General features: G+C 46.8%; 1 protein-coding gene and 1 long non-coding RNA gene across 4 annotated transcripts; one reads left to right on the forward strand and one right to left on the reverse strand.

Annotated features, from left to right (window-relative positions):
- Positions 1 to 13,009: 13,009 nt before the first annotated feature.
- Positions 13,010 to 60,601, forward strand: GPATCH1 (G-patch domain containing 1). 3 transcript variants are annotated; one of them, XM_015123505.3, is made up of 20 exons: positions 13,010 to 13,093; positions 20,301 to 20,435; positions 23,603 to 23,688; positions 26,163 to 26,323; positions 26,963 to 27,060; positions 28,622 to 28,680; positions 29,070 to 29,309; positions 30,292 to 30,439; positions 34,427 to 34,506; positions 37,624 to 37,828; positions 40,814 to 41,113; positions 43,007 to 43,185; positions 43,771 to 43,898; positions 45,351 to 45,490; positions 45,836 to 46,002; positions 47,305 to 47,521; positions 49,859 to 49,966; positions 55,581 to 55,678; positions 57,075 to 57,220; positions 60,324 to 60,601. In XM_015123505.3, exons 1-20 carry the CDS (start codon positions 13,021 to 13,023, stop codon positions 60,352 to 60,354), a joined length of 2,799 nt encoding a protein of 932 aa, XP_014978991.3. In that variant the 5' UTR covers positions 13,010 to 13,020; the 3' UTR covers positions 60,355 to 60,601. The 3 variants fall into 3 exon arrangements, with proteins under 3 accessions (XP_014978991.3, XP_077838182.1, XP_077838183.1); XM_077982057.1 differs by lacking the exon at positions 13,010 to 13,093 and adding an exon at positions 16,792 to 16,916; XM_077982056.1 differs by lacking the exon at positions 49,859 to 49,966.
- LOC144337377 (uncharacterized) lies at positions 48,807 to 51,390 on the reverse strand. The gene is made up of 2 exons (XR_013410423.1): positions 51,089 to 51,390; positions 48,807 to 49,378 (listed from the first exon to the last, which is right to left on the reverse strand). It is a non-coding gene; the product is annotated as an uncharacterized LOC144337377 (long non-coding RNA).
- Positions 60,602 to 60,948: the final 347 nt, after the last annotated feature.

Genomic DNA, 60,948 nt, shown 5'->3' on the forward strand with positions numbered 1-60,948 from the left:
GAGAACTACATCAAGTTCAACAGGCTCAGAGTCCCCTTATCCACACCCTTTTGGCCCTCACAGTCTCAGTTTTCCCCACTTTACAATATATTCTTTTTTTTTTTTTTTTTGAGATAGTCCTTGCTCTGTCCCCCAGGCTGGCTTGTAGTGCAATGGTGTGATCTTGGCTCACTGTAACCTCTGCCTCCTGAGTTCAAGCAATTCTCCTGCCTCAGCCTCCAGAGTAGCTGAGATCTTAGGCGTGTACCACCATGCCTGGCTAATTTTTGCATTTTTAGTCAGACTGAATTATATTGATCAGGCTGGTCTCAAACTCCTGATCTCAAGTGATCGCCCATCTCGGCCTCCCAAAGTGCTGGAATTACAGGCGTGAGCCACCGCGCCCGCCCAAAGTGCTGGGATTACAGGCACAAGCCACTGCATCCGGTCTACAATAAATTCTTGCACATAGCTGTCACTTCCTGCATACTTATTCCATGCCAGGTGCTGACCTAAGTACATTGCATGCATTAGCTCAGTTCTCCCACAACCCTATGAGGTAGGTACTTTATTATCCCCATTTTACAGAGGAGGAAGCTGAGCCTCAGAAGTCACCAGCCCACTAAGTGGCAGAGTCAGGGCTGTCTGATGCTATGCTATATGCTATACTGTATCACACTATTCTCTACTACTTAAAAGGAAAAGTGTTTTGACATATAGGGAGGAAGTGATTGTGGGTTAAAATAAATGAATTATAAGCCTGGGCAAATTGGTGAAACTGTATCTTTAAAAATGATACAGCCGGGTGCAGTGGCTCATGCCTGTAATCCCAGCACTTTGGAAGGCCGAGGCGGGCAGATAATGAGGTCAGGAGATCGAGACCATCCTGGCTAACATGGTGAAACCCTGTCCCCACTAAAAAATTTTTTAAAAATTAGCTTAGGCCGGGCGCGGTGGCTCAAGCCTGTAATCCCAGCACTTTGGGAGGCCGAGACGGGCGGATCACGAGGTCAGGAGATCGAGACCATCCTGGCTAACACGGTGAAACCCCGTCTCTACTAAAAAATACAAAAAACTAGCCGGCCGAGGTGGCGGACGCCTGTAGTCCCAGCTACTCGGGAGGCGGAGGCAGGAGAATGGCGTGAACCCGGGAGGCGGAGCTTGCAGTGAGCTGAGATCCGGCCACTGCACTCCAGCCTGGGTGACAGCGCGAGACTCCGTCTCAAAAAAATAAAAAATAAAAAATAAAAAAAAAATAATGGCCGGGCGCGGTGGCTCAAGCCTGTAATCCCAGCACTTTGGGAGGCCGAGACGGGCGGATCACGAGGTCAGGAGATCGAGACCATCCTGGCTAACACAATGAAACCCCGTCTCTACTAAAAATACAAAAAAATTAGCCGGGCGAGGTGGCGGCGCCTGTAGTCCCAGCTACTCAGGAGGCTGAGGCAGGAGAATGGCGTAAACCCGGGAGGCGGAGCTTGCAGTGAGCCGAGATAGCGCCACTGCACTCCAGCCTGGGCGACAGAGCGAGACTCCGTCTCAAAAAAATAAATAAATAAATAAATAAAAAATAAAAAAAATAAAAATTAGCTGAGAGTGGTAGCAGGCGCCTGTAGTCCCAGCTGCTTGGGAAGCTGAGGCAGGAGAATGGCGTGAACCCAGGAGGCGGAGCTTGCAGTGAGCCAAGATCGCGCCACTGCACTCCAGCCTGGGTGACAGAGCCAGACTCCGTCTCAAAAAAAAAAAAAAGATACAAAAATTAGCCAGGTGTGGTGTACTTCCAGCTACTTGGGAGGCTGAGGCAGGAGGATTGCTTGAACCTGGGAGGTCGAGGCTGCAGTGAGCCCAGATGGTGCCACTGCACTCCAGCCTGGGGGACAAAGCGAGACCCTGTCTCAAAAAAAATAAAAATAAAAATGAAAGAATAAATGAATTACAGAATGGCAAACAATACCAAGTATTGGTGAGATTGTAGAATCTCATATATTGCTTACATGAGTGTAAATTGGGATGACCACACTGGAAAATTGTTTGAGTAGCAAATGCTACTGAAGAACATATGCGGGCCAGGTACCGTGGCTCACACCTGTAATCCCAGCACTTTGGGTGGCCGAAGTGGGTGGATCACTTGAGGTCAGGAGTTCAAGACCAGCCTGGCCAACATGGTGAAACCCCATCTCTACTAAAAATACAAAAATTAGCTGAGCATGGTGGTGGACACCTGTAAGCCCAGCTACTCGGGAGGCTGAGGCAGGAGAATCACTTGAACCCGGGAGGCAGAGATTGCAGTGAACCAAGATCACGCCACTGCACTCCAGCCTGGTTGATTTAACTCCATCTCAAAAAAAAAAAAAAAAAAAAGAATATATGCATGCAATTTATGATCCAGAAATTCCAACTCTAGGTAGATACACAACAGAAATGCATACATCTGTTTACCATAAAGCAGGTACCAGAATGTTCACAGCTGCACTCTTCAAAATAGCCTGGCCAAGTGTGGTGGCTCACGCCAGTAATCCCAGCACTTAGGGAGGCAGAGGTAGGAGGATCGTTTGAGCCCAGGAGTTGAGACCAGCCTGTGCAACATAGTGAGACCCCATCTGTAAAAACAAAAACAAAGAAAAAAACAAAATAGCCTCTAACTAGAAAGTACCCAAATGCCAATCTACTATAGAACAAATGACTGTAAATGGTGGTATATTCACACAATAGAAAATTGCACACAACGAAAATTAGCATATTGCTATTATGTGCAACATCGTGGATAAATGTCACAAAAATATTATTGAGCAAAGAAAACTAGACACAAATACTGTATCATTCCATTTTATTTGTATTTATTTATTTTTTTTCTGAGACTGCGTTTTGCTCCTTCGCCCAGGCTGGAGTGAAGTGGTGAGATCTCTGCTCACTGCAACCTCCACCCCCCGGGTTCAAGCGATTCCCCTGCCTCAGCCTCCCAAGTAGCTGGGATTAGAGGCGCATGCCACCATGCCTGGCTAATTTTTTGTAATTTTAGTAGAGATGGGTTTTCACCATGTTGGCCAGGCTGGTCCTGAACTCTTGACCTCAGGTGATCCACCTGCCTTGGCCTCCCAAAGCATTAAGATTACAGGCATGAGCCACCATGCCCAGCCTCCATTTTATATAAAGTTAAAAAAAAGAAATAGGCCGGGCGCGGTGGCTCAAGCCTGTAATCCCAGCACTTTGGGAGGTCGAGGCGGGCGGATCACAAGGTCAGGAGATCGAGACCATCCTGGCTAACATGGTGAAACCCCGTCTCTACTAAAAATACAAAAAACTAGCCGGGCGCGGTGGCGGGCGCCTGTAGTCCCAGCTACTCAGGAGGCTGAGGCAGGAGAATGGCGTAAACCCGGGAGGCGGAGCTTGCAGTGAGCCGAGATCCGGCCACTGCACTCCAGCCTGGGTGACAGAGCAAGACTCCGTCTCAAAATAAATAAATAAATAAATAGGGCAGGTGCGGTGGCTCACGTCTCTAGTCCTAGCACTTTGGGAGTCTGATGTGGGTGGATCACGAACGAGGTCAGGAGTTTGAGACCATCCTGGCTAACACCGTGAAACCCCATCTCTACTAAAAACACAAAAAATTAGCCAGGCATGGTGGCATGCACCTGTAGTCCCAGCTACCTGGGAGGCTGAGGCAGGAGAATCACTTGAACCTGGGAGGTAGAGGTTGCAGTGGGCCGAGATGGCACCACTGCACTCCAGCCTGGGTGACACAGCAAGGCTCCACCTCAAATAAATAAATAAATAAATAAAATAAACAACAAAAATGCATAGAACCATGTGCTCATGATTTATGCACGCTATATATATTTTTATTTTCTTAAATTTTAGCCCATGTCCATTTTATATTTTAAAAAGGAGAACAATGATAAAAATGAGTGATACTGGCCAGGTACGGTGGCTCACGCCTGTAATCCCAGCACTTTGGGAGGCTGAGGTGGGCAGATCATTTGAGGAGTTCAAGACCAGCCTGACCAACATGATGAAACCCCATCTCTACTAAAAATGCGAAAAAACTAGCCAGGCATGGTGGCAGGTGCCTGTAATCCCAGCTACTCGGGAAGCTGAGGCAGGAGAATCACTTGAATCCGGGAGATGGAGGTTGCAGTGAGCCGAGATCGCACCACTGCACTGTAGCCTGTGCAATAGAACAAGACTTAGTCTCAGAAAAAAAAAAAAAAAAGAGCGATACTGTTTCCAAAGCACATTGGGTGAGTTTCTGTGCATGTTATGAGTGACCATCACACTGCTGGCACCCATGCATGGACCCAGAGGAAGGAATGACACTGGGCTCAGGTGATTCAGCCCATCTTCCTATCTGCAGTTTCCTCATAAGGTCCTGAGATTTGCACTTTTTTGCATGTCTGAATAAGAAAGAATGAAAGGCTATATTGGATTATTCCTGCCATAAATATAAATAAATAAGAGGCCAGGCACCATGGCTCATACCTGTAATCCCAGCGCTTTGGGAGGCCAAGGCAGGAGTATCACTTGAGCCTTGGACTTCAAGATCAGCCTGGACAACACAGCAAGACCCCGTCTCTACAAAAAATAGAAAAATTAGCCAGGCTTGGTAGCATACACTTGTATTCCCAGCTATTCAGAAGGCTAGGGTAGTAGGATTGTTTGAGCCCAGGAGTTCGAGGCTGCACTGCACTCCAGCCTGGGTGACAGACTGAGACCCTGTCTTTAAAAAATGAACAGAACAGAAAGAAAGGAAAGGTATGTGTGCTGGGTGTGGTGGCTTATGCTGGTAATCCCAGCACTTTGAGAGACTGAGGTGGGAGGATCACTGGAGCCCAGGAGTTTGAGACCAGCCTAGGCAACATAGTAAAATTGCTTCTTTACAAAAAATACAAAAATTAGCCAGACATGGTTGAGTATGTCTGTAGTCCCAGCTACTTGAGAGGCTGGGATGGGAGGACCACCTGAACTTGGGGAGGATGAGGCTGCAGTGAGCCATGATTGTGCCACAGCACTCCAGCAACAGAATGAGACCCTGTCTCAAAAAAAAAAGAAAAGCTATGTAGTGGCCAGGTCCGGCAGCTCATGCTTGTAATCCCAGCACTATGGGAGGTTGAGGAGGGCAGATCACTTGAGGTCATGAGTTTGAGACCAGCCTGGACAACATGCCAAAACTACCTCTACAAAAAATACAAAGATAGGCCGGGCGCGGTGGCTCAAGCCTGTAATCCCAGCACTTTGGGAGGCCGAGGCGGGTGGATCACGAGGTCAGGAGATCGAGACTATCCTGGCTAACATGGTGAAACCCCGTCTCTACTAAAAATACAAAAAACTAGCCGGGCGTGGTGGCGGGCGCCTGTAGTCTCAGCTACTTGGGAGGCTGAGGCGGGAGAATGGCGTGAACCCAGGAGGCGGAGCTTGCAGTGAGCCGAGATCATGCCACTGCACTCCAGCCTGGGAGACACAGCGAGACTCCGTCTCAAAAAAAAAAAAAAAAAAAAAAAAAAAAAATACAAAGATTAGCCAGGCATAGTGGGGCGTGTCTGTAGTCCCAGCTACTCCAGAGGCTGATATGGGAGAATCAATTGAGCCCGGGAGGCAGAGGTTGCAGTGAGCAGAGTTTGTGCTACTGCACTACAGCCTGGGTGACAGAATGAGACGTTGTCTCAAAGAAAAAGTAAAAGAAGCCAGGTGCAGTGGCTCACGCCTATAATCCCAGCACTCAGGCAGATCACCTGAGATTGGGAGTTCGAGACTAGCCTGACCAACATGGAGAAACCTTGGCATGTTGCCCAGGTGAAACCCCGGACCACTGAAAATACAAAAATTAGCTGGGTGTGGTGGCGCCTGTAATCTCAGCTACTCAGGAGGCTGAGGCAGGAGAATCACTTGAACCCTGGCAGTGGAGGCTGCAGTGAGCCACGATGCTGCCCCTTCAGCCTGGGCAATAGAACAAGACTCAGTCTAAATAAAATAAAATAAAATAAAATAAAATAAAATAAAAAAGTTATTGAGTGTTCTTTGCCTATTTGAAGCTACAAGCCATAAGAAAATTACGAGTAACATAGAAATAAAATCATGGACTTTGGTGTTTTGTCTGAATATATGAGTTTGTCCCCAATCTTTTTTACTTTTACTTTTTCTTTTCTTTTTTTTTTTTTGAGATGGAGTTTTGCTCTTGTTGCCCAGGCTAGAGTGCAACGGCATGGTCTCGGCTCATCGCAACTTCTGCCTCCCAGGTTCAAGTGATTCTCTTGCCTCAGCCTCCCGAGTAGCTGGGATTACAGGCATGTGCCACCACGCCTGGCTAATTTTGTATTTTTAGTAGAGACAGGGTTTCTCCATGTTGGTCAGGCTGGTCTTGAACTCCCAATCTCAGGTGATCTGCCTGAGTGCTGGGATTACAGGCGTGAGCCACTGCACCTGGCTTCTTTTACTTTTTCTTTGAGACAGCGTCTCATTCTGTCACCCAGGCTGTAGTGCAGTAGCACAAACTCTGCTCACTGCAACCTCTGCCTCCCGGGCTCAATTGATTCTCCCATATCAGCCTCTGGAGTATCTGGGACTACAGACACGCCCCACTATGCCTGGCTAATCTTTGTATTTTTTGTAGAGGTAGTTTTGGCATGTTGCCCAGGCTCATCTTGAACTCCTGGGCTCAAGTGTTCCTCCCAATGTGGCCTCCCAAAGTGCTGGGATTATGGACTTGAGCCACTTCACCCAACTTTCTTTTCTTTTCTTTCCTTTTTCTGAGACAGTCTTTGTCACCCAGACGGGAGTGCAGTGGCATAGTCTTGGCTCACTGCAAATTCTACCTCTCAGGCTCAAGTGGTTCTCAAGCCTCAGCCTCCTGAGTGCCTGGGACTACAGTCACGTGCCACCACACCTGGCTAATTTTTTTCTATTTTTAGTAGAGACGGAGTTTCACCATGTTGGCCAAGCAGGTCTCAAACTCCTGACCTCAGGTGATCTGCCCACCTTGGCCTCCCAAAGTGCTGGGATTACAGACATGAGCCACCGTGCCCGGCCCCAACCTTCTTTACTTTAAATATCTACATTTACATTCACAATGACAGTAGATGGCCAAATGATGACCTTGGGGTGCTATAGAGTTTCAAGAAGCAGGGAGATTCCTTTCCTTTAGTACATTAACTTTCTCAAGGCAGGAAAGGGGCTAAAACATACAAGAACCTTCAAAATGAAAACTAAGACACTAGCAAAAATGTTTTGGACAGAATACCATGCATGTAGCTAAAAACAAAAACATTTTTTTTTTAAATTTTTTTCTGGGACAAAGTCTGGCTCTGTTGCCCAGGCTGGAGTGCTGTGGCACGATCTCTGCTCACTGCAAGCTCCTCCTCCTGGGTTCACGCTATTCTCCCACCTCGGCCTCCCCAGTAGCTGGGACTACAGGCGCCCGCCACCATACCCGGCTAATTTTGCTTTTTTGTATTTTTAGTAGAGATGGGGTTTCACAGTGTCAGCCAGGATGGTCTTGATCTTCTGACCTTGTGATCGTGCTGGGATTACAGGCGTAAGCCACCGTGCCTGTACTTTTTTTTTTTTTTGAGATGGAGTCTTGCTCTGTTGCCCAGGTTGGAATGCAGTGGCACGATCTCAGCTCACTGCAACCTCTGGCTCCTGAGTTCAAGCGATTCTCCTACCTCAGCCTCCAGAGTAGCTGGGATTACAAACGCACACCACCATGCCGGCCTCATTTTTGTATTTTTGGTAGAGTCGGGGTTTCACTATTTGGCCAGGCTGGTCTCGAACTCCTGACCTCAAATGATCCACCCACTTGGGCCTCCCAAAGTGCTGGGATTACAGGCAAAAGTCACTGCGCCCGGCAAAAACAAAAAATTCTAATGGTATAATGCTGGGTATATGTATCCTCCCATCCTGGTGTCCTTTGATCAGTGGCAACCACTGTTACTTTGGGGAGTTTACTGGAGATAGAATACGCATATTAGAGTATATGTGTGGATGTACTATATCCATACATCATGCTGTAATAGCCACAATACATTTAGCTATTCACGTTTTCTTTTAACATAAATGACAGCATCGTTACTTTATCTCACTCTTGACTGAGCTCTGTCAATCTGAAATCATGAGATTCAGGAAAATGTGATTAAGTATAGTTTCTGTGGCTGGGCACGGTGGCTCAAGCCTGTAATCCCAGCACTTTGGGAGGCCGAGACGGGCGGATCATGAGGTCAGGAGATCGAGACCATCCTGGCTAACACAGTGAAACCCCGTCTCTACTAAAAAAAAATACAAAAAAACTAGCCGGGCGAGGTGGCGGGCGCCTGTAGTCCCAGCTACTAGGGAGGCTGAGGCAGGAGAATGGCGTAAACCCGGGAGGCGGAGCTTGCAGTGAGCTGAGATCTGGCCACTGCACTCCAGCCTGGGCGACAGAGCGAGACAGATGTCGCCCAGGCTGGTTTTTTTTTTGAGATGGAGTCTCGCTCTGTCACCCAGGCTGGAATGCAGTGGCACGATCTCGGTTCATTGTAACCTGAGCCTCCTGAGTTCAAGCAATCCTCATGCCTCAGCCTCCCAAGTAGCTGGGACTACAGGCATGCGGCACCACACCTGGCTAATTTTTGTACTTTTAGTAGAGACAGGGTCTCACCATGTTGGCCAGGCTGGTCTCAAACTCCTGATCTCAGGTGATCCACTTGCCTTGGCCTCCCAAAGTGCTGGGATTACAGGTGTGAGCCACTGCACCCACCCTGATTAAGTATAGTTTACTAGGTTTATTTATCCTCAAATATTCCAAAGCTTGAGGATAGCCACCCGGAAACACCGACTCCAAATGTATAGGGTCAACATTCCAAAGTGGAGGCCAGGCACGATGGCTCATACCTATAATCCCAATACTGTGGGAGGCTGAGGTGGGAGGATCGCTTGAGCCCAGGAGTTTGAGACCAGCCTTAGCAACATAGTGAGACCCGGCCTCTACAAAAAATGAAATAATTAGTTGAGCGTTGTCAACTAGTAGTCCCAGCTACTTAGGAGGCTGAGGTGAGAGGAAGGCTGCAGTGAGCCATGATCCTACCACTGCACTCCAGCCTGGGTGTCAAAATGATATATTGTCTCAAAAAAGAAAGCAAAAATACACACACAAAAAAGCATTCCAAAGTGGAGAGGTTAAGGTTCCACTTATATAGGCAGACATACAATCCTTACAGTGACTTGACTAGCTATAGGATGCTACATTCCAAGGAAGATTGCTTTATTACTCTGTGAGGGGGGTACCCGTCAGAGGAGGTCCTATCTCTGGCCTGTTTGGTCTTAGTTATTTCTAGGGGAAAAGGGGCAGAAGCTGCAGCTGCTCGCCATGTGATTCATGCTGCATAACCGCATTCCTCTCAAGTTTCAGGATCATTTAAAATTCCAACAGCAGCTGGGCAGGGTGGCTGGTGCCTGTAGTCCTAGTACCAGGGATGTTGAGGCTGGAGGATTGCTTCAGCCCAGTAGTTTGAGGCTGCAGTAGCTATGATTGCATCACCGCACACCAGCCTGGGCAACAGAGCCAGACCCTGCCTCTAAAAAATAATAATATCAACAATAAAGTTCCAATAGCTTTAAGTTTGAATTATTTAATTCCACAACTCATTTATCAACATACGTTGCAGATAATTCACAGGGAGTTTAAAATGCTCATAGTATTGTCACAGGTTATAGGTTGTTCTGATTACCTATTGCTGTTCATGAATTATCCCTTATCTTTTGTTGTTGTTAGAGACAGGGTTTTGGTATGTTGCCCAGGCTGGCCTCTGATTCCTGGGCTCAAGTGATCCTCCTGTTTCACCCTCCCAAGTACTGTCACTAAACCTGGCTAATTGCTTCATATCTTTTTTCTTCCCTTAGAGACAGGGTCTCTATGGACAGAAATCCTCTCTATAGGAGCAATGGGGATGCCAATCCATTCTGTCTTAGGACCCTCATGTCAACAGGAATGCCAATCCCTCAATGTGGGATTACAGGTAGGATTTCTGACACTGGGGTCCTAAGACTGTTCAAGAATTGATTTGGCACTTTGGGAGGCCGAGACGGGCAGATCACGAGGTCAGGTGTTCGAGACCAGCCTAGGCAACATTGTGAAACCCTGTCTCTACTAAAAATACAAAAAAATTAGTCGGGTGTGGCGGCATGCGCCTGTAATCCCAGCTACTCTGGAGGCTGAGGCAGAATTGCTTGAACCCGGGAGGCGGAGGCTGCAGTGAGCTGAGACCGCACCACTGCATTCTAGTATGGGTGACAGAGCGAGACTCCGTCTCCAAAAATAAATAAACAAGTAAATAAAACAAAATAAATAGATTTGGGTCGGGCACAGTGGCTCACGTCTGCAATTCCAGCATTTTGGGAGGCCGAGGCTTGTGGATCACTTGATGCCAGGAGTTTAAGACCAGTCCGGCCAATAGGGTGAAACCCCGTCTCTACTGAAAATACAAAAACTAGCTGGGCACAGTGGCGGGTGCCTGTAATCCCAGCTACTAGGGAGGCTGAGGCAGGAGAATCGCTTGAACCCAGGAGGCGAATGCAGTGCGCCGAGATCCTGCCACTGCACTCCAACCTGGGCAACAGAATGAGACTCTGGCTAAAATAAAACAAAACAAACAAACAAAAAAACAAACCTGATTTGAATCTCCATTGTTCTTATAGACAGGATCTCTGACTTCAGAATCATAAGGCTTTTGTTTAAGGAACCCTTAAGATGTTTTTCAGATCTCTGAATTCCAGCGAAACCAGCACCAAGACCCCTACCGAGGATGGGGATTAGCATGAGAATACAGCCTCTTCCTCTCTGGGTCCCAGGACTTCACCCTGCACTCTTCCACCAATCAATGATCTCCACACTTCAGCCCACTTCGATACTCTTAAAAACACTAGCCCCGAATTCCGTGAGGAGGTGGATTTGAGATTTCCTCTCATCTCCTCTTTTGGTGGCCCTAGGATTAAACTTCTTTCTCTGCTACAACATGTTATCTCTAGGCATTCATGTGCATACCGCAATGAACCTATTATGGTTACAGTGTTTTCCCCCACCTCCAAGAATAAAGTGAAACCCCAGAACTGCTTATGCACTGCTGGTGGGAATGTAAATTTTTTCAGCTACTGTAATTGAAAATTTCAATGAAGGATGGGTACCCTGGCTCATGCCTGTAATCCCAGCACTTTGGGAGGCTGAGGTGGGTGGATCACCTGAGGTCAGGAGTGTGAGACCAGCCTTGCCAACATTGCAAAACCCGTCTCTACTAAAAAAATACAAAAATTAGCCAGGCTTGGTGGCGCGTGCCTGTAGTCCCAGCTATTCAGGAGGCTGAGGCGGGAGAATCGCTTGAACCCAGGAGGCGGAGGTTGCAGTGAGACGAGATCGCACCACTGCACTCCAGCTTGGGCAACAGAGTGAGACTGTCTAAAAGAAAATTAAAAAAAGAAAAAAAGAAAAGAAAATTACAATGAAATTAAAACTGGAAAGCAGTTTGGAGATTTCCTGAAGCACTTAAAACAGAACTACCATTAGATCCAGCAATCCGATTACTGGGTATATACCCAAAAGAATATAAGTTGTTCTACCATAAAGACACATGCATGCGTATGTTCACTGAGGCACTAGTCACAATAGCAGAGACATGGAACCAACCTATATGCCCACAAACGCTGGACTGGATAAACAAAATATGGTCCACACACACCATGGAACACTACACAGCCATTAAAACAGAACAAGACCATGTCCTTGGCAGCAACATAGATGCAGCTGGAGGCCATTACCCTAAGCAAACTAATGCAGGAACAGAAAACCAAATACTGCATGTTCTCACTTATAAGTGGAAGCTAAAAATTTAGCACACATGGACATAAAGAAGGGAATAACAGGGGCCAGCCATGATGGCTCACGCCTGTAATCCCAGCACTTTGGGAAGCCAAGGCGGGTGGATCACTTCAAGTCAGGAGTTCAAGACCAGCCTGGCCAACATGGTGAAACCCCCATCTCTACTAAAAATACAAAATTAAAAAAAAAAAAATGGCCGGGAACGGTGGCTCACATCTGTAATCCCAGCATTTTGGGAGGCCGAGGCAGATGGATCGCTTGAGGTCGGGAGTTCGGGACCAGCCTGACCAACATGGACAAACCCCGTTTCCACTAAAAAAAAAAAATACAAAATTAGCCGGGCATACTGGCGCATGCCTGTAATCCCAGCTACTCCGGAGGCTGAGGCAGGAGAATCGCTTGAACCGGGGACGGGGAGGTTGCAGTGAGCTGAGATCGCGCCCACTGCACTCCAGCCTGGGCGACAGAGCCAGGCTCTGTCTTAAAAAAAAAAGAAGAGAAAAGAAAAGAAGGGAATAACACCAGGGCCTACCTGAGGCTGGACCTACTTGAGGGTGGACCTACTTGAGGGTGGAAGGTGCGAGGAGGCTAAGGATAGGAAAAACTATCTTTTGAGTACTACGCTTATTACCTGGGGAGGAAAAAATCTGTATCCAAATCCCTTGCAACATGTAATTTACTTATATAACAAACCTGCACATGTACCCCTGAACCCAAAATAAAAGTTAAAAAATAATAATAAAAATAAAGTGAAGCCCCACCGGGGCGAGCAAGAAATCTGGGCGCTCAGGCATTTTCCTGGAGGTGGCTGGGTGGGCGGTGGGAGTGGACGGAGCTGGGCAGTGACTGCTGCCAGGGCAGGGGCTGGCGCGAGGGACGGGGGTGGGGGGCTGGGCAGGCATTGGTGTCGCCTCGCAGCAACAGTTGGGTGGCTTCCAGCTTATGCCAGGAGTCTCCTCCTCACTCGCATATCGCGGGGCTAGGATGGGATGTCGTGGCTGCCAAATCCTCCGAGGCAACTCCTGCCTGGGTCGGCCTCCCACAGGACAGGCCTGAGAATCCGGGGCGCAGGCTCCGGCGGCGAGGACACCTTCCCCCGCCCGCGGACCCAGCCTTCCAGAGTCACCGGGGTTCGCGGAGAAGGAGGAAAGGCGTTTGCCCTGCCAAGGCCGCCGTAGCGAGGGGGCGGGGCCCGGAAGAGCAGGATGGCGGCGCGGGACAGTGATAGCGACGAGGATCTGGTCAGCTATGGGACCGGGCTGGAACCTCTGGAAGAAGGTGCGGGCCGCATGGGCCGGCGGAGCCTGTGGAAAACAGGCCAAGGGCTCAGGATTCGGGCCACAAAGGCACAAGTCGGTGCTGGACCATTGTTAGATCGTTCCCAGCGCTGGGAACACGGCGGCGAAGGAGGTGTTCGCCGCGCTCTCTGGGTGCTCACCTTCTGCAGCGGCAGAGAGAGACTTACAGGGATGGGAGACACAAGCGTGGCCGAATAAGGGGGCGGCGGGATAGAAACAAGAAAATGACGGAATAGCTGGTGTGAGAGCGGGGGGTGCTTAGGCAGTGTCTTCCCCAAGAGAGTACGTTTGAGCTCAGACTTGAAACCGAGGAAGAAAACAACCATGGGCAAATCTGGAGGGAAAGCATTTCAGGCAGAAGGAACATAAAGTGCAAAGGCCCTGAAGTGAAAGCCAGTTTAGGAAATTGAGGGGCAGGCAGGACGGGTGTAGTTGCAGCAGACGACAGAGGGGGAGACAGGTAGAAGAGGATGTCAGGGGCTGGCAGGGGCTGGATCTTATTTGGTAGGGTAAAGAGTTTGGATCTTGTACTAAGTGCAGGATTGGGGTTAGGGTTAGGGTCATGGGAAATTACACAGGGAGGGATATATCTATATCTATATATTTGATTTTTAGAGACAGGGTTTTGCTCTGTTTCCCAGGCTGGTCTTGAACTCCTGACCTCAAGTGATCCTCTCACCTCTTGCCTCCCAAAGTGCTGAGGTTACATGCGTGAGCCACTGTGCTCGGCCAATTTTTAGTATTATTCTATCTTTGATGTTGAGAATACACTGTTTGGGGATGGGTAAGAGTGAAGCAGGGAGATTAGCAAAAACAGGGCAGGAGACGATGGTGGCATGGACGGGACAGTTAGCAGTGGCGGTGGTGTGTAGTGGTCTGGGTGGAGATATATTTTGAAAGCAAAGCTGACCATACTTGCTGGTGGAATGTGGGGGAGAGGGGCAAGATGAATCAAGGTTCTCTCCTGTGTTTCTGGTCTGTTCCACTTAATGACTTGTTCAGCAAAGTATGTATTGAGTGTCCAGTAAGGGCTGTTGGCTGTGCTAGCCCTGTGGGGAAGGCAGAGGAAGAATGGTGGAATCATTGGGCCACAATTTATTTGCAGACGTCCTGTTGGTGGGGGTCCCCTCCTTTTTCTCACCCTGACCACATCCTGCCAGGTTGATTGTGCTTCTGGGATATCTCCACTTATGCCCCTTTTATTTCCTACAAACAGTTCTAGTGGAAACTTCTGCCGGATACTGGCCCTACTTCTACCCTCGGCTTACAAAAGGTTGAGAAAGGGGCCAGGCACAGTACTTCACACCTGTAATCCTAGCACTTTGGGAGGCTGAGGTGGGAGGATTGCTTGAAGTCAGGAGTTTGAGACCAGCCTGGGCAGTATAGTGAGACTCCGTAACAAACAAACAAACGGCTGAGAAAGGCTAGTCTTCTGAATGCTTTTTATGTGTTTAAAGTCAGCTGTTGCATTTCCTTAAGACATCTCTGTATCCCAGGTTCTTTGTTTTGTAGAGACAGGGTCTTGCTGTTTTGACCACGCTGGTTTCAAACTCTTGACCTCAAGTGATGCTCTCACTTTGGCTTCCCAAAGTGCGGGATTACATGCGTTAGCCACAGTACCCAACATTTTTTATTTTAAAAATAGGGACGAGGCCGGGCGTGGTGGCTCACGCCTGTAATCCCAGCACTTTGGGAGGCCGAGGCAGGCAGATCATGAGGTCAGGAGGTCGAGACCATCCTGGCTAACACAGTGAAACCCCATCTCTATTAAAAATACAAAAATAGTAGGCCGGGCGCGGTGGCTCAAGCCTGTAATCCCAGCACTTTGGGAGGCCGAGACGGGCGGATCACGAGGTCAGGAGATCGAGACCATCCTGGCTAACACTGTGAAACCCTGTCTCTACTGAAAAAAATACAAAAAACTAGCTGGGCGAGGTGGCGGGCGCCTGTAGTCCCAGCTACTCGGGAGGCTGAGGCAGGAGAATGGCGTGAACCTGGGAGGCGGAGCTTGCAGTGAGCTGAGATCCAGCCACTGCACTCCAGCCTAGGCGACAGAGCGAGACTCCCTCTCAAAAAAATAAAAAAAATTAAAAAAAAAACAAAAGTAAAATTAGCAGGGCATGGTGGCGGGCACCTGTAGTCCCAGCTACTCGGGAGGCAGAGGCAGGAGAATGACATGAGACTGGAAGGAGGAGGCTACGGTGAGCCAAGGTGGCGCCACTGCACTCCAGCCTGTGTGACAGAGCGAGACTGTCTCAAAAAAAAAAAAAAAATAGAGACGGGATCCTTGTATGTTGCTCAGGCTGGTCTTGAACTCCTGGCCTCAAGTGGTCTTCCCAGCTCAGCTTCTTAAAGAGTTGGAATTACAGGTGTGATTCTCCATGCCCAGCCCCAACCATGTTTGTTTGTTTGTTTGTTTGTTTGTTTGTGACAAGAGTCTTGCTCTGTTGCCCAGGCTGGAGTGCAGTGGCACAATCTCAGCTCACTGCAACCTCCGCCTTCCAGGTTCAGACGATTCTCCTGCCTGAGCTTCCCAAGTAGCTGGGATTATAGGCGCATGCCACTATGCCCGGCTAATTTTTGTATTTTTAGTAGAGATGGGGTTTCGCCATGTTGGCCAGGCTGGTCTTGAACTCCTGAACTCAAGCAATACATCCACCTTCGCCTCCCAAAGTGCTGGAATTACAGGTGTGAGCCATTGTGCCTGGCCCCCAACCTTGCTTCTGAAGTAGAAGGAAAGGACATTGAACTTGTAGACTTTGTTTTTTTGGACTAAAAACATCCTTTAACTTCTCAGTAATACAAGTTTTTGAGGATTGATTAATTGTCTTCTAAGCACTTTTTTTTGAGACGGAGTTTCACTCTTGTTACCTAGGCTGGCATGTAATGGTGTGATCTCAGCTCACTACAACCTCTGCCTCCCAGGTTCAAGGGATTCTCCAGCCTCAGCCTCCCGAGTAGCTGGGATTATAGGTGCCTGCCACACATCCGGCTAATTTTTGTATTTTTAGTAGACACAGGGTTTCACCATGTTGGCCAGGCTGGACACGAACTCCTGACCTCAGGTGATCTGCCTGCCTCGGCCTCCCAAAGTGCTGGGATTACAGGCATGAGCCACCGTGCCCAGCCAGTTTTCTAAGCACTTTGAAGTTTAAATGCACTCTGTATTTTACAATATAACACACTAGACTAATAATTATTTTTACTCCCTGCTTTGAAGTTTTAGTGACAGGTTAGACAGGCATTGGTAGAGGAGAACTCTATTTTAAAGTTGCTGGCCCTGACAGAAAGGTTTATTAGTTAAGAGTTAGCCAGGGAGCCTAGTGACCGTGGGTGAACTTTATAGACAAATAGGCCTTCTAATCTGGAAGGAAGGAGGCCAGATACTTACCTATTCTTTCCTTAGACATTTCTACTTGGTTCTAGAATCTATCTACAGCTCATTCTATACCCAGATTAACTTTAGGGACAATTTTCTCCTCCTTGGTGCTGTGATTCTCACACTTTAACCGTGGCTTCCTTCGCCCCCAGGACATACCATAAACCCTGCAGCACCACATTCAAGGCCCCCTGCACTGTCCGCCTTTCTGGTTCCATCTTCCACTCATTCCCTGGCCTCCTGTTAGACTGGACCACTTTCTCAATACATCTGACCTTGCTCTTTTTTTTTTTTTTTTTGAGATGGAGTCTTGCTCTGTCGCCCAGGCTGGAGTGTAATGGCGCGATCTCAGCTCACTGCAACCTCCACCTCCCAGGTTCAAGCAATTCTCCTGCTTCAGCCTCCTGAGTAGATGAGCTTACAGGTGCGTGCCACCACGCCTAGCTAATTTTTGTATTTTTAGTAGAGGCGGGGTTTCACGATGTTGGCCAGGCTGATCTTGAACTCCTGACCTCAGGTGATCCGCCCGCCTCGGCCTCCCAAAGTGCTGGAATTACAGGCGTGAGCCACTGTGCACAGCGACCTTGCCCTTTTATCCCTCCTTCTGTTTACTGATGGGAGTCAGTGCCTCTGTCAAAATTCTGCTCACTGCTAACGGTGGCTGATGTTGCAGACCTTCTCATTGTCAGAAGTGCTCCAGTACGTGCAGCTCTCCTCTTGTGGGCTCTGAGTGTCCTGAGAACAGGAGTAGAGTTTTGTTCAGTTCTCTACACCCTGGGTCTAGAAGGGCTGCTTGCATGGCAAGGCCCTCATCAACTTTTTGTTTTTGTTTTTGAGACAGAGTCTTGCTTTATCTCCCAGGCTGGAGTATAGTGGCATGATTATGGCTCACTGCCGCCTTGGCCTCCTGGGCTCAAGCGATCCTCCCAGCTCAGCACCCCTCAGCCCCCAGTAACCAGGACTACAGGCTCATACCACCATGCCCAGCTAGTTTTAAAAATTGCATCACTATGTTGCCCAGGCTGGTCTCAAACCACTGTTTCTAATGACTCGAACCACGCCTACCTGGGCCTCTCCAAGTGCTGGGATTACAGGTGTGAGCCACTGCACCTGACTCCCCCACCCTTAAAAAAAAAAACTAACCATTAGCCAGCCAGGGGCCATTGAACTTTTGGTCAGGGAATGAGAGGGAGGAACAGTATAGGAGGCATCTCTGGCTTGGAGACAGTTGAGAGCTGGTTTCACCTTTGTGCTTATTAGCTGTGAGTCTCAGGGAAATTACTCAATCAGTATCCTTATCAGGGTATGATAAATGAGATAATATGTACTAAAGGAAGGAAGGAGTTGTCATTAGTAGCAGTAATTAGGACATGGCCTGGCTAAAATGCCACCCACCTCCTTTCTGGAGTTTTTCCGTCACTGGTTAGAGGTGGTGCCTTCTCCTTAGGAGACCTGTGGGAGGCAGTTGGCCACATTGCTTGGCCCTCATCATCTGCCGCCACAGGCTGCACTCAGTTGTCTGCAGATCTTATCTCCCCTTCGAGATCAGAAGCACTTTGACAATAGCACCAACCACTGGCAACACCTGCTCCCTCTTACTGTAGCCGAGTGGGACAGTTGGCAATGCCTGGAGACCTTTTTGGCTGTCATGCCTGTGGGGCATAAGCTGCTGCTATAGGCCCAGAATGCTGCTGAACATCCTGCAGTGCACAGAATATTCCCCTGAAGCAAAGAATTCTCCAGCACAAAATATGCTGAGATTGAGAAGCTCTGCCATAGCCAAGAATAATGCCAAGTGCACACAGAGTAACGTAGTGTGTATACTGCATTTCCATGAAATGGTGAACATCTTGGGCTGTGGGACCCAAGTTGTAATTTAGTCCTTTAGAGGGAAAAGACATTGTAGCTGATATTAACTGATTTTAACTGATGTTAACTGATTTTCCCCATGGTCAGGGACTGTGCTCAGCTGTTTACATATGATATTTAATCCTCGTTGCCACCCTACAAAGATGGGCTTCTTTATTACCCTGATTTTACAGTTGTGGAGGCTGAGGCTTAGAGCGATGAAGTAACTTGTTCAAGATGACAAATCTTTTTTTTTTTTTTTCTTTTGTTTGAGACAGAATCTGACTCTGTCGCCCAGGCTGGAGTGCAATGGCATGATTTTGGCTCACTGCAACCTCCTCCTAGGTTCAAGTGATTCTCCTGCCTCAGCCTCCCAAGTAGCTGGGATTACAAGTGCCTGCCACCATGCCTGTCTAATATTTTATATCTTAGTAGAGATGGGGTTTCACCCTGTTGGCCAGGCTGTTCTCAAACTTCTGACCTCAGGTGATCCACCCGCCTCAGCCTCTCAAAGTGCTGGGATTACAGGCATGAGCCACTGCGCCCAGCTGATGACAAATCTTAACAAGCAGTAGAAGGGGATTTGAATTCAGATCTCTCTAGGTGTTTAAACCTGGGCTCTTGGCTGGGCGTGGTTGCTCACACCTGTAATCCCAGCTACTTGGGAGGCTGAGGCAGGAGGCAGGAGAATCACTTGAGCCCAGGAGGCAGAGGTTGCAGTGAGCCAAGATCATGCCACTGCACTCCAGCCTAGGCGACAGAGACTGCATCTCAAATAAAATAAAATAAAATAAAATAAAATAAAGTATTTCTTGTGTCTCCTTCTTCTTGCTAAGTACTTTATAGGCATTTAATTTGCATAACAACTCTATGAAATAGCTGTTACCATTAATGCCATTTATATTTTACAGATAAGTAAATTGAGGCATAGAGAGTCAAGGCTGACCGAAGTCCAGTGCCAGTAAAGCGAGCTGGCTTGAAACTCCAGACCACTGTGACTCTCACCCCTTAACTCATACCCTTAACTACTGTATAACCTACTTCCTCTTGTGAACCTTTGAAAATAACTTGCTTTTTTTGATATATTTTTTTAAAAAATTAAATAAATTCAGGATTTTGAATTGCAGTTGATAAAATGAGGCAGTAATTTGTGCCATAGTACCTGGGACTTTAGACCTAAGGAATTGTTTGGCTAGGCCTAAAATGTATTAGGTTTAATTCCCTTGCTTGTGTGATGTCACAACCCAGCCCTTTCAATAAAGTAGGAAAAGGAATAGGTTTAAAGAACACTGGAATCAGGAGATGCACAGAAATTAAGGAAACTTAGGAATTGGGGAAAATGGGCAATACCAAAAAAAAAAAAATAATTCCGGATCCAGAGATGGTGTGAAGTTCTAGAAGAGGAATGGAAGTGTTTCTCTCCTTGCCACGTGCCACCCCAGCTTCTGCGCCCTTCGTTTGAAGCCAGGAGATTTCAATTTCATCTGTCTAAACTCTCCTGACAATATAATTGTTTTTGTTTTTTGGGAGTCAGTCTCGATCTGCCTCCCAGACGAGTGCAGTGGCGTGATTTCGGCTCACTACAACCTCCACCTCCCGGGTTCAAGCGATTCCCCTGCCTCAGCCTCCTGAGTAGCTGGGATTACTGATGTCCGCCATTACACTTGGTTAATTTTTGTATTTGTTAGTAGAGCCGGGATTTTGCCATGTTGACCAGGTTTTGTAATGGAATTTAGTGGGAAAAGCAGGCAATCATTCTAACATAAGCTTATAAAATATATTGTTTTTTAGGCTGTATAAAGTAGTAAAGTCTAGGAATAACAATTTAAATGGTTATATTTGAAGTTATAAGAAGTAAACAATTTATTAGTTTAAAAAGTGACATTTTCCCTAAATTAGAACCGACCATTTCCTTCTCTTTTAAGTTTAAAAAACTTTTTTTTTTTTTTTTTTTTTTTAGGTGAAAGACCAAAGAAACCAATCCCCCTTCAGGATCAGACTGTCAGAGATGAAAAAGGAAGGTATAAACGATTCCACGGGGCCTTTAGCGGAGGTTTCTCTGCTGGATACTTCAATACTGTTGGCTCAAAAGAAGGTATGATTTTCCTAATGATAGCTATTATACCATTAAAGCAAATGATCGAAATACCGATTCTCCCTCAACCTTGCTTTTTTTGTTTTTATTTTTTATTTATTTATTTATTTTATTTATTTATTTATTTTTTTTGAGACGGAGTCTCGCTCTGTCGCCCAGGCTGGAGTGCAGTGGCCGGATCTCAGCTCACTGCAAGCTCCGCCTCCCGGGTTTACGCCATTCTCCTGCCTCAGCCTCCCGAGTAGCTGGGACTACAGGCGCCCGCCACCTCGCCCGGCTAGTTTTTTTGTATTTTTAGTAGAGACGGGGTTTCACCATGTTAGCCAGGATGGTCTCGATCTCCTGACCTTGTGATCCGCCCGTCTCGGCCTCCCAAAGTGCTGGGATTACAGGCTTGAGCCACCGCACCCGGCCTCTTTGTTTTTATTTTTATTTTTTATTTTTTATTTTTTTGAGACAGAGTCTCGGTTTGTCGCCCAGGCTGGAGTGCAGTGACGTGATTTTGGCTCACTGCAAGTTCCGCCTCCCGGGTTCACGCCATTCTCCTGCCTCAGCCTCCCGAGTAGCTGGGACTACAGGTGCCTGCCACCACGCCCAGTGAATTTTTTTTTATTTTTAGTAGAGACGGGGTTTCACTGTATTAGCCAGAATGGTCTCGGTCTTCTGACCTCGTGATCTGCCCTCCTCAGCCTCCCGAAGTGCTGAGATTACAGGCGTGAACCACCCTACCCGGCAGCTTTTTTTTTTTTTTTTTTTTTTGAGATGGATTCTTGCTGTGTCACCCAGGCTGGAGTGCAGTGGTGTGATCTCCGCTCACTGCAACCTCCACCTCCTGGGTTAAGTGATTCTCCTGCCTCAGCCTCCCAGTTGGCTGGGATTACAGGCACGTGCTGCTATGCCCTGCTAATTTTTTAAAAAATATTTTTAGTAGAGACTGGAGTTTCACCATGTTGGCCAGGCTGGTCTCAAACTCCTGACCTTGAGTGATCTGCCCATCTTGGCCTCCAAAAGTGCTGGGATTACAGGTGTGAGCCACTGCACCTGGCCACCCTTGCTTTTTTTTTTTTTTTGAGATGGAGTCTCACTCTGTTGCCCAGGTTGGAGTGCAGTGGTGTGATCTTGGCTCACTGCAACCTCTGCGTCCCAGGTTCAAGCGATTCTCCTGCCTCAGCCTTCCGAGTAGGTGGAATTACAGGCGCCCACCACGTCCAGCTAATTTTTTTGTATTTTTAGTAGAGACAGGGTCTCACTATGTTGGCCAGTGTGGTCTCTTAACTCCTGGCTTCAAGTGATCCGCCTGTCTTGGCCTCCCGAGATTACAGGTGTGAGCCACTGAGCTCAGCTTTCTCTGAACATACACTGTAACCTTTTGTGTTCTTTGGATATTTGGATGTTTCCAGAGTCAACTTGTGTCTTGTTCATTGATTGCAATCTGATGGTGAAAGAGTTTTCCTCCACTTTGTAAAAAATGCGTACCTTCTAATCAGATGATTAAATGATGATAATGACTTCCGTTTTATTGTAAGGTGAGAAATGTTTCCGAGTATTTCCCATTCACAACATACTCTTAGAGTCTTTCAGTTAATCATTGACTGTGTCTCGTGACTGAGTGAGTGAGGAGGGCAGGTGTCACAGGGATCTTGCAGATGAGGCCACCAAGGGTCAGAGAGGTTAAGGAGCCAGCATGGCGTTAGTGCTGAGGGAAGAGTCACCAGGTGTCCTCTTCAGACACTGGGGACCACAGCAAGACTGGCTCTTCAGTGCTCTCTACCTGGGGAAAAATCAGTTAAATCTTTTATGTTATGTACTTTTATAAATGCCAAGTTGTTTAAAGTATTGTATGTTTTAAGATGTATTAATCTAGAAACATTTTTTTGAACTGGAAGAAATGGCTTTCTATATCTCAGTTATGGATGGAAGATGAACTGATATTATATGTGCTGCTGAAGTGAGTATGGAAGATGAACTGATTAACTCACATAGCAATTATCAAGAAAAAGATGGGCTAGATCTTTTATCATTTTTTTTTTTTTCCCTGAGATGGAGTCTTGCTCTGTCGCCCAGGCTGGGGTGCAGTGGCGCGACCTCGGCTCACTTCAGCTTCCACCTCCTGGGTTCAAGCAATTGTCCTGCCTCAGCCTCCTGAGTAACTGGGACTACAGGCGCCCGCCACCACGCCTGGCTGATTTTTATATTTTAGTAGAGGTTTCACCATGTTGGTCAGGCTGGTCTCAAACTCCTGACCTCAAGTGATCCACCTGCCTTGGCCTTCCCAAGTGCTGGGATTACAGGTGTGAGCCACCGTGCCCAGCCCTACCATTTTATTTAATTAATTAATTTATTTTTTGAGACAGGGTCTCACTCTGTTGCTCAGGCTTTAGTGCAGTGGTGCACCTACTGAGAGTAGACCTTCCCCAGGTGCCTCAGCTCACAAGAGCCTTGGAGAGAATCAGGAAGGAGATGCATCCCTCTTAGAGAAAACTAAACAACTTTATGGCAGAGGTTACAGACATATGTGACCTCCAGGGCATTCCCTGTTTGTAGACATGGCACATGCTCAGTAACCATGGTCAGGGAACAAGGCCATTAATGATAGGATTCCAGTGTCTGATGGAACTGGGGGCCTGGCACAGCCATTGCCCTTGGACCAGCCAGATTGAGTACCAGGGTACCCTGAATATTGCCTGGATTCCTTGTGTGACTCTCTCTTTATCCATCGTGACTGATTAAAACACCCTGACATCATATCTTGACACTTGATCTTAGCCAAAAGGCTGCGAAGTGATGACATCATTTCTTTAGAAAAGTTAATATGCCAGTGGAGATTGCTGGTCTCAGGTCCTGCATTTTAAGGTGACCTTGCAACTGTCTGCTTAGATCTGCTTGTGTTCATTTCACAGTTTAACTTTCAATGTGTAATTCTACTTCTCTTGGTTTCACTTTCTTATGGGGAAACCTTAATGGATCCACTAAGTTTTGCATCAGGGGATACAGGGATTCATAAGAAATTTATGTGGAATAATTATGTCTATATAAGCAGTGAGGTGGGAAGTACCTAAGAGTTTGTAGTTATTGGGAGTTTCAAGTCCATACATGTTATGTAATCATTTACTCATAGACCCAAATACTCTCTAGGATTATAAAGCTCTAAACTCTTTTTTTTCCAGGATGGACACCCTCTACCTTTGTGTCTTCACGACAGAACAGAGCAGACAAATCTGTTCTTGGTCCTGAAGATTTTATGGATGAAGAGGTGGGTGTGCAAAACTTTAATTGCCAGTTCACTGGTGGGAAAGGTCTAGTTCGTTGCTGTAAGTGCCTTCTCTCTCCCCAGAAGGTCCGATGTATGATTTCGTCTTTGTTTGTAAGGCTTTATCTTTTAGGTATTTGATGTACAGTGTCCTGTACATCAGTAGAGTCTTGTTCATTGGAGGAGCATTTTATACTGGGGCCAGTTTCTAAAATCAAGAGTGTAAGGGGAAAATCATATACAGGCAGTTTACTGGAAAAGCCTCCATTACCTCAAAAGCTCAGTATCCATGGTGCTGGGTCTGCAGCTTTCCACAGTAACTCTCAGGCACACTACAGTAAAGAACCATGAGTGACTGCACTAAAATTAAACTTCTGCTCCCTTAAAATCTGGTCATGGATTCACTCACGATAAAGATTAAACAGGGAGGGAGAGGATCAGGAAGAATAGCTAATGCATGCTGGGCTTAAGACCTAAGTGATGGGTTGATCTGTGCAGCAAACCACCATGGCACACATTTACCTGTGTAACAAACCTGCACGTCCTGTGCATGTACCCTGGAACTTAAAATAAAAGCTGAAGAGAAAAAAAGATTAAACGAAACATTTATATCAGCATGCATTAGGCTGCAGGTTAGAGGGAAGGAAGGCTCCTTCCTTTTTTGAGTAGCATCATCTAGAAGGAAACATATCTCATGTAGCAAGAAGTCTAGATGTGCTGAGACCCCAGGCTGTCTCTTCTCAGTCTTCTGCTGGCAGCTTGTCCTTATACTACCTCTCCTCATGATTGCAAGATGGCTGTAGTAGTTCCAGGTAGCACATCCAGGATGATGTTGCCCAAGAGAAGAACTTCCTTTTGGTCCCTTTTCTTTTCTGTTTGTTTTCCTGAGACGGAGTCTCGCTCTGTTGCCCAGGCTGGAGTGCGGTGGCGCTATCTCAGCTCACTGCAACCTCCACCTTCCAGGTTCAAGTGATTCTCCTGCCTCAGCCTCCCAAGTAGCTGGGATTACAGGCACATGCACCACCACGCCCAGCTAATTTTTGTATTTTTAGTAGAGATGGGGTTTCACCATGTTGGCCAGGCTGGTCTTGGACTCCTGACCTCAGGTGATCCACCCACCTTGGCCTCCCAAAGTGCTGGGATTACAGGTGTGCAACTGGCAGTCTCTTTTCTTAAAAGAAAAGTAGGCCGGGCGCGGTGGCTCAAGCCTGTAATGCCAGCACTTTGGGAGGCCGAGGCGGGTGGATCACGAGGTCAGGAGATCGAGACCATCCTGGCTAACATGGTGAAACCCTGTCTCTATTGAAAATACAAAAAATTAGCCGGGCGAGGTGGCGGGCGCCTGTAGTCCCAGCTACTCGGGAGGCTGAGGCAGGAGAATGGCGTAAACCCGGGAGGTGGAGCTTGCAGTGAGCCGAGATTGTGCCACTGCACTCCAGCCTGGGCGACAGAGTGAGACTCTGTCTCAAAAAAAAAAAAAAAGTAGCCTTTCATATAAGTCCTACCATGAATTTTCTCTACATTTGCTTGCACAGATTGTTTTACTTGCCCATTCCTAATGCAGTCCCTGGCAAGGAAAATGGAATCAAAAAGACTGGCTTAGATAAGACACAAAGCCCCACTTCCTAGTCCTGCCTCCCTAACACTGGGAGTACCACTCCTGCAGTGTGTGGTGGTGCAGAGGAAGGCAGGTACCTAGACAACATCAGGACCCTGCAAGGGAAGAGGAAGCATGACAGTGGTTGGACAGGTCGCCAGCAACATCTGCTCCAGTAAAGGCAAAGGCACCTGACTCTAGGCTGGCCCTCACACTTGCGAACGCTTGCTGGCTGGGACTCCAAGCTTTGTCCCCTGCACGCTGACCTTTGAAATACTGTTGAGAAGAACACGGCCCTTACTTCCTATCTTCCCAGCTTAGTCATGCTTAGGGTGGCCCTAATGAGTAGTGACTCATGCCCTCCTGACCTTGGCCACTGACTTTACCTTGTATGAGGATGAGCTTCTAAAGTCAGTGTGAGGCTGGGCACGGTGACTCACGCCTGTAATCCCAGCACTTTGGGAGGCAGGCTGAGGCGGGTGGATCACCTGAGGTCAGGAGTTCGAGACCAGCCTGGCCAACATAGTGAAACCCCATCTCTACTAAAAACACAAAAAATTAGCCGGGCATGGTGGTGTGTGCCTGTAATCCCAGCTACTTGGGAGGCTGAGGCAGGAGAATCACTTGAACCTGGGAGGCGGAGGTTGCAGTGAGCCCAGATTGCGCCATTACACTCCAGCCTGGGCAACAAGAGAGAAACTCCATCTCAAAAAATAAATAAATAAAAAATAAAGTCTGTGTGTACATCTGTCACTCTGCTGATCCTGACCTAAAGTTTGTAGTTTTAACTTTTTTTTTTTTTAAACAGAAATCAAACTATGTGATGTATTGTGTATAGTCACTTTCCAAATAATGTAATTCTGTTTGAATTTTTTTGAAGGATCTTAGTGAATTTGGGATAGCACCTAAAGCGATCGTCACCACAGACGATTTTGCCTCCAAAACCAAAGACAGAATACGAGAAAAGGCCAGGCAGTTGGCTGCTGCCACTGCCCCGATTCCTGGAGCCACCGTCCTTGATGACCTCATAACGCCAGCAAAGTAAGCATTTCCTTCTGACTGTTGTGATCTTAGCACCGGTGTTTCGCATGTGTATGATTCTCTTGCTGAGGGGTAGTTTATTTGCAAGTAAGACAAGCCTTCTTAGGCTCAAAGTCTCAGTGAATAAGGGGGTTTTGCCTAAAGGATCTTGCATTGTCACTGCACTGAGACATCAAGAACTGCAGCCACTAGCTGTGCTGCTGGGGCTCGTGGAGGCTGGAGAGCTGTTAGGAATTGCAGTGACTTCTCACACCATCCCTCCAGACCTTATAGCCTCGCTTCTGCCTGCCTCCTTCACTTTCTGTGTTTCCTTGTTGTGCTCCTGGGCTTGTGGCCTGATATGACAGCCTTAGACCTTCAGGGATTCCCAGGCCACATGCTTGGCAAGGACTATCTAGAGTCCCTGTGATCCTATCCTAAAGGAGAGAGGTCATCTGATTGACTTCCCAGTTCAGGCGCGCACCCCACTGCAGCCTGCTGTGGCTGGAATGGCAGCGTCACGCTAGTTGTAATGTGGGTGAGGGCAAGGGCCCAAGCCAGACAGGCCTAGGGACTGAGCAGGAACTCAGAAGCCACCCATTTCATACTCTTCGTTAATGTTACTTTGAAAAGTTCATTTTCAATGCCTTGCTATCCTAGATTATCTGTTGGTTTCGAATTGCTAAGAAAAATGGGTTGGAAAGAAGGACAAGGAGTTGGTCCTCGAGTAAAGAGACGGCCACGCCGACAGAAACCTGGTGTGTATGTTAATTGATTAACTGGTATCACTGCTGCAGTGTACTTTTTTTTTTTTTGAGACAGGGTCTTGCTCTGTCACCCAGGCTGGAGTGCAGTGGTGTGATCCCAGCATACTGCAGCCTCGACCTCCTGGGCTTAAGTGATCTTTCCACGTCAGCCCCACAAGTAGCTGGGACCACAGGCATGTGCCACTATGCCAGGCTAATTTTTTGTAGAGACAGGGTTTTGCCATGTTGCCCAGGCTGGTCCCAAACACCTGCACTCAGGGAATCCGCTTGCCTTAGCCTCCCAAAGTGCTGGGATTATAGGCGTGAGCCACTGTGCCTGGCCAAGAGCGTACTTTTTAATGACTGCAAATTCCAATAAACAAAATAGCTGGGCCCAGTGGTATGTGCGTCTTCTAAGGCTTTTTATGTGTAACGCATGACGGCTTCCAGAAAGGCTGTGTTAGTTTGTGCTTCTGCCAGCAGCATGTGAGAGTTCATGTTTCCTACCCTCCCCCAAACTGTCACAGTTTAACATTATTAGTTGTTACTTATTTCTTGCCCTGAGTCTCCCCAGCCAGACTGTAAGTGACTTTTTGAGGGCAACAGTCATTTCTTTTGGGTTCTTCATGACGTGGGGCAGTATTGGTTATTCATTGAGCACACTACTGCCAAGTAGGGCCAGTGCTGGTAGAAAGTGATTCCTGGCTGGGTGCAGTGACTCACACCCATAATCCTAGCACTTTGGGATGCTGAGGTGAGAGGATCTTTGAGCCCAGGTGTTTGAGATCAGCCTGGGCAACATGGTGAAACCCTGCCTCTACCAAATATACAAAAATCAGCCGGGCGTGGTGGAGTGCACCTGTAGTCCCAGCTATGACTCAGGAGAGTGAGGTGGGAGGATGGCTTTAGTCCAGAAGGTTGAGGCTACAGTGAGCTATGATCATGCCACCATACTTCAGCCTGGGTGACAGGACGAGACCCTGTTTCTAAAACAATTCCCAGTGATCTGCCTCTGACCGTAATGCTGTAGCACATTTTATAAATGTACCCATGTACCTCTGAAGAGTATCAGTGAGTTTTTTTTTTTTTTTTTTTTGAGTTGGAGTTTTGCTCTTGTTGCCCAGGCTGAAGTGTAAATGTGCGATCTTGGCTCACTGCAACCTCCGCCTCCTGGGTTCAAGCAATTCTCCTGCCTCAGCCTCCTGAGTAGCTGGATTACAGGCTTGAGCCACCGTGCCTAGCTGTTTTTTTTTTTTGTAGAAACGGGGTTTCTCTATGTTGGTCAAGCTGGTCTCGAACTTCCGACCTCGTGATCCACCTGTCTCAGCCTCTCAAAGTGCTGGGATTACAGGCATGAGCCACTGCAACCAGCCTTTTTTTTTTTTTGGTAATTTTTTGTGGAGGTGGAATCTCACTATGTTACCCAGGCTGGTCTTGAACTCCTAGGCTAAAGTGATCCTCCCTCAGCCTCCCAGAGTGCCGGGATTACAGGTGTGATCCACCGTGCCCGGCCTGGTCGGGGTTTTCTATTTGTAGTCACTCATGACTATTGCATTTGAAATCTCTTTTCTAGATCCTGGAGTCAAAATCTATGGCTGTGCATTACCCCCTGGAAGCTCGGAAGGATCTGAGGTATTGCACGGGCTCACTGACCTTCAGTTTGGTACAATAGCACCTGTTTCTGTATGATTGTGAAATTTTAGGGTTGGAGACAATTTTAGAAATCAGATCCCACCACTGTACAGTGAAATACTCATGCCCTAAAGCTATCCTCATTATATCAACATACGTATTCAGCAATGTGCCTGCACCACAGACACGCAGGTCTGTTCAGCTTCATAAAATGAAGTTGGTGTTAGCATCCTTTGTGCCGGAAAGTGATTTAGTCATTTGTAACAGCACCAATGAAAGTTTGCTAATTGTTGTGTGTGGCATTAATCTCTGCATTTTCAATTAGTATTTTGTGGGTTTACTTTGCATCATGCAATGACTCACCTTCATTCCACTTTAAACTGAAATAGGGTGAAGATGATGACTACTTGCCTGATAATGTGACCTTTGCACCCAAAGATGTCACACCTGTGGATTTCACACCTAAAGATAATGTGCACGGTCTGGCCTACAAGGGCCTGGATCCCCACCAGGCACTGTTTGGAACTTCAGGAGAACATTTTAATCTTTTCGGTGGTGGCTCTGAGAGAGCTGGCGATCTTGGAGAAATTGGACTGAATAAAGGAAGAAAATTGGGAATTTCAGGCCAGGTAAAATTATTTTCTATTTTATAAAGGGGGAGTCATTGATAAATGAGTCTACTTTCTTTTTTCTTTTTAGAAGTTCTTTATTTTCTTTTTTTTCCCCTAATCCTCAAGTGGCATCAGGTCAAAGGTTCTTTCTTAAAATGTATTTTAAAAATGGTAACTTTGCCATTTACCCTCTTTTTTTTTTTTTTTTTTTTGAGACGGGGTTTCGCTCTGTTGCCCAGGCTGAAGTGCAGTGGTGCGACCTCAGCTTACTGCAACCTCTGTCTCCCGGGTTCAAGTGATTCTCCTGCCTCAGTCTCCCTAAGTAGCTGGGATTATAGGCATGCGCCACCATGCCCAACTAATTTTTGTATTTTTAGTAGAGATGGGGTTTCACCATGTTGGCCAGGCTGGTCTCGAACTCCTGACTTCAGGTGATCCACCTGCCTCAGCCTCCCAAAGTGCTGGGATTACAGGCATGAGCCACTGCGCCTGGCCACCTTTTCTTTTTATAAACATTTTTTTTTTCAGTCTTTTAAACAAAAATGCTACTTGTTAGAGGCCCCTTCCCGCAGAGACTAGGAGTTCTTCCAGCGGGCAGTAGAGTAGCAGCGGTCCTTAGACCCTGGCCACCAGCGTTGGCCCAGGCTGCATTGATCAGTTGAGGAACATTTTTGCCTTTCTCCTCTTGGAAGCCACATTTCCACCCCTGCACTGCTGCTTAGCTTTGTTCTCCACTCCTCGTCCTGTGCTGGGACCTGGAGCCATGGCTGTTGTGGGGACTGGAGGGCAGCATTAGCACTGGGGACATGGGATTTCATCTCTGGTCATTGTTTTCCAAAAATCTTGTGTGTGTGTTGATCTGGGACCCCCGTTCACTTCTCTCTTGGTGATCTTGAAGTGCTACCGTGGTTTCCAGTCACATCCTTAAAGTAGCTTTATCCCTGAAGATCCCAGACATACCCTAACCCCTGTACTCAATTTGAAACTTTGTTTTTTAAAGGCTTTTGGTGTGGGTGCCCTGGAAGAGGAAGATGATGATATATATGCCACAGAAACTCTATCCAAGTATGACACTGTTCTGAAGGACGAGGAGCCTGGAGATGGACTCTATGGCTGGACAGCACCCAGGCAGTATAAAAACCAGAAAGGTAATTCGACAGACGCAAACCTAATGGCAGGATCAAGTGTCAGGGTATCAGGAAGGAGGTGCTGCAAGAGTGCAACAACCAGCCTCTGTTGTTGATCAAAGACATGGTAAGAAACAAAACAAAGAAGCAAGGCCCAGCGTGGGAAGTGAAACAAATGCAGGATTCAGACCTGGCCAAGGCCAAAGCCAGCTGTCAAGGTGGGGCCCAGGTGGGAAGGAGGGAGAGGTCTGTAATCAGGGAAAGAGGAATGCCTGGACCAGTGACCAAGTGGCTGGTCAGAGCTGGCAGCGGGTCAAAGGGAAGCACCCAGAGTTAGAGGAACTGGGCAGGCGGCCAAAGGAGGCCAACACATGCGGCAGGTTAGAAGGTCAGGCCAGGGGACCAGGAGGCAGGTACACCAACAGCCTGCAGCAAGATGGAGCTGGGCGCCCAGTCCATCTTCTCCCTTGAGTCTCTGGCTCTGAGGAGGCTTTTTTTGGGATAAGAGGCCGACATTTTTCAACACAGCTTTAACTTCACGCTGTGTTGAAATTTCAAGGGGTATCAGATCCTGTGGTCGAAGTCACATTTCAGTTGTTTCCAGAAAAGGTGCAGGGCCAGACAGGGTAGAGTCGGTATTAGCAGCATGTGATGTGGAGTCAGTCAGACCTGGGTTTGGTTGCCAGCTCTCCACTGCCCAGCTTTGTGACCTTAGGCAAGGCTCATAACCTCTCTGGGCATCGGAGTCCACATTTGTAAAGTGAGGATAAAATCCACTCCAGAGGTAGTTGTGAGGATTAAGTGGCATAACTTAGTGTCTGGCATAGCACCTGCCCAAAGACTAAAGAAGTGGCACCTACTGTTCTTTGGTTATCATACAGTCATGTGTCACTTGACTGGGATGGTGTGACAGGGAACCCAGGGTTTTACACAGGACACTGGAAGGGCATGTGTACCCAGTGTTAGGAGACTTAACCTCTGGGCGGTCAGTGGGTTGCTAGTACTTACTTCCTTTTTTTTTCCTTCTAATTTTTTTCTTTTTTTTTCCCCTGAGTCATTTAGCTTCGGAGCCTTCTTCTTTTTGCCTCCCTATAGTTTCTGATTTCTCTTCCCAAACTATGAATTATTTTTATATAACTTAAATGAAGATATATTAGTATATCATAATATACTACCTAATTTAAATACTATATTATAATCAATATACCATTATATATTATATATGATTTATATTTTATATGATTAATATATCAATACTGTCAGTATATTATGTAACATATAATATATTATTACATAATGTATAGATATGTTAATTATTATTTATTAAAAAATGGTGGGAGAATGAAATTGATAATATCCTGTATCTGTTAATATAAATGACATTCAATATTATACAACATATTAATAACATTAATTTATTAATCCTCTAATAATCATATATAATGACATATACTTAAGTCTGCCTGCTGAGCCACATCTTTCACTTTTCCCTCATGCACCAGCTTTGCCCCCAGCTGATTGGTTCCCATTCTGTCCACCGAGTTCCAAGCCTGTCCTTGTCTCCTTGTCCCTCTCTGCTGTGGCCTCTCTCCCCCAGCTTCCTCTCTTCCACCCTGCAGGGCCACAACATCTGTAGTTTTGACTGTATGGTTTTCTTTTTCTTTTTTTTTTTTTTTTTTTGAGATGGAGTGTTGATCAGCCGCCCAAGCTGGAGTGCGGTGGCTGGATCTCAGCTCACTGCAAGCTCCGCCTCCCGGGTTCACGCCATTCTCCTGCCTCAGTCTCCCGAGTAGCTGGGACTACAGGTGCCCGCCACTACGCCCAGCTAGGTTTTTTTTTGTATTTTTAGTGTAGACAGGGTTTCACCGTGTTAGCCAGGATGGTCTCGATTTCCTGACCTCATGATCTGCCCGTCTTGGCCTTCCAAAGTGCTGGGATTACAAACGTGAGCCACTGTGCCCAGCCCACTGTATGGTTTTCTATTCAGTGAATCTATCTTTATTTTACCCAGTCTCCACGGCTGATTTTTTACATTTAAAATTTTTTTTTTTTTTTTTTTTTTGAGACAGAGTGTCACTCTGTCATCCAGGCTGGAGTGCAGTGGCATGATCTCGGCTCACTGCAACCTCTGCCCCCTGGGTTCAAGTGATTCTCCTGCCTCAGCCTCCTAAGTAGCTGGGATTACAGGTGTGCACCACCACACACAGCTAATTTTTTTCTTTTTTTTTTTTGAGAAGGAGTTTTGCTCTTGTTGCCCAGGCTGGAGTGCAATGGCCTGATCTCGGCTCACCACAACCTCCGCCTCCTGGGTTCAAGTGATTCTCCTGCCTCAGCCTCCCAAGTAGCTGGGATTACAGGTACCTGCCACCATACCCAGCTAATTTTTGTATTTTTAGTAGAGATGGAGTTTCATCATGTTGGCCAGGCTGGTCTTGAACTCCCGACCTCGGGTGATCTGCCCGCCTTGGCCTCCCAGAGTGTCGACGCCCAGATAATTTTTTGTAGTTTTAGTAGACACGGGGATTTCACCATGTTGGTCAGGCTGGTCTTGAACTCCTGACCTCAAGTGATCTGCCTGCCTCAGCCTCCCAAAGTGCTGGAATTACAGGCGTGAGCCAGCACAGCTGGCCATGGTTGATTTTTAAATTCTCATTTTTTTTCCCCCATGATCAATAGGGCTATAATGAATATTTTTCTGGTTCTGTCTTTATGCACATTTATTTATTCAGAATTCTTCAGAATGAACTCATAAACATGAAATTTCTGGGTTTTGAGAGAATGCAAATTCCAAGAATGTGAAATTGAATCCCACATTACCTGAAGGAATTTTAGTAAGTTCTAGAAGCTTAAAAAAAAGCCCAACATGCTGGGTGCGTTGTCTCACGCCTGTAATCCCAGCACTTTGGGAGGCCGAGGAGGGCAGATCACAATGTCCGGAGATCCAGACCATCCTGGCCAACATGGTGAAACCTCGTCTCTACTGAAAATACAAAAATTAGCTGGGTGTGGTGGCGGGCGCCTGTAATCCTAGCTACTCGGGAGGCTGAGGCACAAGAATCACTTGAACCCAGTAGGCAGAGGTTGCAGTGAGCTGAGATCGTGCCACCGCACTCCAGCCTGGGTGACAGAGCGAGACTCCATCTCAAAAAAAAAAAAAAAAAAGGAAAAAAGCCCAACATGAGTCAAAGCACAAAGGATGGTTTTGTGGGGAGGGGAGAGATGCGGTGGTGCTGAGTGATCAGTGGCTAAAAGCCTTAGCTCATCTGCACTGCGCTCTGCTCCTGCTTTAGGCCTCAGCTCCTAGCCCATGAAAGAGCTCGTGATTGTCATGTAGAAGGGGCTTTTGAGTGCAGAGAATACAGTTCATTTATACGGACTTTTGGCATAACCAGTACATGCAGGAAAACTTTGAGAATGAAATCAAAGGGATTTTGTTGATGGGGTTGTCCCTATGACCAGGAGACGATCCACCAGGTCATTCAGTGTCCTATGTCTGTGATCTTTATGTCTTGTTAAAGATTAGAGGCTGACCTGGTGGCATGGCCTTTCGTCCCTATTTGGATTGTTGCTAGGGAGATGGCCAGGTAGTCACCCTGCAGTTCTTCACCTAGTTCTACACATGACACACTCACAGGTGTGATTTGTGTTTTTCTCCATACTGGTCCTCTTGGTGGTTTTTCTTGATCTTTTACTCCATGGGGTAGATCCTTTGGTGCCCCTAAGGTACTTTTTCTAAGTCACATCAATGTACTTGTCTTGGAGGACCGCAGCCTTGTTACCTGGGTAGCCCAATTTGTGGAGGGCGGTGTGGGCTGGGTCCCAGTCACTGAGTCAACAGAGGCGTGGGGCTTTGCTTGCCACTCGTTCTTCCCTTTACTGCTGCTGCTGAGTGATAGCAGGTATGACACATGCTATTTACGTTCTTAGAGGTAACATAAAACGCTGACGTGTTCTGTCTTATTCTGATCGTCTCTACTTCTGGAATTAATCTATGACATCATTTTGTAGAATCAGAGAAAGACCTTCGATACATTGGCAAAATTTTGGATGGATTTTCCTTGGCTTCTAAACCTTTATCTTCTAAGAAAGTAAGAACAACTTTTTTTCTTTTTTTTTTCTTAGTGGTTTAGTTCTTAAAATATTTGCTGCTATGTGATCTGAGTTCTATTAACAACGGGAAAGATAAGTAAATTTTGATTTCAAAAAACAACAGCCTGGTTACTAGTGATTGTCTAGAAAAACATTCTACGTTAGAAATATCAGGGCCGCCAGGCGCGGTGGCTCACATCTGTAATCCCAGCGGTTTGGGAGGCCGAGGTGGGCAGATCACGAGGTTAGGAGATCGAGACCATCCTGGCTAACACGGTGAAACCCCGTCTTTACTAAAAATACAAAAAATTAGCCAGGTGTGGTGGCGGGCACCTGTAGTCCCAGCTACTCGGGAGGCTGAGGCAGGAGAATGGCGTGAACCTGGGAGGCGGAGCTTGCAGTGAGCCGAGATCGCGCTACTGCACTCCAGCCTGGGCGACCGAGTGAGACTCTGTCTCAAAAAAAAAAAAAAAAAAAAAAAGGAGCATTAAAAAAAAAAGAAATATCAGGGCCAGGCGCAGTGGCTCATGCCTGTAATCCCAGCACCCGGGGAGGCCGAGGTGAGTGGATCACCTGAGGTTGGGAGTCCAAGACCAACCTGACCAACATGGAGAAAGCCCGTCTCTACTACAAATACAAAATTAGCCGGGCTTGGTGGTGCATGCCTGTAATCCCAGCTACTGGGGAGGCGGAGGCAGAATCACTTGAACCTGGGAGGTGGATGTTGCCGTGAGCCGAGATCGCACCATTGCACTCCAGCCTGGACAACGAACGAAACTCTGTCTCAGAAAAAAAAAAAAAAAAATCAGTTGGCCAGGTGTGATGGCTCACTCCTGTAATCCCAGCACTTTGGGAGGCCGAGGTTGGTGGATCACCTGAGGTTAGGAGTTTGAGACCACCCTGGCCAATGTGGCAAGACTCCATCTCTACTAAAAATACAAAAATCAACCGGGCGTGGTGGTGGGCTCCTGTAATCCCAGTTACTCAGGAAGCTGAGGCAGAGAGAATCGCTTGAACCTGGGTGGCAGAGGTTGCAGTGAGCCAAGATCGCGCCATTGCACTCCAGCCTGGGCGACAGAGTGAGACCCTGTCTCAAAAAAAAAAAAAGAAATACTTTGAATCCCATGGAAGATATAGAGAAGTTGTGGACACACTCCTTTCTGCCATGCTCCTCTGGGTTTTTGTGTGGTGGTAACATGAGAGTGCTTTCTGGCTGATTTGGGGGTGTGTCTCCAGAAGGTGACAAGGCTAAGATGATAAAAAAAAACAGGATTTCTTGACAATGATAACACCACTGTTTCATGGACTTTCATTGTGCCAAGGGCTCGAGCCAGGCTCTGCACCTTAACAACCACCTGGGGAGCCTGGGGAACTCCAGTTATAGCACACTGTCTGGGGTGGGGCACAGGCATCAATATAGTTACAACTCCTTAGGCGAGTCCAGCGTGCACCTGGGCCTGAGAGCCAGAGGAGAGAGGGGCTGGGAGAGAGGGGTCACTGCTTTCAGCTACAGGGTTACCTCATCATGGACTTGAGCTTTCACATAGCTTAAAAATCTAGAGAACATTTCAATGTGAATTTGGGGGGAAAATAGTAAAGAAAAGTCTAGATAATAGCTTAAATAACAAATACATGTGGGTTTGTTAGACTAAGAGCAACGGAGACCATTTAATGCAGTTATTTAACAATATCTAGTACTTTCCTTTACCTTGTCTGCTGTGCCATCATTCATGCCTGTCAGTATTAAAAATCCCCAAATTTCCCAAATAGATTTTCATTTCACTTTTGTCAACTAAATTTAAATTCCTGTCTCCACTGCCCTCCTAGGTCCTGGACCAGGTCCTCTTGGCTCTACTAACATTATTCATAGTAATATCTTGGATGAAAAAAATAGGCCAGGCATGGTAGCTCACGCCTGTAATCCCAGCACATTGGGAGGCTGAGGTGGGTGGATCATTTGAGGTCAGGAGTTCGAGACCAGCCTGGCCAACATGGCGAAACCCCGTCTCTACTAAAAATACAAAAATTAGCCAGGCATGGTGATGCGTGCCTGTAGTTCCTGCCACCCGGGAGGCTGAGGCAGGAGAATTGCATATGCAGTAGGTGGAGGTTGCAGTGAGCTGTGATTGTACCACTGCACTCCAGCCTGGGCGACAGAGCAAGACTCTGTCTCAAAAAAAAAAGAAAAGAAAAAAGAAGGCCTGAAGCTTCAATTTGCAACTGAAACGTAACTAGAAAAAAGAATTCTGAATTTAAAAATAACTACAGTTATTATTATTATTTATTATTTTTGAGATGGAGTCTCTGTCACCCAGGCTGGAGTGCAGTGGTGTGATCTCGGCTCACTGCAACCTCTGCTTCCCAGGCTCAAGCAATTCTCCTGCCTCAGCCTTCCGAGTAGCTGGGATTACAGGCATCCACCACCACGCCTGGCTAATTTTTGTATTTTTAGTAGAGACGGGGTTTCACCATGTTGGCCAGGCTGGCCTTGAACTCCTGATCTCAGGTGATCCACCCGCGTTGGTCTTCCAACATTCTGGGATTACAGGTGTGATCCACTGTGCTCCGCCCCGACTATTATTTTTTAAATATATATTTTTTAGTTTTATAGAGATGGGGTCTCATTCTGTTGCCCAGGCTTCTCAGGAACTCTTGGGCTCAAGCAATCCTCCCATCTTGGCCTCCCAAAGTGCTGGGATTATAGGTGTGAGCCACTGCGCCCCACCATTATTTTTCTTTCATGCTTTGAATGGTACTTTTCTAAATTTTCCGATGTACAGTGGGCCAGCCCTACCTGTAAGCCCTGACATTTATGATCTATTGTCATCTTTATTGTTCTTATCCTATGAAACAGGCACATTAGCTTCTTTCTGTAGAAATGGGTAGGAGGATATTCGCAATGCCTGACCACTGGAACACGGTGGCTCTGGTGACCCTCCGGTCCAGAGGGGATGCTGGCTGGACCTCTGGCCAGCCTGTTCTTGGGCTACCTGTCTGCTGAGTGTTAACCCAGGAAGGGGCGGGGTTAACAAGGCTCAGAGGTAACAGGTTTTCCTGATTAAATCAAACATGATCTTGCACCCTGTATTTCCTGGGTTTTGTCTTGTTTTGTTAAGATCTATCCACCTCCAGAGTTGCCAAGAGACTATCGACCAGTGCATTATTTCAGACCCATGGTGGCCACCACCTCCGAGAACTCACACTTACTGCAGGTGTTATCAGAGTCAGCTGGAAAGGCAACACCTGACCCAGGGACACACAGTAAGCACCAACTGAATGCCTCCAAACGGGCAGAGTTGCTTGGAGAGACGCCTATTCAAGGTATGTGCCATGGAAAAGACTGAAATCATTACATTTCATATAACTTGAGTTATCAAAATAAAAATGGAAAGTTGTTTTCCCACTGAAGTTTTTTATGTGAATTTGTATTCCCAAACTGTGGAAATAACACTATTTATTGTAAATGGCATACGTAATAGTGTGCATAGCTTTTACTTCTTTTTTTAAGTTTTTTTTTTTTTTTTTTTTTTTTTTGAGACGGAGTCTCGCTCTGTCGCCCAGGCTGGAGTGCAGTGGCCTGATCTCAGCTCACTGCAAGCTCCGCCTCCCGGGTTCACGCCATTCTCCTGCCTCAGCCTCCCGAGTAGCTGGGACTACAGGCGCCCGCCACCTCGCCCGGCTAGTTTTTTGTAGTTTTAGTAGAGATGGGGTTTCACTGTGTTCACCAGGATGGTCTCGATCTCCTGACCTCGTGATCCACCCGTCTCGGCCTCCCAAAGTGCTGGGATTACAGGCTTGAGCCACCGCGCCCGGCCAAGTTTTATTATTAAACTTACTTATTTTGAGATAATGTCTGGGTTTGTCACCCAGGCTGAAGGCAGCGATAACTCTCTATAACCTGGAACTCCTGGGTTCAAGCGATCGTCCCACCTCAGACTCCCATGTTGCTGGGACTATAGGCATGCGCCACCACCACACCTGGCACATTAAAAAAAAAAATTTTTTTTAATGGAGATGAGGGTCTCACCATGTTGCCCAGGCTGGTCTGGAACTTCTGGCTTCCCAGAGTGCTGGGATTACAGGTGTGAGCCTCTGCGCCGAGCCAAGGCTTGTTTTTCCACCTTCAGTTTGGTTGATGTCATTCAAGTCACTTTTATTGTAAGCTCAGCTGTTTTCAGACTTGTGATAATTATCAGGGAATGTGGTTAAGGTGCCTTCGCCTTCTCTGCACAGCCTGGGAGAGTACGTTTTCTTCCTCCTGGGGATCGCGTTGTGTAACTCTTCTCCGGAAACTCTGAAAGGGATGAATGCGTCTGAAAGTCTGCAAAGACTTTCCAGCAAGCCCTCACTAATGGCACTCCAATCCCCTGCAGGGTGCAGCAGAAAAGACCCACCATGAGAGGTGGACTTGGACTCTCAGGGGCTCGAGCCTCACTGCCATGGGGAATCCAACAGGTGTCTCCTATAATTGGCAGACAGAACCCTTGGTTCCCCAGCCTCCCATCACACACTGCGCTTCCTCATCTAAGTCTTCTCATCTCAGGAACTGGTGCCACCGTGATCCACTGCTCGGACCGGAATGTTGGAGGCCTAATTCTTAGCTCCTCTCTTTCTGGTCTTTCCCCGCCCTCCCTGGCCCTCCCCGGCCCTCAGTGAGTCCTCTCAGCTCTACCCACAATGTGTCGGGGTTCCGTCCACTACTCATCTGCATTTCCGTGACCTCCGGGTCTGAGCCCCGCCCCTCCACTTGGACCGTTGCAGCAGCCTCCTTGATAGTCTCCTTGTTTCTATCCATTCCCCCTGCAGTCTCTTCTCCTTACCAGCAGCTCGATGAGGCCAACTATACCAGCCAGCACCTCCCCCACCTACAGAAACCTCCAGGCTCCCCACGAGGCCCTGTGCGGCCCCCCCGCCCGCCTTTCAGGCTGCATCATCCACCACCTTCCCTTACCCTCCCGCAGTGTAGCTTCCTCCTCCTTTCCTCCTGTGAACACGCCGTCACCCATGACACTGCCTAAGGGCCTTTGTGTTTGCTGTTCCTCCCTCTCTGTTCTTCCGTCATATTTTTGTGAATCTGGCTTTTTTTTTTTTTTTTTTTTTTTTTTTTAGCTTAGGACTTATCTCAAATGTTGTCTTCTTCCAGCCTTCCCTGACCACCATATAAGCTGGTTATCTGCCTGCCCCCTCTGCCAGCCCGCTCACGCAAGCCCCCGCTCAGTCACGTCGCCCTATTTTTTTCATAGCCCTCCTCTGTTGAGGGCCGGCGTGTGGCACCTTGGCTTCTTTCCTGTCTCCACTGCCCTCCGAGCTCCTGGGCCAGGTCCTGGCGTGGAGTTGGCACCCATGAGTGTTTGTGCCATTAGTGAGGGCTTGCTGGGGAGCTGCGCTCGGAATCAGGGCTAGTGGTGGCGGACTGCAGGTCTGGAGCCGGGGATGTCAGGTTCCGCATCCTGGGACCACTCATGTGCCCTGTAAGTGTGAATGTGTTAACTTCCATTTTTGCTGACTATAAAACAGGAATCTTCGCCTTGCTCAGTGGCTCATGCCTGTAGTCCCAGAACTTTGGGAGGCCAAGGTGGGATGATCTCTTGAGCCCAGGAGTTGAGACCAGCTTGAGAAACATGGCGAAATCCTGTCTCTACAAAAAATATAAAAAGTAGCCGGGCATGGTGGTGTGTGCCTGTGGTCCCAGCTACTCAGGTGGCTGAGGTGGGAGGATCACTTGAGCCCGAGAGGTGGAGGTTGCAGTGAGCCATGATCACACCACTGTACTCCAGTCCAGGTGACAGAGCGAGACCATGTCTCCAAAAAAACATAGGATTCAGCCAGGTGTGGTGGCTCACACCTGTAATCCCAGCACTTTGGGAGGCCGAGGCGGGTGGATCACCTGAGGTCAGGAGTTCGAGACCAGCCTGGCCAACATGATGAAACCCTGTCTCTACTAAAAATACAAAAAATTTGCCGGGCATTGTGGCACGTGCCTGTAGTCCTGGCTACTCGGGGGGCTGAGACGGGAGAATCGCTTGAACCCGGGAGGTTGCAGTCAGTGAGCTGAGATTGTGCCACTGCACTCCAGGCTGGGCAGTAGAGCCAGACTCCGTCAAAAAAAACAAAACAAAACAAAACAAAGAATCTCATTTTTCACTGTCTAGTCCACAAAGATATATGAACATAAATGAAACACTAAACATAAAATACTCATCCCCAATTATGTAAATTTGTGATACTGAAATGTATGTACAGAGAAATGAAAATGTGGTTGTTTTATGACTCTTTTCATCTCTTCTAATTACTGTTTTTATTTAGGTTCAGCTACTTCAGTGTTAGAATTTCTGTCCCAAAAAGATAAAGAGAGAATCAAAGAAATGAAGCAGGCAACTGACCTGAAAGCAGCTCAGCTCAAGGCCAGGAGTCTGGCCCAGAACGCCCAGAGCAGCAGAGCCCAGCCCTCCCCTGCAGCAGCTGCTGGGCACTGCTCTTGGCACATGGCATTAGGTGGTGGGACGGCCACCCTGAAAGCCAGCAACTTCAAGCCTTTCGCCAAAGATCCGGAAAAGCAAAAGCGATACGAAGAGTTCTTAGTACACATGAAACAGGGTCAGAAAGGTGGGTGCTGGGCCTGGGTCTCCCACATCTCGGCCAGGGCGGGGCCACGTTCTCACTGTTCTCATCCTAGACTCATATTTACAGTTGAGGTATCCCGTTCTGTCAGTGTTTTTGCTTTATCCTGCTGCAAATAGTGCAAAGGCTCTTGACCTCAGAAAGCAAGAACAGTTAGCTTATGTTCCTCCATATCTCAGGCCAAAGCTAGCTGTTTAAGTAGAGAATACAACTGGCAGTGGCTGGTGCTTACAGGCCGTTTGGTGTTTGCAAGTGCTTGACTGCTACAAGCATTGCATTTCACATTTCATATCAACATCATCTTCCACCTTATCCAAAGATCCTAACCATCCACTCCTGACTCATAGTCTTAAATTCGACTTAAAACAATAGTTAGCTATTGAACCATTACAGAGGAGAAACAATCACTTTGTGATCTTTGAAGTAAATATGGCAAGAATGAGGAAAGGGGTTGCTGTTGTATGCAGTAGTCCTCGTGAGAGGTTATCAGTAAATTACAAGGTTAGTTTTTAAAAACAGATCTTTGTGGAATGTAAAGTCTATTTACTGTGCCTTAACTTTGTACTAAGAACCTACATCACTAATGTTTATTTGCTTTAAAAAAAAAAAAAAAGGTGGGCCAGGCGCGGTGGCTCACGCCTGTAATCCTAGCACTTTGGGAGGCTGAGACGGGCAAATCACGAGGTCAGGAGATCGAGACCATCCTGGCTAACACGGTGAAACCCCATCTCTACTAAAAATACAAAAAACTTGCCGGGCGTGGTGGCAGGTGCCTGTAGTCCCAGCTACTCGGGAGGCTGAGGCAGGAGAATGGTGTGAACCCGGGAGGTGGAGCTTGTAGTGAGCAGAGATCGTGCCACTGCACTCCAGCCTGGGCAATAGAGCAAGACTCCGTCTCAGGAAAAAAAAAAAAAAAAAAAAAAAGGTTAGTGAAAAAGTGTTTTTCTGCCAAAACGTCAGGATGTGGTTGGGGTCAACTTATCACTGTCTGGGAGTGGTGACAGGTTCCTTACTGCTAAAGATTTAACCAAGCATTAGTCTCCCACATGGTTTTCTCTGTTATGTTTGGTAGACAGAATTCAATAAAAGCATCATTTTGGCTGGGGATGGTGGCTCATGCCTGTAATCCCAGTACTTTGGGAGGCTGAGATGAGGATCAGTTGAGCCTAGGAGTCCAAGACCAGTCTGGGCAACATAGTGAGATCCTGCCTATACCAAAAAAAAATATATATATATATTAAATATATAATATTTAATAATATATATAATTATATTTATATTTAATAATATATAAATAATATATATAATATATAATATATAATATATATATTATAATATATAATAAATATATATATATTTTTAAATATAAAAATAATAATACTTTTTTTTTTTGAATGGAGTCTTGCTTGTTGCCCAGGCTGGAGTGCAGTGGCAGGATCTTGGCTCACTGCAATCTCAGCTCACTGCAACCTCCACCTCCCAGGTTCAAGCGATTATCCCGCTTCAGCCTCCTGAGCAGCTGGGATTATAGGCGTGCACCACCATGCCCAACTAAGTTTTATAGTTTTAGTAGAGATGGGGTTTCACCATGTTGGCCAGGCTGGTCTCGAGTTCGTGACCTTAAGTGACCCACCTGTCTTGGCCTCCCAAAGTGCTGGGATTACAGGTATGAACCACTGTGCCTGGCCTAATTTTTTTTTGAAAAAGCACAATTTAGAAGGAAAGAACAGTATTACCTGCCAAATACCTCACCATTCCCATAGTCATAAAAACAAGGATAAGGACTTAGGAAATATACAGTGGTGCCCAGCAGATGTTCTCTTGTAAGCCCCATGTTTTTCTGAGAAGTGAAGACGCTTCCTGTTCTCTGCCCCGCAGATGCTCTGGAACGCTGCCTGGACCCCAGCATGACAGAGTGGGAGCGAGGCCGGGAGCGGGATGAGTTTGCCCGGGCGGCCCTGCTGTACGCGTCTTCCCATACGACCTTGTCCTCCAGGTTCACTCATGCCAAGGAGGAGGATGACTCAGATCAGGTTGAAGTCCCTCGAGACCAAGAGGTCTGTTGTCATCATGTCCCTTACCTGGTGAACTTTAATATTAAAGCACTGCCTAGCCAAAAGTGTTTTTTCTTTTTTTTTTTGAGATGAAATCTCTCTCTGTCGCCCAGGCTGGAGTGCAGTGGTGCGATCTCAGCTCACTGCAGCCTCTGCCTCCTGGCTTCAAGCAATTCTCCTGCCTCAGCTTCCCAAGTAGCTGGGATTACAGGTGCTCACCACCACACCCATCTAATTTTTGTATTTTTAGTAGAGATGGGGTTTCGCCTTGTTGGCCTGGCTGGTCTTGAACTCCTGACCTCAGGTGATCCGCCTACCTCAGCCTCCCAAAGTGCTGGGATTACGGAGATGAGCCACCATACCCAGCTGAGCCAAATATTTTTAATCCCTCGGTGAAAAGATCAAAACATACATGGTATAGGAGAATAAGAAACCATTTTATGCCTAGTTTCCAATGTACTGGAGCAAAAATGTTATAGCACAAACTTTTTTCGCATTTCTAGAAGATTGCTTGAAAATTTTACATGGGAGAGCAGTCAGGTCAATGGTGCAACCACTTGATGAAACAAAATGCATGTCTTTTCCCAGAATGATGTTGGGGACAAGCAGTCGGCCGTGAAGATGAAGATGTTTGGGAAGCTCACCCGAGACACGTTTGAGTGGCACCCTGACAAGCTGCTATGTAAGAGATTTAATGTCCCCGACCCTTATCCAGAGTAAGTTGGATAAACCTTTACATCAGTACAAAATGTATTCTTGAGATTAAAGCTAATTTTCCCCTTACATACTCATATAAATTCTTGTTTTTTCTACATGAACTTATTTGTATATCCCTGGATATTACAAATCTACACATTTTACAGATTTGCTTTGATAAATTACTTCTATAATTTGTTACTAAAACGAAATCCGGATAGCAAACTTTATTCTATATTGAAGCTATGAAACTCAGATATGTCAAGTTACAGAAGCATTATGCTTCTCTCATTTGCCACCTTCTTAATGCTGCTCATGTGGTTTACATTTATAATGTTACTTATGTTTTTAAATTATCATTATAAAACTTAAACACTTTCTTATTTGATTAATAACACTTCAAGAGGTGGGGTGTGGTGGTGCACACTTGTAATCCTAGCTTGGGAGGCCAAGGCAGCAGGATCGCTTGAGCCCAGGATTTCGAGGCCAGCCTGGGTAACATAGTAAGACCCCATCTCTAAAAAATCAAGCAAACAGAACACTTCAAGATAGTAGGCCGGGTGCAATGGCTCACACCTGTAATCCCTATACTTTCAGAGACTGAGGCGGGCAGATCACTTGAGGTCAGGAGTTCAAGGCCAGCCTGGCCAACATGGTGAAACCCCATCTCTATTAAAAATACAAAAAATTAGCTGGGCGTAGTGGTGCGCGCCTATAGTCCCAGATATTTGGGAGGCTGAGGCAGGAGAACTGCTTGAACCTGAGAGGCGGAGGTTGCAGTGAGCCAAGATTGTGCCATTGCACTGTAGCCTGGGTGACAAAACGAGACTCAATCTCAAGGAAAAAAAAAAAAATAGCATAGGTAGTCAAACCAGACTGTCAGAAACTTTAGGTATATTTTTATTAGTGGAACTTTTCCTTAATGGAAATCCATTTTCAAAGTTAAATTCTTGCCCTTATCATAATAAGGAAAAACTCATGGGACCTAAAGTCAGTCACCCAGATTCTCGAACTGCTTTGAGAAGTGAAAGCATCTTAGGGGACTTCTTTTTTTTTTTTTCTTTTCTTTTTTTTTTTTTTTTTGAGACGGAGTCTCGCTCTGTTACCCAGGCTGGAGTGCAGTGGCCGGATCTCAGCTCACTGCAAGCTCCGCCTCCCAGGTTCACGCCATTCTCCTGCCTCAGCCTCCCGAGTAGCTGGGACTACAGGCGCCCGCCACTTCGCCCGGCTAGTTTTTTGTATTTTTTTAGTAGAGACGGGGTTTCACCGTGTTAGCCAGGATGGTCTCGATCTCCTGACCTCGTGATCCGCCCGTCTCAGCCTCCCAAAGTGCTGGGATTAAAGGCTTGAGCCACCGCGCCCAGCCAGGGGACTTTTTAGTCATGCAGAGGAGGTGGAAAACTTGAAAGTTTTTCAGGAGGTGGATTTTGTCCTACTGGTTGTTATTAAAGTGATTCTTTTTCAATTCCCAGTTCAACTTTAGTTGGCTTACCAAGAGTGAAGCGTGATAAGTACTCAGTCTTCAACTTTCTGACGCTCCCAGAGACAGCTTCCTTGCCCACCACTCAAGCTCCAAGGGAAAAAGTATCACAGCAGCACCGAGGTCCCGACAGTGAGTAGGGCATCCTCGGGGTCTCTGATTGACCAGGGCCTCAACCCCTAGCCTGTAGGAAGACAGAATTAAAGGGTAGTTTAGTCCTAACGATATGAATGGTGCATATTCTCCCTCTGTTGAGGGAATTCCTCTTATTAATAACTTAGCTCATGTTGTAATGGTCCAGATGTTTACTCCTCGGGGTTGGGGCTCTGTCTCTGCCTCTGCCACCTACCTCCGCAACTCCCCCTGCATGGTGCCAGGCCCTGTAGTAGGCACGCTGACATTCTGAGCGAATGAAAGGGCAGTGGTGAAGAACTTGCCTTTTCCTTGCTAATGCTGGAGTTATGTCCTACTTTTCAGAATCAAGAAAACCATCCAGATGGGATACCTCTAAACAGGAAAAGAAAGAAGATTCCATTAGTGAATTTTTAAGTTTGGCTAGATCAAAAGCCGGGCCACCTAAACAAGAGTCCAACCCCTTAGTAAACAAAGAGGAAGAGCGTGCACCAGAATCATCCACAAATCAGGTATTTGGGGCTTCCAGATTCTCTTTGCCACACTGAGTGTGGTGGCCCTTGCTTTTCTCTTTGTTGAAACTTTCTCCTTGTGACTCACCAGTAGAGGCAGCCAACTATTGATCCATTTCCCCTTAAAGGCCATGTGGCTTGTTTCTAACTTTTGGCTATAACAAATAAAGCTGCTGGGAGCGTTCATGTGCAGGTTTTTGTGTGAATATAAGTTTTCATTTCTCTAGAGTACAAACCTAGTAGTGGGAATCCTGGAAAATATGTACATGTATATTTAACTTTATAAGAAGCTGCCAGACTGTATTCCAAACTTATTTTTGCCTTATGTATTTTGAAGTGCACATTTAGGATTCCTATTTCTCTCTCTCTTTTTTTTTTTTTTGAAATGAACTCTTGGTCTGTCACCCAGGCTGGAGTGCAGTGGCATGATTTCAGCTTACTGTAAGCTCTGCCTCCCCTCCCGGGTTCAACTGATTCTCTTGCCTCAGCCTCCCAAGTAGATGGGACTACAGGTGTGCACCACCATGCCTGGCTAATTTTTGTGTGTTTAGTAGAGATGGGGTTTCACCATGTTGGCCAGGCTGGTCTCAAACTAGGATTGCTCTTTCTTGGTGGGCAACATAGTGAGATCCCATCTTTACAAAAAATTAAAAAACTAGTTGGGTGTGGTGGTGTGCACCTGTGGTCCCAGATACTTAAGTGGCTGGGGTGGAAGGATTACTTGAGCCCAGGAGGTCAACACTGCCGTGAGCTATGGTCGCACCATTGCTCTCCAGCCTGGGTGACAGAGTGAGACCTTGGCTCAAAAAAACCCCAAAACAAATTATTATTCCTCTGTACATATGAGGTGAATTGACCCTTTTTTTTTCCTGGCTGCTTCCAAGATTTTTACTTGGTCTTTGGATTTTAGCGGTTGTATTATGATGTATCTGGGTGTGAATTCTTTTGAGTTTATTTTGTTTGGGGTTTGCTAAGTTGCCTGAATCTGAGTTTGGAAATAGAACAGAGGCACGGTGCTCTACTGCATTTTTGGGGATCCTTTGCACTTCTGATTAATGACCAGTCCATGAGAGATTTCAGCTGCTCTGACCTCATCATCACATTCTACAGTTGTTGACTCAGAAACACCACAAAAATAAAAGCTATGTGAGTGATCACTGTTTAGTTGGGTGGTGTGTGGCTATGGATACCCATGTACGTGAGCATAAACACAAATATGTATGTCTGGGAGTGTATTCTAGAATGTCTCCTCCCTTTTACCCTTGCCTCTGTATCCCTGACTCTTATTTCACGTCAATACAGACAGTCAACAAAGGTGTGGACGCACAGGCCGAAGGAGAAGGGAGCCGCCCATCCATGGACTTATTCAGGGCCATCTTTGCCAGCTCCTCAGATGAAAAGTCCTCATCCTCCGAGGATGAGCAAGGCGACAGCGAGGACGATCAGGCAGGCTCTGGGGAGGCCAACTTCCCAAGCTCCCAAGACACTGACTTGGGGGAAACATCATCCGTGGCTCATGGTATGTCAGTATTTCAGACTCAAGGATCTAAAGAAGAAGACAATGACTCTGCGACAGAGTCTTAAACCCAGATGATTAGCAATCAATGATATGTAATCTTTTATATAAATACAATTTTTTTTTTTTTTGAAACAGGATCTTGCTCTGTCCCCAGGGTGGAGTACAGTGGCTCAATCTTTGGCTCACTGAGGCCTCCACCTCCTGGGCTCAAGCAGTCCTCCCACTTCAGCCTCCTGAGTAGCTGGGACTACAGGCATGTGCCACCACGCCTCACTAATTTTTGTATTTTTAGTAGAGATAGGGTTTTGCCACGTTGCCCAGGCTGGTGTTGAACTCCTAGACTTAAGTCATCTGCCTGCCTCGGCCTCCCAAAGTGCTGGGATTACAGGCACGAGCCACCGCACCTGGCCAATCTTATATTTTTAATTGAGATAGAACAGAGTTGTTTTTTTTTCTATTAGGTATGTATCTCTGGTATATTTTTTGGATCACTGTGTTTGATTTTCCAACTTAACCTAATTGAGAAGAATTTAAATATAGTAAAAATTTCAGGCAGGCATGGTGGTTCACATCTGTAATCTGAGCACTTTGGGAGGCTGAGGTGGGTGGATCAGTTCAAATCAGAAGTTTGAGACCAGCCTGGCCAACACCGTGAAATCCTGTCTGTACAAAAATTAGCGGAGCATGGTGGCACACACCTGTAATCCTAGCTACTCAGGAGGCTGAGGCAGGAGAATCACTTGAACCTGGGAGGTGGAGGTTGCAGTGATCCGAAATTGAACCGTTGTACTCCAGCCTGGGTGACAGAGCAAGACTCTGTTTCAAAGCAAAAAAGAAAGTAACAATTTTATTTTAAAAGATAGCTTTTTTTTTTTTTGAGGTGGAGTCTCACTATCATCCAGGCTGGAGTGCAATGGTGTGGTCTCGATTCACTGCAACCTCCACCTCCTGGGTTTAAGCGATTGTCCTGCCTCAGCCTCCCAAGTAGCTGGGATTATAGGCGTGCACCACCACGCCTGGTTAATTTTTGTATTTTTGGTAGAGATGGGGTTTCACCATGTTGGCCAGGCTGGTCTCAAACTCTGGGCCTCAAGTGATCCACCTGCAGTGGGCTCCCAAAGTGCTAGGATTACAGGTGTGAGTCACTGTGCCTGGCCAGAAATAACCAATGTAAACACTTTGATGTATAGTTTTCCAGACTTTTTTTCTGAGATGGAGTCTCTCTGTTGTCCAGGCTGGAGTGCAGTGGCACAATCTCAGCTCACTGCAACCTCTACCTCCTGGTTTCAAGCGATTCTTCTGCCTCAGCCTGCCAAGTAGCTGGGATTACAGGTGTGCACCACCATGCTCAGCTAATTTTTGTATTTTTAGTAGAGATGGGGTTTCACCATATTGGCCAGGCTAGTCTCGAACTCCTGACCTCAGGTGATCCGCCCACCTCAGCTTCCCAAAGTGCTGGGATTACAGGCGTAATCCCAGTGCCTGGCTAGTTTTCCAGACTTTTAAAATTTTTATATCTCTTCTATCTGAACATACAGTAATCTGTTTAAAAAATGAGATTATTAACGGTGAATATGATCATTTATCTTCAAGGTTTTTTCTTTTTTTTCTTTTTTTTTTTTTTTTGAGATGGAGTCTGGCTCTGTCACCCAGGCTGGAGCGCAGTGGCCGGATCTCAGCTCACTGCAAGCTCCGCCTCCCGGGTTTACGCCATTCTCCTGCCTCAGCCTCCCGAGTAGCTGGGACTACAGGCGCCCGCCACCTCGCCCGGCTAGTTTTTTGTATTTTTTAGTAGAGACGGGGTTTCACCGGGTTAGCCAGGATGGTCTCGATCTCCTGACCTCGTGATCCGCCCGTCTCGGCCTCCCAAAGTGCTGGGATTACAGGCTTCAGCCACCGCGCCCGGCCAAGGTTTTTTCTTTGATAATTTATTTGGAGTGAAACTTTGTGTCCCGCAGTTCTCTGCGATGGGACATAGTCTTACACTCCTGATGGTTTGTAAGTTGTTTGCTTCTCAGATGGCCCTTTCTTGGGGACACATTTCTACTTTTCAGGTCTTAGGGGCGCTAGGCTATGTGCCCACAGGTACACTCGGCACTCTGTACCTCAGCCATTGGTGCCCTTGGTCGCAGGCGCCCTCATGTGACTGACTTCCAGCTCCGGAGTTCACAAGGGCAGCGCCGGGGTCTGCATGTTCACTGCTGCATCCTTAGCACCTGGCAGCAGTGAAGTGGTGTGGGCAAGCATACGTTATCTGGTGGCAAAAGACATGAATGAAAGACTCAGAGACATGAACATGGGGCAGGCAAATGACATGAACACCCTGCTGTTTTTCAGCTCTCGTGCCAGCACCCCGGGAGCCGCCACCTTCCATCCCGATACAAAAGATGCAGATAGATGAAAGAGAAGAGTTCGGCCCACGGCTGCCTCCCGTCTTCTGCCCCAGTGAGTGCAGAGCCCTTTGGTTCACCCATTTTTATCAGTGTGTGACTGCCCTGAGATGGGGACAGTGTGACTTACAGCCAATCAAACACACGCGCTTGCTTCTGGTTTATATGTTTTCAGTCACATTTTAAACCCGTTGTCTCCACCTAGTGCCTAAAATGATAGTTGTTTCTGTACAGCTTCAGAGACCTCCAAACTTTATTTCCTTAGCTGCCACATGTTTACAGGAGGGTCCTAAGTATCTTAAGTTTTGTTATAGAAATACAAGTTTCCCAACAGAGCTAAAAGAAAAAGAGGCTGGCCGGGCGCGGTGGCTCATGCCTGTAATCCTAGCACTTTGGGAGGCCGAGGTGGGAGGATCATGAGGTCAAGAGATCGGACCATTCTGGCCAGCATGGTGAAACCCCATCTCTACTAAAAATGCAAAAATTAGCTGGGCATAGTGGCGCACGCCTATAGTCCCAGCTACTCGGGAGGCTGAGGCAGGAGAATCGCTTGAACCCAGGAGGCGGAGGTTGCAGTGAGCTGAGATTGTGCCACTGCACTCCAGCCCAGGTGACTGCGCAAGACTATCTCAAAAAAAAAGAAAAACAAGAGAGAGAAAGAGGCTGCAGCCAGGCACAGTGGCTCTAGCCGGGCGGGTGGCTCACGCCTGTTATCCCAACACTTTGGGAGGCTGAGGTGGGCAGATTGCTTGAGGTCAGGAGTTTGAGACCACCCTGGCGAATTTGGTGAAACCCCATCTCTACTAAAAATATAAAAATTAGCCGGGCATGGTGGTGTGTGCCTGTCATCCCAGCTACTCAGGAGGCTGAGGCACGAGAATCACTTGAACCTTAGAGGCGAAGGTTGCAGTGAGCCGAGATTGAGATTATGTCACTGCACTCCAGCCTGGGTGACAGAGCGAGACTTTGTCTCAAAAAAAAAAAAAAAAGAAAAGAAAAAAAAAGAAAAGAAAAGAAAAAGAGGCAGGGTGCGGTGGCTCATACTTGTAATCCCAGCAATTTGGGAGGCCGAGGCAGGCAGATTGCTTGAGCCCAGGAGTTTGAGACCAGCCTGGGTGACACATGGAGGCCCATCTCTATTTGAAAAAAAAAAAAAAGTCCAGGCACGGTGGCTCACGCCTGTAATCCCAGCACTTTGGGAGGCCGAGGCGGGTGGATCACAAGGTCAGGAGATCGAGACCATCCTGGCTAACACAGTGAAACCCAGTCTCTACTAAAAATACAAAAAAATTAACTGGGCTTGGCGGCATGTGCCTGTAGTCCCAGCTGCTGGGGAGGCTGAGGTAGGAGAATGGCATGAACCTGGGAGGTGGGGCTTGCAGTGAGCCAAGATCCTGCCACTGCACTCCAGCCTGGGTGACAGAGCAAGACTCTGTCTCAAAAAAATAAATAAATAAATAAATAAAAATTTAAAAAAGAGAAAAAGAGAAATTTAAAAAATAGTATACAAAATTGGAGGAGAATTGCAAGGAGAAGAGTATTTAAGACTCTTATTTATTTAAAAATTTTTATTTGTTTATTTATTTATTTTTCAGACAGGGTCTCACTCTGTCACCTAGGCTGGAGTGTAGTGGTGCTGTCCTAGCTCACTGCAGCCTTGGACTTCTGGGCTCAAGTGATCCACCCACTTCAACCTCCCACTGTGCTGGAATTACAGGTGTGAACCACTGCACCCAGCCGAGCCTCCTTTTTTTTTTTTTTTTGAGACGGAGTTTTGCTCTTGTTGGCTAGGCTTGAGTGCAATGGCACAATCTCAGCTCACTGCAACCTCCACCTCCCGGGTTCAAGCGTTTCTCCTACCTCAGCCTCCCGAGTAGCTGGGATTATAGGCATGCACCACCATGGCCAGCTAATTTTGTATTTTTTTGTAGAGATGGGGTTTCTCCATATTGGTCAGGCTGGTCTGGAACTCCTGACCTCAGGTGATCCGCCTGCCTCAGCCTCCCAAAGTGCTGGGATTTTTTTTTTTTTTTTTTGGAGACGGAGTCTTGCTCTGTCGCCCAGGCTGGAGTGCAGTGGCCAGATCTCAGCTCACTGCAAGCTCCGCCTCCCGGGTTTAAACCAGTCTCCTGCCTCAGCCTCCCAAGTAGCTGGGACTACAGGCGCCCGCCACCTCGCCCAGCTAGTTTTTTTTTTTTTTGTATTTTTTTAGTAGAGATGGGGTTTCACCCGGTTAGCCAGGATGGTCTCGATCTCCTGACCTCGTGATCTGCCCGTCTCGGCCTCCCAAAGTGCTGGGATTACAGGCTTGAGCCACCGCGCCCGGCAAGTGCTGGGATTATAGGCGTGAGCCACTGCACCTGGCCGCCAAGCCTCCTTTTTAGTTTAGCTAATGTAGCAAATACAATAAAACGGTCCTCTCAGAAGTGAATACAATCTGTCCCCCATTCCATTCCCCAAATATCTTGTCAACAACTTCTATTCAATGCCATCTTAAATCGGCATCTCAAGTTAAAACATTTAGACTTGTTTATCATCTCTTTGAGGGCTAGGTTAACAAACATCTGTAACATGGCCCAGATATATAAATAACATATAAATTCCATTATTCACTTTATAGTTTCCCATGGTGTCCATATATGAATACTGGTTTGGTTAGCTAACTGCTTTCAAAGACAGGATTATAAAAGCAGAGGGAAAAAAGTATGAAGTTTTGACAAATTGCAGTGAATGTATTTCTTATTTGCTATAGTTGTTCAGCACTTTTGTTTTATTTTGTTTTGTTTTGAGACAGTCTCACTCTGTCACCCAGTCTGGAGTGCAGTGGCGTGATTTCGGCTCACTGCAACCTCTGCCTCCCAAGTTCAGGTGATTCTTCTGCCTCAGCCAATGGAGTAACTGGGATTACAGGTGCCTGGCTAATGTTTCGTATTTTTAGTAGAGACGGGGTTTCACCCTCCACCTCCTGGGTTCACGCTATTCTCCTGCCTCAGCCTCCTAAGTAGCTGGGATTACAGGTGCCCGCCACCACGCGTGGCTAATTTTTTTGTATTTTTAGTAGAGACGGGGTTTCACTGTATTAGTCAGGATGGTCTCGATCTCCTGACCTCGTGATCTGCCCACCTCGGCCTCCCAAAGTGCTGGGATTACAGGTGTGAGCCACTGCGCCCGGCCTCTTTAGTTTCAAATTGGTGTCAGCACTTGAAAGCCAAGTCTTTTATGTCCCTTTCCCATAATGTCTTTGATACCCTTGTAATAGTGACTTAATTTGGTCTATGGGTTATTTAGGGAAATGATTTTTGAAAAAAACTAGTGTTAAAAAAAAGTTTTGGGCTGAGTGTGGTGGCTCATGCCTATAATCTTAGCACTTTGGAAGGCTGAGGCGGGAAAATTGCTTGAGTCCAGGAGTTTGAGGCCAGCCTGGGCAACATAGAGAGATTGCATCTCTTAAAAAAATAAAAAAGAAAAAAATTAGCCTGGTGTGGTGGTGCGTGCCTGTGGTCCCAGCTACTCAGGAGGCTGAAGTGGGAGGATTGCTTGAGCCCAGGAGGTTGAGGCTGCAGTGAGCTATGATCCCACTGCTGCACTGCAGCCTGGGTAACAGAGTGAGATGCTGTCTCAAATAAATAAATAAATAAAAGGCTGGGTGAGGTGGCTCACACCTGTAATCCCAGCACTTTGTGGAGGCCAAGGTGGGCGGATCACCTGAGGTTGGGAGTTTGGGACCAGCCTGACCAACATGGAGAAACCCTATCTGTACTAAAAATACAAAATTAGCCAGGCATGGTGACACATGGCTGTAATCCCAGCTACTTAGGAGGCTGAGGCAGGAGAATCGCTTGAACCTGAGAGACGGAGGTTGGGGTGAGCCAAGATTACACCATTGCACTCCAGCCTGGGCAACAAGAGTGAAACTCTATCTCAAAAAAAAAAAAAAAAAAAAAAGAAAAAAATTAAAAGAATTTTGGAAAAATAAAAAGTTTTGGGAGGTCGAATTTTGAAAAATCTAGTTGGGCATGGTAGCTCACACCTGTAATCCCAGCACTTTGGGAGGCTAAGGTCGGAGGATCCCTTGAGTTCAAAAGTTTGATACCAGCCTGGGCAACATAGGGAGACCCTCATTTCCACAAAAAAATAAAAAAAAATTAGCCGGGTATGGTGGTACATGCCTGTAGTCCCAGCTACTCAGGAAGCTGAGGTAGGAGGATCATGTGAACCCAGGTCAAGGCTGTCATGAGCTGTGATTGCACCATTGCCCACCAGTCTGGGTGGCAGAGCGAGAACCTGTCTTAAAAAAAAAAAAAAACCACCAAAAAACCCACAAAGAAACAGGACTACAAAGTTACAGGCATCTGTTTAACTGAGTTGAGAAAATATTCACCCTTACGAAACATCTTGAAACTTTTATTTTTCTTTTTATTTATTTATTTATTTTTTGAGATAGAGTCTTGCTCTGTCACCCAGGCTGGAGTGCGGCACAATCTCGGCTCACTACAACCTCTGCCTCCCGGGTTCAAGTGATTCTCCTGCCTCAGCCTCCCGAGTAGTGGGGATTACAGATGCATGCCACCACGCCCGGCTAATTTTTGTATTTTTAGTAGAGACGGGGTTTCACCTTGTTGGCCAGGCTGATTTTGAATTCCTGACCTCAAGTGATCCGCTCACCTCAGTCTCCCAAAGTGCTGGGATTACAGGCGTGAGCCACCGTTCCTGGCTGAAACTTTTCTTTAGGTGAAAAAAATTGATTTAATGACTTTCACTGCTTCTACTATTGTGAATTTTTGTTGATTTGGTCACCCGGAAATTAATGACCTATGAAAATGAAAACATTTTGGTCTGAATTTGGAGATGGAGAATTGAGGCACATGCAAATTCTTTAATGATTTTTAATGATTATATACGTTATTATTTTTTTTTAATTAGGTAGAGATAGGGTCTCACTATGTTGCCCAGGCTGGCCTTGAACTCCTGAGGTCAAGGATCCTCCTGCCTGGGCTTCCCAAAGTGTTGGGATTACAGGCACGAGCCACTGCTCCCAGCCCATTATGTTGTTTTGATAGTAGTTTTTTCAGTGTTTCCACTTATAAGACAAATTCTTACAAAATATGTTTTTGTAGACAGAGGATGATATAAGAAGAGCTAACATTTAGGTGCCAGATTCTGAGCTTTGGGAATCACGGACACGGCCCTGTCTAGTCTAATCTGTGTCCTTAAAAGGATCAGGATTCTTATGGTCCCCATTTTATAGTTGGGGAAACTGGGCCTGGGAGAGGTTAGGCGATGTGTTGAAGATCACAGTGCTGGCAGCAGAGCTGAGTTCCAATTCTGGTCTGTTTCTGAGCTTATCTGACGATGTTGAATTACAAAAGGCTTGTGGGCTTTCTGGTCTGACTTTATCGGCATCTGGCAGCTGGGGTCACAGCAGGATACTGATTGGATCACACAGGTCTTTGTTGAGGTCTCTGGCAGCTTTCTAAATACAGCTCTGCAAGGTGGTGTGCTAATCTGTTTCTCAGTGAGGCAGAAGCTAATCCGAGGGCAGGAGTTCTTCCTCAGTGTTAAACGTTCCATCTACACTAGATGCCTGATTCAGCAATTTAGGAGCTTAGTTTTGGATGTCTTTGTTTTCACCCTATATAGGTCTTGTGTTTATTACCTTTGTGTTTCAGATGCTCGTCAGACACTTGAGGTTCCTCAAAAAGAGAAACATAAAAAGAACAAAGACAAGCACAAGGCCAAGAAAGAGCACAGGCGGAAGAAAGAGAAGGTGAGAGACTTGTGTGTACCCCAGGATCAGTGTGGGGTGGGACCTGTTGGTCAGCTCCCAGGAGTGTCATATACCGCAGTTGAAGAGCGGATCTGGTGGCCAAGTCACAGTTCTTTCTGAGACTTAACAGAAATGTCGACATTCAATGCAAACCCTTGATTTTTCAGAAACATTTTCTTTTGCACGTAAACCGCATCATCCCCCCCCACTTTTTTTTTGAGGTGGAGTCTCACTCTGTTGCCCAGGGTGGAGTGCAGTGACTCAGTCTCGGCTCACTGCAACCTCTATCTCCTGGGTTCAAGCAATTCTCCTGCTTCAGCCTCCCAAGTAGCTGGGACCACAAGTGTGTGCCACCCAGCTAATTTTTTGTATTTTTAGTAGAGACGGGGTTTCACCATGTTGGCCAAGCTGATTTTGACCTCCTGACCTCAAGTGATCTACCTCCTAAAGTGCTGGGATTACAGGCATGAGGCACCATGCCCAGCCCTTAAAAAAAGTTTTTTGTGAACATTAAAAAGCAGAAAAAAAGGGCATTTAAGGATCTTAGAGCAATGGATATTAAATAATAAAACAATTTCTGATTTATTCAATATTAAGTGAAGGTATTATTTTCAGCATTTCTCAGCTACTTTGTCTTTATTACAGTTTGAAATTTTAGTCCATCACTTGTCATTTGAAGTAGAAGAACTCGAATGGAAGGCAGGCATGTGCTTCCACTGTTGACGTCTCTTATTTCATCATCCATGTCTTCTTTTGGGTTACAGCACAGACTTTTAATTAGGTTAATGTTCTTGTTGGGTACCCAAAGTAGTCTGGACTAGCAGTTGAAGAAATTAGAAACAGTTTTCTTGCTGGCCACCAGAAGGAAGCACTCCCATGTATAGAGGATGACGGGTGTTCCCTCCTAGTGAAAGGAAGAAAATGTGCGTCAACGAAATCTGTGTGTCCTCACCAGTGTATCTGCTGTTTGGTAACCTTCTGCCAGTTTCTTCCTTGTGGTTTTCCTGGGTGCCCATCATCCTGACATGAAGTTTCCCAGGGGCCTGACACAATAAACAAGTCGGGTTCACCGGAGGCGGCACAGGTCACCACGCATAAGACGTGTGGTGTCACGTCTTATGACATCAAGTGTTACGATGGGTCCTGTCTGCGCCTCCTTGGTTCTGCTGTGTTTGTTGCTGGAGGCGCAGTTGGGTCAGGTTGCACAGTTGAGGGGGGCACAACCGTGTGCCCTGTGCTGTCTTCTTAGGCTGTCACTCTCACTCGCTCTAAATGAGGTTTAAACTTTCTTTTTAATGACTCCATCACTGCAGCCTTGTATTGAATGAAGTGTATTGAATGAAGGAAGAAAAAATACCTTTGTTTCCCCCTGCCACTATTTATTTTTTTTTTACAGAAGAAGAAACACAGGAAGCACAAACACAAAGGCAAGCAAAAGAATAAAAAACCAGAAAAAAGTAGTAGCTCCGAGAGTTCCGACAGCAGTGACAGCCAGAGTGACGAGGAAACGGCAGACGTGTCGCCCCAGGAGCTGCTGAGACGGTGGGCAGTGGGAGATGGAGGGTTTTTAAGAAACCTTTAGAGGCTTACTGAGTGCTTGATGTGTTTGCTTAGAGGCAAATATCAGAAATGAGAAAGTGGTAGGCCTGGTGGAGTGGCTCACGCTTATAATCCCAGCACTTTGGGAGGCTGAGGCAGGAGGATCGCTTGAGCCCAGGAGTTTGAGACCAGCCTGGGCAACGTAGTGAGACCCCATCTCTACAACAAAAACAAAAACAAATTAGCTGGGTGTGGTGGTGCACAACTGTGCCTCCAGCTATTTGGGAAGCTGAGGTGGGAGGATCCCTTGAGCCGGGGAGTTGGAGGTTGCAGTGAGCCACAGTCGTACCACTGCACTCCAGCCTGGGTGATAGAGCAAGGCCCTCTCCCTAAAAGAAAAAATAATGTGTGTATTAACTAGGCTTTTTAAAAAGTTTGAATATCTAATTATGTAAGTGATAAGTGAATATATTATCATTATGAAAATTCAGACCTTACAGCCAGTGCTTAAAGGAGCCCTGACCAGTTCTCCAGACCTCTACTTTCTCCATAGTAACTTCTGCCATCAGTTCCATATGTAACCTTTAAGAACTTTTTTGTGCAACCACACACACATACACACACACACACACTCACATACATGGACGCACATACACATTGTTTGTTTGTTTTTTTAGATGGAGTCTCATTCTGTCACCCAGGCTGGAGTGCAGTGGTGCAATCTTGTCTCACTGCAACCCCTGCCTTCCGGGTTCAAGCAATTCTCCTACCTCAGCCTCCCAAGTAACTGGGATTACAAGTGCCCGCCCCCACACCCAGCTAATTTTTGTATTTTTTTTTTTTTTTTTTTTTTTTTAAGTAGAGACAGGGTTTCATCATGCTGGCCAGCCTGGTCTCAAACTCCTGACCTCAGGTGATCCACCCACCTTGGCCTTTCAAAGTGCTAGGATTACAGGTGTGAACCACCATCCTGGCCTATATACAGATTTTTGTGCACATTTTAAATATAAGTAATATAATTGTATATAGCATATAGTCATAGGGTATGAATTTTATTTTATTACAGGCTCACGCCTGTTATCCCAGCACTTTGGGAGGCCAAAGCAGGCAGATCATGAGGTTAGGAGATCGAGACCATCTTGGCTGACACGGTGAAACCCCGTCTCTACTAAAAATACAAAAAAATTAGCTGGGCGTGGTGGCAGGTGCCTGTAGTCCCAGCTGATGGGGAAACTGAGGCAGGAGAATGGCGTGAACCCGGGAGGTGGACCTTGCAGTGAACCGAGATTGCGCCACTGCACTCCAGCCTGGGTGACAGAGCAAGACTCTGTCTCAAAAAAACAAAAACAAAAACAAAAAAAATTAGCCAGGTATAGTGGCGGGCGCCTGTAGTCCCAGCTACTCAGGAGGCTGAGGCAGGAGAATGGTGTGAACCCGGGAGGCAGAGCTTGCAGTGAGCCAAGATCGTGCCACTGCACTCCAGCCTGAGTGAAAGAGCGAGACTCCGTCTCAGGAAAAAAAAAAAAAAAAGTCTTTTTTGTAGAGATGAAATCTCCTATGTTGCCCAAACTAGTCTCAAACTCCTGGCCTTAAGTGATCCTCCTGCCTCAGCCTCAGACGTGAGCCACTGCAGCAGACTACTCTTGCCAATTTCATCTTTATTTGGAAGAAGGGTGTTGTGTGAACTCTTTGAGCGTCTGGCTTCTGAGATTCCTTCAGATGATCGTAGGCTGCAGTGAGGGGCTTGCAGTCACTGCTGTGGAAGAGTCCTTCTTGTGAGCACACCACAGTGTGTTTATCTCTTCTGTTGTGTGGATACTGGGTTTTCTACTTTGAGGCTGTGGAGCAGGGATCTGCAGCCAGTGTGACTCAGCTCTGTTTCAAATAGAACTGCCACGAACATTCCTATATGTATGAAATTCAGATTTAGGCCAGGTGTGGTGGCTCACGTCTGTAATCCCAGCACTCTGGGAGGCCAAGGCGGGCAGATCATGAGGTCAGGAGATTGAGACCATCCTGGTTAACATGGTGAAACCCCAAACCTGTCTCTACTAAAAAAACTAGCCGGGCGTGGGAGCACACGCCTGTAGTCCCAGCTACTCAGGAGGTTGAGGCAGGAGAATCGCTTGAACCTGGGAGGTGGAGGCTGCAGTGAACCGAGATCATGCCACCGTACTCCAGCCTGGGTGGTGACAGAGACTCCGTCTCAAAAAAAAAAAAAAAAAAAATTTATATTTAAGATTGACAACTTGGGGGCTGGGCATGGTGGCTCATGCCTGTAATCCCAGCACCTTGGGAGGCCAAGATGGGAAGATCGCTTGAGCCCAGGAGTTCGAGACCAGCTCGGGCAACATAGGGAGACCCTGCCTCTATAAAAAAATTTAAAAAAAAAAAAAAAAAAAAAAAAGACAACGTGGATGCTTTGGGCCCTGGAGTGAATATATTTTAGTTCCTTCTCAAGGGTCATGCAACAGATGTGGTAGGTGAGTGAAACTGAAATTAAAAATTGCTTGTATTCTCAAGGCTAAATAAGACTAGGGAAAAAGGTTGCTTTTATAAATGGTCTTAATACGAGGTGTGGGTGAGTGAGTCTGTCTGTGTTTTCAGGGTAATAGAAGCAGCATTTTAAGAACACAGATTGGCCGGGTGCAGTGGCTTATGCCTGTAATCCCAGCACTTTGGGAGGTTGAGGAGGGCAGATCACGAGGTCAGGAGTTCGAGACAAGCCTGGCCAACATGGTGAAACCCCGTCTGTACTAAAAATACAAAAATTAGCTGGGCGTGGTGGCATGCACCTGTAATCCCAGCTACTCTGGAGGCGGAGGCAGGAGACTCACTTAAACCCGGGAGGCAGAGGTTGCAGTGAGCTGAGATTATACCGCTGCACTCCAGCCTTGGCAACAAGAATGAAACTCCATCTCGGGGGGGGGGAAAAAAAAGCACAGATGAGGCAGTACTTCATTGTGGGTTATTGTGAGTGCATTTTATCAGTGCAGATATGCTGCTGTGATTTGGGGAGGCCTGGCATTCTCAGCCTTCACAGAGCTGTTTGGTTTTTCACTTGTAGCTAACTTTCCATTTCTTTCTTTTCTGTTTTCTTTTCCAGGCTGAAAAGTCTTCCGCTAAGAAGGCAGTAATTGAAGGCTGCACTGGCTCGTCCTAGAATCATTTCTCCTCCATGATGGAAGCCCAGTGATTGTTCAGTTAACGCATTGTACAGAGTGTATTTATATGTAAATTCCTGCTGTAAAATAATTTTTAAAACCTTGACGTTTCAAAGACTGCCTTGAAAGGTCGTAGAAATTGATTTCTATTTTTAATTTCAGTTAGTGTCAGGGGGAAAAAATCCAGACTGAACAGTTTAATTAAAGTGGAATTTTTCTATTTTCTTCGTGATTTTTAAACAATTTCCTGGGATGTTAAAAAAGAAGTTAAAAGTGAAGGCTTCTCTCTGGTTTTGTGATGAAGACAGTCTGGACTCACTGAAGGGCAAGTGTGTGAGAGGGGGCGGTTGCGGCCCCTCCTGCCGTTTCTTGGGAATGAAGCTCTTCCCTCTTTGGGTGACTGGGTTGCTGCTGGTACCCAGGAAGCCCCATGGGAGGGCAGAGCCAGAGCCTGGCAGGGGGCCTCATCCTCTCAGGGTAGATGTCACTAAAGTGTCTGAGACAGGCAGGGAAACCAGGTGGGAGAATGTACACCCACAGCCTGGGTTGCATGGCTGCAGCTCCATG

The sequence above is a fragment of the Macaca mulatta genome, chromosome 19 (assembly GCF_049350105.2).
Source record: "Macaca mulatta isolate MMU2019108-1 chromosome 19, T2T-MMU8v2.0, whole genome shotgun sequence".
In the NCBI taxonomy this organism is placed as follows: Eukaryota; Metazoa; Chordata; class Mammalia; order Primates; family Cercopithecidae; genus Macaca; species Macaca mulatta.

Bases quoted from the DNA above. Each gene is read 5' to 3' on its own strand.
- GPATCH1 (XM_015123505.3), top strand. From the start codon at position 13,021: ATGGCGGCGCGGGACAGTGATAGCGACGAGGATCTGGTCAGCTATGGG. The intron at 34,507-37,623 runs GTAAGAACAACT...TGTTTTGTTAAG, and splicing joins AACCTTTATCTTCTAAGAAA to ATCTATCCACCTCCAGAGTT. The intron at 57,221-60,323 runs GTGGGCAGTGGG...TTTCTTTTCCAG, and splicing joins CCCCAGGAGCTGCTGAGACG to GCTGAAAAGTCTTCCGCTAA.